At 38.1% G+C, this 72,089-nt stretch overlaps 1 pseudogene; it reads left to right on the top strand.

Moving 5' to 3' along the window:
* Nucleotides 1–49,255: 49,255 nt before the first annotated feature.
* On the top strand, nt 49,256–50,068 carry LOC111919780 (isocitrate dehydrogenase [NADP]-like; annotated as a pseudogene).
* The last annotated feature ends 22,021 nt before the right edge of the window (nt 50,069–72,089 follow it).

Consider the following 72,089-nt stretch of genomic DNA (forward strand, 5'->3'; position numbering starts at 1 on the left):
CAGACCACTCACGTCCATTCCTTCATCCTCTAAAGCAGACAAAAAGGGAATACTTGAACATTGTCAGCTCAACAAAATGATCAATAATCTAATGTTGTGCATCTGGGTACGAGTATAAGACACCCTTATCCTTCAATTCTTCAGGATATTTTTCCATCATGCTAACAAAAGCTTGATGAAGGCCAAGTTGGATGGCGGACGTCTACAGGGTAGCATTCACGGCACCGAAGTCGCTCGAATCTAATAAAGCACGCACAAAAAGAGGAATACCTTATTTCACGACCCACCGCAACTCCTTAGCTCCCTGGTCTACCTTGGCCTAGCAAGTGGCCACTTTCTCCTCCGTCGGGATAATTGCATCATTCAGTATAGCAATTTGAGCATCCCTCTCCAGAATCAGATGTTTTGATGCAACCAATTCCTCCTCCAACAACTTAATACTGACATCCTTATTCGAACAAATAATCTCCAAATGTGAAACCTTCTCTATGTATTGCGATTTCAGTGAGTGATACTGCTGAGAAACACCTTCGACCTCCTTAATAGCTAAGGTGCGATGACTCAGAGTGTCATCTATCCTCATTTGCAAATCCTTGTTCAACTTCTTTAGCTCTTCCTGCTGACCGATAGACTGACACAAGTCCACTATCAGACTCTGGTTCCTTTTTGACAAACCAACAACCTCTTCCTTTAACTCTTTTGCTTCCTATTCTGTTTGTTGGTGAAGGACCCGCAACTATTTCAGTCCTTCCAAAGCTTCATCAAGAACAACCTGGTGCTGGGAAAGCTCCTTCGAGCATGCTTACGTACGGAAAGACACTTCATTCAACAGACACATCCCCTCCATCAAGCAGGACCGAGCTTTGTCTAGTGCTTCCTCTTAAGAAGCAACCCATGTTTCAAAAGGGTTGGGAGGAACACAGGTCACAGGGAAAGGACGCTGAAATTGGGGAAGTGAAGCAGCAAGGGTAATCAGTGTTGGCATAGCGGCTTCTTTTCCTGTTATAACAATAGCTGCATAAAAGAATAAAATAACCAACTCACAACCAAATGTAAAACGAAGGAAGCAAACATCAATTAAGAAAGAAAAGGAACTTACGGCCTGATATAGAGGGAAGACTAGATATAACAGCTTCCGTATCCACAGTCTCGTTTCCTACAGGTTCCTCATTCTCAGTCATGGTATCAGAAAGGATGGGAATAACAGTAACTTCGGCTTCTTGTTTCACAACCAGAATGTTTTCGTTTGGGAGGAGACATTTGAATAATTTGGTCATCTTGAGCACCCTCGGAATGCCTCTTTAAGATGAATCATGTCGAGGAAGCTCTTGTAAATACTGGTGGGATCCAATTTCACACCTTTAGAGCGAAGGTTAGGAGGGGTAGATTTAGAGCTCTTTGATTTAGAAACATCCAGAGCAGAATACATGCTGGATTCTGAACAAGTTGGGGAGTCCGGGATCATAACCTCCTTTGTAACTAGGGCAAGGTTCACATTACGCTTCCGATGAAGACGATCGAGAAGGGTTATGGTTTTTCCATCAAAAATTCCCATAGGTTTTTTGCCCAAACGATCCCAATGGAGACTCATACCCCGCCATACCCAACAACACTTCATCATGATCCACCCAAAGAACAATGTTGCTCGCTAACATCTCCGTTATTAACATTTCGTCAAGCGAGAATTCAGGGTCAGGGTCGGCAACCCTGTCAGCAGTTGCACCGTACGCCATGGGGCTAGAAAAGGTCGAGGAGTGAACGTAGAAGAAATGCTCCTTCCAATATTTGATGGAAGTAGAAAGGCCTTCACATAGCTCAACCAAACCATGGCGAAGGGAGAAGGAAACCCATTCTCCATTGGACATATGAAGGTAGAAATAATGAAACAGGTTGATAGACGGCAGCACATCTAGGGCAACACACAACAGGGTAAAGCAAAGAACCTTGTGAAAGCCATTGGGGGTTATTTGGGTGATATGAAGACCGTAATAATCCAGAATGGTCTCAAGGAAATCAAAATCAGGGAGGTGTAACCCAGACTTGAATAATAACCGATAAACCCCCACGAAGCCTTTAGGAGCGTCGATAATGGCATTGTTGGCCTCCGACAAGCAAGGATGAAACTTGGAATCGATTTGGTACTTTCAAACGAGCATACCAATGGTTCGGACAGTTAGTTTGGATTTCACCATCCCTATGTGAGAAATTCCAGTGCTGGTCACATCTAGAAGAAAGGGAGAAATCAAAAGAAAAGGGTGACAAAAGAAGAGAACTGACTATAACTAAAAGAACGAATGGTGAAGCGAATGGTTTCAAACCTAATATTTATAAATAGTCTATAGCATATGAAGATTAATATGCAAACAAAGTGGTTGGTGGATATTGTACTCTTATTCAAGTAATGGAAGATGAAGAGACGGTTATAGGGATCATCATTAGGACTAACATAGCTGTCAACACGTCACGTCCGAGTTAATTCAAGAGTTTTGCTCCCCTATTCGACCGTAACGGCTATAATATCGCTCTTACCAAAGTTTCCATATCTACTCCATTGAATACGTAGAGATACAAACTGGGGGAACTTAATGAGGTATGATCCAGAAATACCTCTATCCTTTCCTAGATATCCCAAACTGGCATGTTCAAAGATGCTCGGGCCACTATAACAGCAAACTGGCATAATGACTTTTGAGGAAAAGAAGGAACTGAGGAAAGGTACCAACATCTGGGATGATCTTTTCAAGCATTTCATCGAGGACATATTGTTTGTCCTCGTAGCGTGTGATCATGCGAATATACCTCATCCGCTCATTGAAGTTTGACCCATCAAATGTCACTTTCTGACACAGGTTCATCAATGAGAATGACCCAGAAGCGTTGTTGTTGTTGTTGTTTGCAGACATCTGAAAAAGAAAGGAACAAAGTTTGATTAGAATTGAATCCCTAATTAAAACACCCAAATGAGAAATTAGGGATAGGATCCAACAACATTATTTACAACTTAGAAAGGGATTTCATACTCAAAAAGTAAATAATTTGAAGGTAAGTAAATGACGATTCACTAATTCTCACGATGAAAAATGAAAAAGACATTTAGGTTTTAAATGTATTGAAAACTCCAAGATCTTTGAGATTCATTGAACTTTTCAATGGCATGCTTAAATCTCGATATGCATTTCAAATTTGCGACTGGGATACTGAGGATCACAAACAAATTGTGAATAACCATGTGAATCAACATGGTGCACTCAATGTCTCTATCACCTAACCAATGTGTCAGTAAACCACACACGCTCCATTGATCTATGATAAACATCGAGTCACCCTTCGATACCAATGTCATCCCCAAATTGATGTGCCGGTTAACCACACGCGCTCCACCAACGTTTGACAAGGGTACGAAGTGTAATTCCATGGATTAGCATCATTTTCACATTTTTCCCTAAAGTAACTAAGATTGGGAATTTGTAAAACATGTAGTTACTTTGTATCTTACATTATACTTTTAATGAGGAGAGGGTTGCCCTATCCTACCCGTTCGGCTAACGACCCTCCACCAGTCAAGCAAGCGGTGGGTGTGAGTGTACACCCATTAAGTGCCATTTTATAGGCAACAACCTTATACCCACCTTATAGACCGTTTTAGTGAATGAGGCCTACTAACGGTAAGACTAGCAGTTTAAGTTATATATATATATATATATATATATATATATATATATATATATATATATATATATATATATAAAGCTTGTAATAATATATATAATAGTATAGGGTTTAATTTTAAACTTGTAAAATTCTAAGGGTTTGAAATTTAAATTATTCAAAATTAAACTTTTAATCACAAAATTCAAATTTCAAAACTTGAGGGCAAGTTTTGAACTTTTCAAAACATAAGGGATCAAATAAAAAATAATTCAAATTAAACAATTAATTTCATAATTATCTATATTTGACCTAATCTTATTTTAGTCATTAGATAATTACCAAATAGTTTTAAATAATCCATATTTATCATATAAACAACCAATATTCAAAAGATTTGAAATTATCTATTGTTTTGGCTAGGATAATCATTTAATTAAGATAAAATTTGGATTTTAACTTCAAAAAACGATTTAGGCATCAAATCCAAGTCAAAACAGCAGCTAAATCCCGAAATACCCTCTGTCTGACGCACAAACTCGCCGAGTCAGCTCTGAACTCGCCGAGTAGGGGCTAACTCGCCGAGTCCAGATACTGACTCGCCGAGTTGAGTCGGGCAGAGGCAAAAAACTCGATTTTTAGCAAGTAAAATAGTTAAGCATCACATATAATTGAAACCAATCAAGGCTCTGATACCACTGATGGGTTTTATGCATAAGAAACATTCCTATGTGCTCATACAAACCCTAATGCTTGGATCTAGTTTTCTCTATTTTACATGCTTTGATTCTAAGACTTACAAACCTAGATCTATCATATATAATTCGAAATTATCATAAAGATAACAGGTCTAAGTAGTTTACCTCTTCCAAGTAGCTTGAATCCTTTTAATCTTCTTGATCTTGAGCTTAGAGTCATAATTGTAACTCCTCTAATGGTTCACAAACCCACAAGCAAGAAGGCAGTATGAGAGAGGTGTTGAAATCGGCCTAGGGTTCTCTTAGAATCAAGTGGTAGCCGATTTCCATAGCCTAGGGGTCTTATTTATACTGCTGGCTGCTAGGGTTTCAGCCTAAACCCTAATGGACAGCTTAATCACCAAGCAGCCCATAGAACCTTCTAGCTTAGGGCCCTTAGACGAAAATATGATGGATCCCCATCATAATTTCGTTCCCCCTTAGTCCATTAGGTTCTCCAGCCCAAAACTCAACTATCATGCATTTGACAGTTTATACCCCTTATTTAATTAATCTCTTTTAGTCACCAAATTAATTCCTAATTAATTTATGACTAATACTAATTAAATAAATATGATTTCTCCTTTAATATATTGTTCTTATAATATATTAATAAACCATAATATTCTCTCTTTCTCCTTAAATTACCTTGCTTTGGAGAAGGCAACCCAAAAGGACCATGCACAACCGGGTCAAGTACATACCAAATATAGTTACGGGCTTAGACACTATTCCAACAGTTTCGGAGCAAAAAAATTTTGAAACTCTGAGATCAGTTTTGAAATGTTCCGGAATTAACTTTAAAAAAGTTCCAGAGTGAAATTTAAAAAACTTATGGAGTGAAATTTTAAGGAGCGTCCAGAGTGAATTTTGAAAAGAATTCAATACCGTTGCGGACTTGAATTTCGGGATGATCTTATGAAGTAAGTTTCGAGATGAGATTGATACGAATGTGACTATATTGGTTTTGGAGTTCCTGTGATGAGACGAGTTGTACAACTTAAAAGAAAAGATGATCAGACAAAAAGAAATGTAAAATGATCCTATTTATTCCAAGAGGTGACAGTTCCGAGATGAAATGAAATTTGACTTCGGAACCTTTTACTGTCTGATGTTTGCATCAGTGAGTGCATACCTCTTGAAAGAACTGAGGATCAGGCATCATCATACTCATTTTGTTCAGAAAACCATTAAATTTGGTCTCGTCTAATGCCTTAGTAAAGACATCAGCAATTTCATCGTTGGATGGAACAAAAATAAGTTCAATGTATTAAAACATGATCTTTAATAAAACGGTACCATATATCGATGTGCTTCGTAATTGATTGTTGAATTGGATTGTGTGAGATTGCAATGGCACTTTGAGAGTCACAATAGATAGGAATTCAATGAAAATAGTAACCATAATCAAAAAGATGAGATTTCATCCAAAGAACTTGAGACGTGCAGCTTGCAGCAGCAATGTATTCGGCTTTGGCTGTTGAAAGTGCAATGCAGTTCTGTTTCTTGGATGACCAACTGACCAATTTACCACCTAAAAATTAACAACCACCAGATGTGCTTTTTCTGTCCAATTGAAGACCGCCATAGTTCGAATCGGAGTATACCTGAAGGAGGAAAATCTCATTTGTTAGGTACTAGATTCTAAGATTCTTTGTACATGTGAGGTATCGGAATATTTGCTTGACAACCAATAGATGAGACGTCTTTGGAATTACTTGAAATCTAGCACACAAACATGTTGAAAACATGATTTCTGGGTGACTTGTTGTGAGATAGAGTAGGGATCCAATCATTACTTTGTACTTATTTTCATCAACTGCTACACCTGAAGGGTCAGAAAATATCTTGTGTCCGAAAGCCCTAAGTACCTTGGCTAAGGCACAAGTGTCCATTGAGTAATTTTTGAGAAGTTCTGAATCTCTTAGTGACTGAAAATTCCTCTGTTGGTATGTTTGACTTCGAGACCTAGGAAGAAGCTTAGTTCCCGATTCATACTCATTTGAAATACTGGCCATTAACTTAGCAAAGTTGACAACCATTGATGAATCGGTGGATCCAAAAATGATCTCGTCAACATAAATTTGGATAAGCATGAGATATTTTCCATTTGTCCTTCGGAACAGAGTAGGATCGAGAATACCTCTTTGAAAACCTGAATGCTTGAGAAAGTCAAAGAGAGTCTCGTACCATGCGTGAGGAGCTTGCTTGAGGCCATAAGCTGCTTTCCAGAGTTTATAGCAGTAGTTCGAATATGAAAGATTGACAAAACCGGGAGGTTGTTGAAGATACACTTAAGTATCAAGTTCACCATTTAGAATAGCATTTTTAACATCCATTTGGTAAACCTTAAAGCTTTTGTGAGCAGCATAAGCAAGAAAGATTTTGATGGCTTCATGACGTGTAACATGTGCAAAGGTTTCATCGTAGTCAAGTCCTTTGATCTGTGTGAACCCTTTAGCCCCCAATCTTGATTTATTTCTGAAAGAACATAATTTTGTGGTTTGAGCTAGGCATCATTTCGTATAGATGATAGTGTCATTTTGTAGTGATTGTGTGTTGTCGTGTAATGTGTGCTGCCACAAATGTGTGTGCGGCCGCACACATGTGTTTGGATGCACACTCTTGTGCTGGTAGGAGGAGTACTATTTATAGCAACTGAGTTGTGTCACTTTGTACCTTTTTTGGCTGGGTGTCAGAACTCTGCAGTAGTTGTACTTTATCAAGATGTACTTGACATTTAATGGCAATAGATGTCTGCATGCTTGATTCTACTTCTTCTTCATCTCAATCTCAATCTAATTGCAATTAACTTCATTGATTACTAAATTGGATCCTTAGTTTTGGGACTAACAATTGGCATCAGAGCCAATTTAGTGTCAATTTTGAAGGAACTTTGAAGGTGTGCGGTTGGAGTTTGAAGGTGTGCGGTTGGAAATTTGAAGGTGTGCGGTTGGAGTTTGAAGGTGTGCGGTTAGAGTGTGCGGTTGAAGATTGCTCAAATGGAATCTCAAAGCATGATTGCTCATCAAGATTTGGATGCAATTATGGCAACCACTACTCGTATTCCTAGATTGCTATCAGCTGAAGGATTTCCTGAATGGAAATACCGAATTGAAAAATACATCAAAATGAAGGATTTCAAAATTTGGAGAAGCATTTTAAGAGGACCAATTAGGATTACTTCTACTCTAGAAGATGGCACGATAATTGATAAACAAATTGAAAATTACACTGATGATGACTTTGAAAGAGTTGAAGAACAAGAAAAGGCACTTGCCACACTCACTATGGCGTTATCTCCTGAGATTGCACAAGGGTTTCGTGAATATACATCAGCAAAAGCATTGTGGGAAGCGCTCATAGAAGTCTATGAAGTAAATGAAGACATGAAGCAAAGTCGACAAGACATGCTCCGACAGAAATTCAACATGTTCAATTATGTATTGGGAGAAACATTGGAAAATCAATTGCAAAGATTTATCACACTAACGACTGAAATTAGCTCCGCAGGTGTGATGGTTACTAGGTCTGAAATCAACAAGAAATTACTAAATTCTCTTCCAAAATCATGGGACATGAATGTCTCGGTGATTAAATAGACAAAAGACCTGAACCGTTTAAGCTTGTCTGAAACAATGGCAATCATCAAAGCTTGCGATCTTGATGATAAACAAAGAGAAATCAACCATGCCAATTCGTACTCTTCAGCCAATCTTGGAATTCAAAACAACAACACTACTTTCTCAAGTTTCACCACCCATCAAAATACTCAAATCCAGGTTCCACAAGTTCAATCTTATGCAACCCATCAAAACATACCATACAACATACCTAAAATGCAACAAACTCAGATCCCTCAAAACATATCTCAAGTTGGTTCTTGTGTCAACTCTTCCACAAGTGTTTCAGTTCAATCTCATGAAATTGGTTCCCAAAGTTCGTTTACAAAAGAAAAGGAGGAAAATATGGCTCTAGCTACTGGCTTGGTGAACTGCTGTAATGCTTTTGTTGCTGGAGACCTCTCTCCACAACTCTCATTCACCGATCTTGATCAAATCCATCCTGAAGATGTGGAAGAGATGGATATTACTTGGCAAATGGCAATGGCAGTATTCAGGGCTAAACAATTCTCAAAAAAGACTGGAAAGAACAACTGGGGTGTAAATTCAGATAAAAAGATGGGTTTTAGCAAAGGAAAGTTACGTTGTTATAATTTTCACGAACCAGGACACTTTGCAAGGGAATGTCCAAAACCTGATCAGCGAGCAAACTCTGAAAGAACCATGGTGCCAGTAACTTATGTTCACAACAACAATAGAGGATCATATTCAAACAATCAATCTGCAAACATGGCAATTGTAGCTCAATCGTTTAACTGGGAAGATCAAGTTCAGGCCCTAAAAATTTCGGGACCTGAAAAGGCAAATCTTGCTCAAGTCAAGGTTGCAAGTGAAGAAATGGAAGCAGATCCAGAGGAGGAGATGATGAATTTGCAGTTTGCATTCATGGTACAGACCACTCCTGAACCAGTCAAATCTGAGGTTAGTGAATTTGGCTGTTCTCAATCTTGTATTAAAACTATTAAATTTTTGAGAGATCAAATTGAGTTAATCAAAAGAGAGAACGAGGACTTGAAATATGAGGGATATACTCTTAGGAAAAATCAAAAGCCCTTAAAAACTCAATTAGAAAATAAAACAAAAGACTTTAAAAAAATGCAAGAGGATTACAGCAACAAATGTGAGAACTATGATCATCTCAAAAGAAAACTTGCTGCTGTAACCATGGAACTTGACACATTGAAAAATTGTTTTGAAAAAGCTGAATTTAATTTCAAAAAATACGATGGGTCAATTGAAAAGGTTGCAAAATTAATCGAAGGTCAATCGCACAGGAGAGATATCACTCATGGTAATCAAATAAAAGTCGGATTAGGTTTTGAAAGAGTCCCTCCTCCTTTCAATCACAATTATACTGCTATTCCCCTGTCTCAAGAAGAAATTGACAGAGAACCTTGCATGGCGTATGGAAAGTCAGCTTCTGAATAGGAAATACAGTCTAATTGTGAGACTTTGCATACTAACGTTTTTACTTCAAGTGCAGATATATCAATAGTTCAGGGGGAGCATGCAGCTGAAACTTTTGAGTCAAATAATGTTGTGATTAAGTCTGGTGTTAATTACAATAATGAGTCTGTGTCAAAATCAAACACAAATGTTTTTGTGTCGGGTGGTATTTTATTTCAGTCTGACAATGTTGTTTCTAATAGTGTTGTTTCTGATCAAACTGCTAAACCTGATTTACATGTCTCTACATCTAACACATGTGTTACTAAATTCTATGATGGATCTTGCAAATGTAAATGTGTTAAAAATGGAAAAGCAAAGAATAACACTGTCGACAGCAGTGCCAAAGCTACTGATAACAAACAAATTTGTTTTAACTGTGGCACTGCTGGACACATTGCAAGAAATTGTATGAATCGGATGTTTGTATCTCATACAACAAAAAGAGGGGAGAAGGAATTTCGGGGACGATCTTTAACTAGAAAAATTCCCAAAACTCGTTCAAGAAATGGAGATTTGAATACAACATTAAACAAAAAATTTGAAAGATTTCAAAAGAATAAACAGGTTTTTCGTACAAACAACAAAAGTTTGCCAAAATCAACTCAGGCTAAGCCTAAGTTGAATTTGTCAAAGAGCAGGACAGGATCTTCTAACTCTTCAAGTAGAAAATCCACCAGTTCAAAGCAAAATTACAAATTTTTAAAACCTAACCTTCAGTGGATTCCAAAATCTTTTTCAGATCAATCTCCATTACTCTGAAATTCAAAAGCAAAGAAAGAATCAAATGAATTTTATTGTCTTCCATTCTTGCTTCAACGAGTTTTTCTCCCTGACCATTCTTCTTTATAACAGCATTCCTCCAAAATTCCTTAATCAAACTTTGGTAGATAGCAGGACTTGTAGTTAGAGCATGAACCAAACATGATTTCTTCAAGCCATCCACAATGAATTTCAAGTCATTGTGGACTGCAGGAGGGTCTTCGAGAAAAATTGCAGAATTATGAGCTTTAGCAAATTCCATGTCTCCCATGTTAATCTGAAAGTTAACACACAAAGTTATTAGGTCAAAACAATAAAAATGAAGCCGCACACGTGATTTCACACAGCCGCACACGTGAGTGTGCGGCAGACCGTGTGCGGATGCATGATTTTGTGGATGTGCGGGTTTGTTATGTTGCTTGTAGTATGTTAGCGAGTGTGTGCGGCCATACAAGTGTGTGCGGCTGCACACTCTTTGTGTGGCCATACACGCGTGTGCGGCTGTACACACGTGTGCGGTTGTACACACGTGTGCGGCTGGTGGTACTATAAATAGAGTGTGTCTGTGTCAGTTGTAAAGAGACGTCAGTGACGTATGTGTGTGTTTTCCTAAGGTGTACCTGACATTTATTTGATATAGATGTGTGCATGCTTGGATTAATTCTTCTTCTACTCCTTCTACACTCTATTTGATGTTTGCCTTAATTGATCACTGATTTGGATCCATTAGATTTGGGACTTACAATTGGTATCAGAGCCAATTCAGTGTCAATTTTGAAGGAACTTTGAAGGTGTGCGGTTGGAGTTTGAAGGTGTGCGGTTGGAAATTTGAAGGTGTGCGGTTGGAGTTTGAAGGTGTGCGGTTAGAGTGTGTGGTTGAGTGTGCAGCTGAGTGTGCGGTTGGAGTGTGTGGTTGAGTGTGCAATTGGATTGTGTGGTTGAGTGTGCGGTTGGTGTGTACGGTTGGGACCCAGGCTTGTAATGACCTGGGTCCTTAAATTTAAATAATCCCGCTCATTCTGCAGGAAGAGCTGTGGAGGAATGTCGTCAAACCTTGGTACATCGACAGCGGTTGTTCCTGGCACATTGACAGGAGACATCTCCCAACTGCACGTCATTCAGAATTTTAATGGGGGCTATGTTTCCTTCACAGTAGGAGATGGTGGGAAGATCACTCAAAAAAGGAATAGTTGTAAATGGAGTGATGAGTTTTGAGAACGTCATCTACGCTCCTAAGTTAAAGTATAGCTTGTTGAGTGTCTCATAGATCAGCTTATAGACTACGGATAATGATATACGATTAAGCAGTGAAGACCTCGATGCAATAGTGTTTACAGAGTGTTCCATCGAGTTGTACCTGACGTTTTTCTGATATAAACGTGTGCAAGCTCGATTTCTTTTCATCTTCTTATTCTATTGCTGCTTGATCATTGACAAAAGGAGTTAGTGGTGTTCTCAAAGTGACGTCTCCAACTTTTGATCAGATGGCCGACACCTTTAAACCGATATGGATACAACTTCAAGGATTCCTCCCCTTCCATTTGCTATTCCACCTTTATTGCCATTTGATGAGTGATTAGATACTAACACAAACCTACCAGCCTCTTATGAAAACAAGATGACTTGATCAGAGGCAGGGAGATCTTATCCAAGAACGAGTACCACCAATCCAACAACCCTCCAAAGCTGCTACACCAACTCAACCGACCCTAAAAGGACCAAGTAATGTTAGATCTTTGTTTGAAGTCGGGAGTTCTTCTACTCTTGGGGGTTTTTCTCCTCCACAACCTACGCATGATGTTGCCTCTTTGAGGCTTGCCAGGTTTCTTGCTCAACAAGATTCAGATCCTTTACCTCGTGGCAAATGAAGTTTAGGGGGAGCAGGCCCATCTATCTCAGAGCTCAAGGAGGAGATCACTATTGAAGAAGACCTGAGTCCATGCTAGCTCAAACCAAGGGGGAGATTGTTAGGTCATAATTTTGTGGTTTGAGCTAGGCATTCATCTTGTATAGGTCTTGGTAGGGTCTTGGGGTTTGTTATGTTGGTTGTAGTATGTTAGCGAGTGCGTGCGGCCATACAAGTGTGTGCGGCTGCACACTCTGTGTGCGACCATACACGCGTGTGCGGCTGTACACACGTGTGCGGTTATACACACGTGTGCGGCTAGTGGTCCTATAAATAGAGCGTGTCTGTGTCAGTTGTACAGAGACGTCAGTGATGTGTGTGTGTGTGTGTTTTCCTAAGGTGTACCTGACATTTATTTAATATAGATGTGTGCATGCTTGGATTAATTCTTCTTCTACTCCTTTTACACTCTATTTGATGTTTGCCTTAATTGATCACTGATTTGGATCCATTAGATTGTTAGTCCCAAAACTAAGGATCCAATTTAGTAATCAATGAAGTTAATTGCAATTAGATTGAGATTGAGATGAAGAAGAAGTATAATCAAGCATGCACACATCTATTGCCATTAAATGTCAAGTACATGTTGATAAAGTACAACTACTGTAGAGTTCTGACACCCAGCCAAAAAAGGTACAAACTGACACAACTCAGTTGCTATAAATAGTACTCCTCCTACCAGCACAAGAGTGTGCATCCAAACACATGTGTGCGGCCGCACACACATGTGTGGCAGCACACATTACACGACAACACACAATCACTGCAAAATGACACTATCATCTATACGAAATGATGCCTAGCTCAAACCACAAAATTATGTTCTTTCAGACTCCCCCTTGGTTTGAGACTAGCATAGTCTTGTCTTCACTCCTTTGGCTCCTCAGCATGCTTCTCAAACAACCTCAGATCTGATCTCCGCATTGATCCCATCCACAATCTTCCATTTATGATTGTAGCTACCATTGCAATGTATTCTTTAGCAGCAGCTTCCATTACGTCTTTTCTGTAGATTATCTGGTGACGAGCCAGAGTCCGGATATCCCTTTCTCGAAAACGAAGAAGATCTTTTGCATTAATCAGCCTCAAAACATGTTCTTGATCCTTGAATTTGATAGCAGCAGTTGCAGTTTCGTCATCGTATGCCCAAAATTCCATATTGTCAAGATATCCCTCCTGGAAGTGCTGAGGGATTGGAATTTCTTTTTGCTTTTTTGTAACAGGCCATAAAATAATCTTCATAGGTTTGCCTGTTTCTGGGTCGAGAACATCCTTATCCTTTCGATAAAGGGCTTTGGCAGTCTTCATACTGGGAAAATTTTCTTTGACCTTCCTATCAAGGAACCTCTTAAAGTTAGATGCACTTGGATCTTATGAGGGATTGTGAAAGGGCACCCTAGATAATTCTGCTAGATCAGTCTTAGTCCAAGAATTGAAATCATGGGTGCTTTTGTAACACTCAGATATTCCTGAGTTTCGCTTTACCACCCACAAATTCGTTTCTGGATCGAAAGCCCACATACGGATACCAGATCTGTCACCATACTCATCGCCAAACTTTCTCTTTCTCAAATCTATTACAGTCAGAGCAGGGTCTTTTGCTTTGCGATTCTCATTGGTATTTTTCATGAATAAAAGTTCTTCGCGTTGATTTGCAGTCACAATTCTTTTGCCCTGTTTGATTGTGATTCTGGCTCTGCTTCCTTCTGGTTCTTTTTCAAATTTGCCGACAATGGTAGTTGTTCTTGGAACAGGTGGGTCAACAGGTAGATCATCAGTTGCAAGAGGTGATTGAGCAGAAGGAGGATCAACGACTCCATGAGGCTGTTGAAAGAGGGCTTTGACCTTTTCACCAAAAGCATCATACAAAACGTTCTTGAGATTGAAATAATTAGTTAGAACCGATCCAAGACTCGTTTGTAGATCATTGATTTGTTTGGTCTTTTCTTCATCCTTTGCCCTGAGCTCAAAGATATGAGCAGAAAGCTGATCTATTTTAATAGACTTTTCAATGAGCTGTTGGCGGAGAACTCCAATTTCCTCTCGTAGATCAGAAGAAGATAATTTTTCATCATCTGTCTGACCCTCGTTAAATGATATTCCTTTCCCGCATGAAGAGGTTGGACTAGATTGATCCAGATGTCTTACTAATCTGATAGAAGCTTCATCTAGAGAAGGTCGAGTTGGAGAATATTCTGGAATAGAAGAGGATCCACCAGTCTCTAACATGGTACTTGGACCTTCATCAGTCTGCTTTGGAGGAGAGTGAGCAGAGGTTGCAGTGATTGTTGAAGTAACTTGAGGAGCACATTTTACAGAAGGTATCTCCATACTTTCAAGAGATTGGCTGGTTCTTATGGAAGTCTGAGAAGTCTGAGCTTCAGATAAGTCAGAAATGATTGGAGCTGATGTTGAGACAAGTGACACAGAGGGAGGAATCTCTGATGTCACATCTCCTTGGCTTGTTGTGACCTCCAAGGGCTTTGAGGTAGAGAGTAGAATTTTGAGAAAATTTCCTTCATCTCTAGTCTTGGTTGCTAGAGAAGCAACTTCTTTGACTTTATTTACATGGCTGCTGGGAATATCAAGAAAAGGATCAAAGTCTTCATTACGAAAATCAAACTCTATGTTTGTTGGAATGTCGTCATTGATTCTTGTAAATTTGATTTCTTTCAAAAACTCCACATCTTCATAAAGATCATCGTTATCATTCCCTCGTGAAGATTTTGAATCATTTGCTTTCTGATAATCATGCTCATCAGCTACATAAGCTGTGGGAGAGTGATGAATCTCCTCCACTTCAGGCTCGGAGGGAGAGTGATGAATATCTTCATTTTCCATTTGCGTAGATTGTTCTTCTGATTCTTCTCTATCATCTTCTTTGAAAATTCCAAATTTTATCAATGGAAATTTTCCTTCAAATACAAATTTCCCACCCCTCTTTTGTTTCATTATCCCAAAAGCACTTGGACCAATGGATTTGAAATCCAAGATATCATTTCCTCTCTGCAGCTCGGGGTGATTCAGATTAAGGATGATTTGCAAAAATCTTGGATACATCCAGAATTTGTCCCTTTTGCTCCCTTCAAGATTTAAGATCATTTCATTCATTATGAATTTTGAGAAGTTAAACTCAAAACCTGCCGCCAATGCTGCAATGGTACCAGTGTTGGCCAGAGAAATCTCGTTTGCTCCTGATCTTCGGCCGGAAATACAGCTCACGAACACATGAGCCAAGTACTTCCAGCAAGGAGGAAGCAGCTTCTTAATTGTAGGAGGAAAAGTTCCCTTATATCCCATATGCTCTAATACTTCCCGAGTTTGCTGAACATCAATCTCCATGGGGTACTCAGGTCTGTCCTCAATTTGGAAAGATTCTCTGATAATGCTTTCTATTACTTGAATTTTATTGTCTTCCATTGTTGCTTCAACGAATTTTTCTACCTGACCATTCTTCTTTACAACAACATTCCTCCAGAATTCCTTAATCAAACTTTGGTAGATAGCAGGACTTGTAGTTAGAGCATGAACCAAACATGATTTCTTTAAGCCATCCACAATGAATTTCAAGTCATTGTGGACTGCAGGAGGGTCTTCGAGAAAAATTGCAGAATTATGAGCTTTAGCAAATTCCATGTCTCCCATGTTAATATGAAAGTTAACACACAAAGTTATTAGGTCAAAACAATAAAAATGAAGCCGCACACGTGATTTCACACAGCCGCACACGTGCGTGTACGGCTGACCGTGTGCGGCTGCATGATTTTGTGGATGTGCGGGTTTGTTATGTTGCTTGTAGTATGTTAGCGAGTGTGTGCGGCCATACAAGTGTATGCGGCTGCACACTCTTTGTGCAGCCATACACGTGTGTGCGGCTGTACACACGTGTGCGGCTGGTGGTCCTATAAATAGAGTGTGTCTGTGTCAGTTGTAAAGAGACGTCAATGACGTATGTTTGTGTTTTCCTAAGGTGTACCTGACATTTATTTGATATAGATGTGTGCATGCTTGGATTAATTCTTCTTCTACTCCTTCTACACTCTATTTTATGTTTGCCTTAATTGATCACTGATTTGGATCCATTAGATTTGGGACTTACAATTGGTATCAGAGCCAATTCAGTGTCAATTTTGAAGGAACTTTGAAGGTGTGCAGTTGGAGTTTGAAGGTGTGCGGTTGGAAATTTGAAGGGGTGCGGTTGGAGTTTGAAGGTGTGCGGTTAGAGTGTGCGGTTAGAGTGTGCGGCTGAGTGTGCGGCTGAGTGTGCGGTTGGAGTGTGCGATTGGAGTGTGCGGTTGGTGTGTGCGGTTGGGACCCAGGCTTGTAATGACCTGAGTCCGCAAATCTAAATAATCCCGCTTATTGTGCAGGAACAGCTGTGGAGGAATGTCGTCAAACCTTGGTACGTCGATATCGGTTGTTCCAGGCACATTGACAGGAGACATCTCCCAACTGCACGTCATTCAGAATTTTAATGGGGGCTATGTTTCGTTCACGGGAGGAGATGGAGGGAAGATCACTCAAAAAAGGAATAGTTGTAAATGGAGTGCTGAGTTTCGAGAACGTCATCTACGCTCCTGAGTTAAAGTATAGCTTGTTGAGTGTCTCACAGATCAGCTTATTGACTACGGATAATGATATACGGTTAAGCAGTGAAGACCTCGATGCAATAGTGTTTACAGAGTGTTCCATCGAGTTGTACCTGACGTTTTTCTGATATAAACGTGTGCAAGCTCGATTTCTTTTCATCTTCTTATTCTATTGCTGCTTGATCATTGACAAAAGGAGTTAGTGGTTTTCTCAAAGTGACATCTCCAACTTTTGATCAGATGGCCGACACCTTTCAACCGATATGGATACAACTTCAAGGGTTCCTCCCCTTCCATTTGCTATTCCAACTTTATTGCCATTTGATGAGTGATCAAATACTGACACAAACCTCCCAGACTCTTGTGAAAACAAGATGACTTGATCAGAGGCAGGGAGATCTTATCCAAGAACGAGTACCACCAATCCAACAACCCTCCAAAGCTGCTACACCAACTCAACCGACCCTAAAAGGACCAAGTAATGTTAGATCTTCGTTTGAAGTCCGGAGTTCTTCTGCTCTTGGGGGTTCTTCTCCTCCACAACCTACGCATGATGTTGCCTCTTTGAGGCTTGCCTGGTTTCTTACTCAACAAGATTCAGATCCTTTACCTCGTGGCAAATGAAGTTTAGGGGGAGCAGGCCCATCTATCTTAGAGCTCAAGGAGGAGATCACTATTGAAGAAGACCTGAGTCCATGCTAGCTCAAACCAAGGGGGAGATTGTTAGGTCATAATTTTGTGGTTTGAGCTAGGCATTCATCTTGTATAGGTCTTGGTAGGGTCTTGGGGTTTGTTATGTTGGTTGTAGTATGTTAGCGAGTGTGCGCGGCCATAGAAGTGTGTGTGGCTGCACACTCTATGTGCGGCCATACATGCTTGTGCGGCTGTACACACGTGTGCGGTTGTATACACGTGTGCGGCTGGTGGTCCTATAAATAGAGTGTGTCTGTGTAAGTTGTAAAGAGACGTCAGTGACGTATGTGTGTGTTTTCCTAAGGTGTACCTGACATTTATTTGATATAGATGTGTGCTTGCTTGGATTAATTCTTCTTCTACTCCTTCTACACTCTATTTGATGTTTGCCTTAATTGATCACTGATTTGGATCCATTAGATTTGGGACGTACAATTTCGAATAATGATTCATTCATCATCTAGTTTGTTCTGAAACACCCATTTAGTACCAACAATAGGATGATTTTGAGGAGAAGGGACGAGAGTCCAAACTTCATTCTATCGAATTCTGTCAATTCTCCACTACTAGAAAAAAGGCCTTTTACGACGCTCATTGCGCGTCGTAAAAGGCTCAGACGACGCTCATCCTGTAAAATAAAATGGGACAAATGTTAGAAAAATAAAACGGGACAAATGTTATTTTTTTATATATTTGGGAATTAATGAAACTTACAATTTTATCAACAATCGTCTTCACATCTGCATCGTATCCTCCTATCTTCAACTCTCTTGCTTTTTTCCACAGCACTGTCCTATTAATCTCCTCTTCCGTCTTGCCGGTTTCTTGCATCTAAATTATCAAGAATAACAAAATCAATTAACATAAATATATACAAATAAAATAATCAATATTCAGTGGGAATCATACAATGTCATTAATGAGTCCATCATATCCTTTTTTGCTCAAACGATGATTGTATTTATGATGTGCACGAGTATTTTTAGCTTTCATACTTTTCTCCTGCATTAGAAACATTAAAATTATAAATACAAACATTAAAATTGTAACTACAAATGCATATAAGAAAAGTTTAACAAACCTCCCACTTCTTTGTAACTCTATGGGATACAAAAACTTTCCAATCTTCTTTCTTTATAAACGGATAATCTTTCGGAGGTTTGAACAGATTTGCCTTGGGATCTTTACTTCGGTTCTTAATGAACTTGGCATATAGATAATGCTTGAAGTTTCTCCACTTCTTCCCGATCGATTGGAGAATTTGCTTCCGGCTCTTTGGGTCAACTACAAACTTTTCCTGAAACATAAAAAAAGGTTGGTTCAAAAACAAATCTGAACAGGGAAAAAAACAGGGAAAAAAATAGATCTGAACAAAGGTAATAACAGGAAGAAAATAGAGACTTACCAAAACATATTGCCATAATCCTTCCCTTACTCCCTCACTAACTTTCAACCACGAGTCATAGGTTATGGGGACCATTGTTCTTGCAACCAAACCCTCAAAAGTAGACAGTTTTGTGGCTTCCTTTCCAACCGGGACACCTTTTTTATTGTAAGTTATTACAAGCTTCACTTTATTAGCTTTTGTCTTTGTTGTCAGACCTCTTTGTTTGGAGTCCTCATCGTGATCAGAAGCTGAATCTGATTCCATGTCACAAAAACACAACCTGTTTCAACAAGATTCAAATTAAATTAAGTACGTTGTTATTTGTTGCAGCTGGACATTGATTAATCACATTCAAAATCTGAAATAAAAACATACCAAAAACTTTATTATTCTGCAAAAAAAATATTTAAACTAATATGCCCTCGCCATCTGGACGCGTACACAAAAAATCATCATCAAGGTCTAATAAAGCGGAGTCTTGTGTTAAATCAAAAGTAACATCAAATTCCAACATATCATCAGTTTCACCATTTGATCCATACTTGTACATCCTATGAGGTGTGAATCTAACAACATGCAAATTCTCATCTTGTTGATCTTGAACATAAAAAACTTGTTTGACTTGACTAGCTAATACGAAGGGTTCAGACTTTTGACCAAGCCTATCAAAGTTAACTATCGTGAATCCTAAATCATCCTTTTTTACTCCACGACTATCAACCCAATCACACATGAATACAGGAATACTAAACATGTGATAATTAAGATCCCATATCTCCTTTATACGGCCGAAGTAAGTAACAGCACCATACACAGGATTGGAGTCTTTTGCACTAGCAATCTGCATAGTATGTGCAACTAAAGACACTCCACTGCATTGAGTTGTTCTAGACTCATCTCGAGATGTTGTATGAAAATGATATTCATTTATGGCAAAACCGCTATATTTAGTAACAGCAAAATTAGGCCCTTTGGCCAACCAACGAACATCATCACAAATATCTTCCCCGTTAGCCAAACGTTTTCCAACCTAATAGAAAAATATCTAATTAATGTAATTCAAAAAAATAATTAAAAATATTGTAATTCTAACAATCTTATTTTAAAAACAAACCTCTTTCTTAAACAAACTAATAAATGTCTGACTATGTTGGCTCTGCAACCATGTACTCTTGCGAGCATGACGGGGGTTCAGATCCTTCAATTCCAACATATGTTTCCTAAAGTGTATTACAAGTTAAAAGAATGTTTTATATGATAGATAATGGTATAAGAGTATACAGTTTCATGTAATTCTTACTCTATATACGGCTCCACAACAGCAGTGTTTCGTAATACATAAAGATGAGCTTGATCAAGTAACTGAGCATCTACCGCATCAATTGTAGCCTTTGATAAAGGCTTGCCACTGCGGATTCTTTCATCAACACGCTCATGAGGATTGCCAATTAATTTCTTGTTTTTTAAGTAGTATGAACAAAATTCTAAGGCCTCCTCTGCCACATAACACTCTGCAATGCAACCCTCGGGTCGATGATGATTTCTTACATACCCTTTAAGTGTTTTCATGTATCTCTGAAATGGATACATCCACCTAAAATGAACCGGGCCACACAACCTCACCTCTCTAACTAAATGCACCATCAAGTGAGTCATGACATCGAAAAATGAAGGAGGAAAGTACTTCTCTAACAAACATAATGTTAATACAATGTCATTTTGCAACTTGCCTAGCTTACTAACATCAACAACTTTACTACACAACTCATTGAAAAAATGACACAGGCTTAGGATTGTTCTCCGCACCTTCACATCTAACACCCCTTTGATTGCAAATGGAAGAAGTTGTTGCATTAGTACATCACAATCATTAGACTTCAAACCATTCATCTTTGAAACATCATCCGACACGAGATTCTTGAAATTAGAGCAATACCCATAAGGAACTTTTATGTTAGACAGGGTTTCATAAAATAGATGTTTCTCTGCGGAATTCAATGTGTACTTGGCAGGCGGAAGCCAATGTCGATCCCCTTTTGGTTTAGGTTGTAATTCAGTCTTGATGCCCAACGCTTCAAGATCTTGTCGTGCTTTTAATCCATCCTTCGTCTTGTGAGGCAAATTCAACGCTGTCCCATAAACACTCTCGGTCACATTTTTTTCTATGTGCATGAGATCTAACTGATGGCGAACAGGAAACGTCTTCCAATATTCAAGTTAAAAAAAATCGACTTTTTATGCCAAAATTTAGATCTCTCGTCGATACTTTCTTTTTTCTTCTTTGTCTTTTCCTTCTTTGGTGTTTCCTTCTTTGACGCTCCCTTCCTTGACTTTATCTTCTTTAACTTTATCTTGTTTGATCCTACCTTCTTTGATACTACCTTCTTTGGCTTTATCTTCTTACCCCATGTAGTCTCAAATCCCGCCAGATAGTCATAAATCTCTTCACCTGATGATGGTTGTGGCATAAAATCGTGCTCCTGTTGATTGTTGAAATGTTTTTTTTCTTTTGCGAAAAGGATGTTCAAGTGGTAGGAATCTTTTATGCCCAAGGAAGCATACTTTTTTGGACTTTGGCAACCATTGTGAACAAGTATTCTTTGAACATATTGGACAAGCATAATAACCTTTGGTAACACACCCCGAAAGATTACCATACGCGGGAAAATCACTTATAGTCCAAAGTAATATTGCTCTTAAATTGATGTATTCTTTCTTATGAGAATCAAAAGTCTCAACGCCAGTTTCCCACAAGAGCTTTAGATCTTCTATCAATGGTGCCAAGTAGACATCAATATTGTTACCAGGTTGGTTTGGCCCGGATATCAACAGAGTCAACATCATGAATTTTCTTGACATACACAAATAAGGGGGTAGATTATATGTTATTAGGATCACCGGCCAACAACTATGCTTGGAACTTAATGACTTGTGTGGATTGATACCATCATCAGACAAGGCTAATCTAAGATTTCGTTTTTCTTGTCCGAATTCTTTCCACGTGTTATCAACAAGCTTCCAAGAAGGGGTATCGCGAGGATGAGTAAGCTTCCCACTATTGACCCGACCTTGTGCATGCTATTCCAACTTTATTGCCATTTGATGAGTGATCAAATACTGACACAAACCTCCCAGACTCTTGTGAAAACAAGATGACTTGATCAGAGGCAGGGAGATCTTATCCAAGAACGAGTACAACCAATCCAACAACCCTCCAAAGCTGCTACACCAACTCAACCGACCCTAAAAGGACCAAGTAATGTTAGATCTTCGTTTGAAGTCGGGAGTTCTTCTGCTCTTGGGGGTTCTTCTCCTCCACAACCTACGCATGATGTTGCCTCTTTGAGGCTTGCCAGGTTTCTTGCTCAACAAGATTCAGATCCTTTACCTCGTGGCAAATGAAGTTTAGGGGGAGCAGGCGCATCTATCTCAGAGCTCAAGGAGGAGATCACTATTGAAGAAGACCTGAGTCCATGCTAGCTCAAACCAAGGGGGAGATTGTTAGGTCATAATTTTGTGGTTTGAGCTAGGCATTCATCTTGTATAGGTCTTGGTAGGGTCTTGGGGTTTGTTATGTTGGTTGTAGTATGTTAGCGAGTGTGCGCAGCCATAGAAGTGTGTGCGGCTGCACACTCTATGTGCGGCCATACATGCGTGTGCGGCTGTACACACGTGTGCGGTTGTATACACGTGTGCGGCTGGTGGTCCTATAAATAGAGTGTGTCTGTGTAAGTTGTAAAGAGACGTCAGTGACGTATGTGTGTGTTTTCCTAAGGTGTACCTGACATTTATTTGATATAGATGTGTGCTTGCTTGGATTAATTCTTCTTCTACTCCTTCTACACTCTATTTGATGTTTGCCTTAATTGATCACTGATTTGGATCCATTAGATTTGGGACGTACAATTTCGAATAATGATTCATTCATCATCTAGTTTGTTCTGAAACACCCATTTAGTACCAACAATAGGATGATTTTGAGGAGAAGGGACGAGAGTCCAAACTTCATTCTATCAAATTCTGTCAATTCTCCACTACTAGAAAAAAAGCATTTTACGACGCTCATTGCGCGTCGTAAAAGGCTCAGACGACGCTCATCCTGTAAAATAAAATGGGACAAATGTTAGAAAAATAAAACGGGACAAATGTTATTTTTTTTATATATTTGGGAATTAATGAAACTTACAATTTTATCAACAATCGTCTTCACATCTGCATCGTATCCTCCTATCTTCAACTCTCTTGCTTTTTTCCACAGCACTGTCCTATTAATCTCCTCTTCCGTCTTGCCGGTTTCTTGCATCTAAATTATCAAGAATAACAAAATCAATTAACATAAATATATACAAATAAAATAATCAATATTCAGTGGGAATCATACAATGTCATTAATGAGTCCATCATATCCTTTTTTTCTCAAACGATGATTGTATTTATAATGTGCACGAGTATTTTTAGCTTTCATACTTTTCTCCTGCATTAGAAACATTAAAATTATAAATACAAACATTAAAATTGTAACTACAAATGCATATAAGAAAAGTTTAACAAACCTCCCACTTCTTTGTAACTCTATGGGATACAAAAACTTTCCAATCTTCTTTCTTTATAAACGGATAATCTTTCGGAGGTTTGAACAGATTTGCCTTGGGATCTTTACTTCGGTTCTTAATGAACTTGACATATAGATAATGCTTGAAGTTTCTCCACTTCTTCCCGATCGATTGGAGAATTTGCTTCCGGCTCTTTGGGTCAACTACATACTTTTCCTGAAACATAAAAAAAGGTTGGTTCAAAAACAAATCTGAACAGGGAAAAAAACAGGGAAAAAAATAGATCTGAACAAAGGTAATAACAGGAAGAAAATAGAGACTTACCAAAACATATTGCCATAATCCTTCCCTTACTCCCTCACTAACTTTCAACCACGAGTCATAGGTTATGGGGACCATTGTTCTTGCAACCAAACCCTCAAAAGTAGACAGTTTTGTGGCTTCCTTTCCAACCGGGACACCTTTTTTTATTGTAAGTTATTACAAGCTTCACTTTATTAGCTTTTGTCTTTGTTGTCGGACCTCTTTGTTTGGAGTCCTCCTCGTGATCAGAAGCTGAATCTGATTCCATGTCACAAAAACACAACCTGTTTCAACAAGATTCAAATTAAATTAAGTACGTTGTTATTTGTTGCAGCTGGACATTGATTAATCACATTCAAAATCTGAAATAAAAACATACCAAAAACTTTATTATTCTGCAAAAAAAATATTTAAACTAATATGCCCTCGCCATCTGGACGCGTACACAAAAAATCATCATCAAGGTCTAATAAAGCGGAGTCTTGTGTTAAATCAAAAGTAACATCAAATTCCAACATATCATCAGTTTCACCATTTGATCCATACTTGTACATCCTATGAGGTGTGAATCTAACAACATGCAAATTCTCATCTTGTTGATCTTGAACATAAAAAACTTGTTTGACTTGACTAGCTAATACGAAGGGTTCAGACTTTTGACCAAGCCTATCAAAGTTAACTATCGTGAATCCAAAATCATCCTTTTTTACTCTACGACTATCAACCCAATCACACATGAATACAGGAATACTAAACATGTGATAATTAAGATCCCATATCTCCTTTATACGGCCGAAGTAAGTAACAGCACCATACACAGGATTGGAGTCTTTTGCACTAGCAATCTGCATAGTATGTGCAACTAAAGACACTCCACTGCATTGAGTTGTTCTAGACTCATCTCGAGATGTTGTATGAAAATGATATTCATTTATGGCAAAACCGCTATATTTAGTAACAGCAAAATTAGGCCCTTTGGCCAACCAACGAACATCATCACAAATATCTTCCCCGTTAGCCAAACGTTTTCCAACCTAATAGAAAAATATCTAATTAATGTAATTCAAAAAAATAATTAAAAATATTGTAATTCTAACAATCTTATTTTAAAAACAAACCTCTTTCTTAAACAAACTAATAAATGTCTGACTATGTTGGCTCTGCAACCATGTACTCTTGCGAGCATGACGGGGGTTCAGATCCTTCAATTCCAACATATGTTTCCTAAAGTGTATTACAAGTTAAAAGAATGTTTTATATGATAGATAATGGTATAAGAGTATACAGTTTCATGTAATTCTTACTCTATATACGGCTCCACAACAGCAGTGTTTCGTAATACATAAAGATGAGCTTGATCAAGTAACTGAGCATCTACAGCATCAATTGTAGCCTTTGATAAAGGCTTGCCACTGCGGATTCTTTCATCAACACGCTCATGAGGATTGCCAATTAATTTCTTGTTTTTTAAGTAGTATGAACAAAATTCTAAGGCCTCCTCTGCCACATAACACTCTGCAATGCAACCCTCGGGTCGATGATGATTTCTTACATACCCTTTAAGTGTTTTCATGTATCTCTGAAATGGATACATCCACCTAAAATGAACCGGGCCACACAACCTCACCTCTCTAACTAAATGCACCATCAAGTGAGTCATGACATCGAAAAATGAAGGAGGAAAGTACTTCTCTAACAAACATAATGTTAATACCATGTCATTTTGCAACTTGCCTAGCTTACTAACATCAACAACTTTACTACACAACTCATTGAAAAAATGACACAGGCTTAGGATTGTTCTCCGCACCTTCACATCTAACACCCCTTTGATTGCAAATGGAAGAAGTTGTTGCATTAGTACATCACAATCATTAGACTTCAAACCATTCATCTTTGAAACATCATCCGACACGAGATTCTTGAAATTAGAGCAATACCCATAAGGAACTTTTATGTTAGACAGGGTTTCATAAAATAGATGTTTCTCTGCGGAATTCAATGTGTACTTGGCAGGCGGAAGCCAATGTCGATCCCCTTTTGGTTCAGGTTGTAATTCAGTCTTGATGCCCAACGCTTCAAGATCTTGTCGTGCTTTTAATCCATCCTTCGTCTTGTGAGGCAAATTCAACGCTGTCCCATAAACACTCTCGGTCACATTTTTTTCTATGTGCATGAGATCTAACTGATGGCGAACAGGAAACTTCTTCCAATATTCAAGTTAAAAAAAATCGACTTTTTATGCCAAAATTTAGATCTCTCGTCGATACTTTCTTTTTTCTTCTTTGTCTTTTCCTTCTTTGGTGTTTCCTTCTTTGACGCTCCCTTCCTTGACTTTATCTTCTTTAACTTTATCTTGTTTGATCCTACCTTCTTTGATACTACCTTCTTTGGCTTTATCTTCTTACCCCATGTAGTCTCAAATCCCGCCAGATAGTCATAAATCTCTTCACCTGATGATGGTTGTGGCATAAAATCGTGCTCCTGTTGATTGTTGAAATGTTTTTTTTCTTTTGCGAAAAGGATGTTCAAGTGGTAGGAATCTTTTATGCCCAAGGAAGCATACTTTTTTGGACTTTGGCAACCATTGTGAACAAGTATTCTTTGAACATATTGGACAAGCATAATAACCTTTGGTAACACACCCCGAAAGATTACCATACGCGGGAAAATCACTTATAGTCCAAAGTAATATTGCTCTTAAATTGATGTAGTCTTTCTTATGAGAATCAAAAGTCTCAACGCCAGTTTCCCACAAGAGCTTTAGATCTTCTATCAATGGTGCCAAGTAGACATCAATATTGTTACCAGGTTGGTTTGGCCCGGATATCAACAGAGTCAACATCATGAATTTTCTTGACATACACAAATAAGGGGGTAGATTATATGTTATTAGGATCACCGGCCAACAACTATGCTTGGAACTTAATGACTTGTGTGGATTGATACCATCATCAGACAAGGCTAATCTAAGATTTCGTTTTTCTTGTCCGAATTCTTTCCACGTGTTATCAACAAGCTTCCAAGAAGGGGTATCGCGAGGATGAGTAAGCTTCCCACTATTGACCCGACCTTGTGCATGCTATTCCAACTTTATTGCCATTTGATGAGTGATCAAATACTGACACAAACCTCCCAGACTCTTGTGAAAACAAGATGACTTGATCAGAGGCAGGGAGATCTTATCCAAGAACGAGTACAACCAATCCAACAACCCTCCAAAGCTGCTACACCAACTCAACCGACCCTAAAAGGACCAAGTAATGTTAGATCTTCGTTTGAAGTCGGGAGTTCTTCTGCTCTTGGGGGTTCTTCTCCTCCACAACCTACGCATGATGTTGCCTCTTTGAGGCTTGCCAGGTTTCTTGCTCAACAAGATTCAGATCCTTTACCTCGTGGCAAATGAAGTTTAGGGGGAGCAGGCCCATCTATCTCAGAGCTCAAGGAGGAGATCACTATTGAAGAAGACCTGAGTCCATGCTAGCTCAAACCAAGGGGGAGATTGTTAGGTCATAATTTTGTGGTTTGAGCTAGGCATTCATCTTGTATAGGTCTTGGTAGGGTCTTGGGGTTTGTTATGTTGGTTGTAGTATGTTAGCGAGTGTGCGCAGCCATAGAAGTGTGTGCGGCTGCACACTCTATGTGCGGCCATACATGCGTGTGCGGCTGTACACACGTGTGCGGTTGTATACACGTGTGCGGCTGGTGGTCCTATAAATAGAGTGTGTCTGTGTAAGTTGTAAAGAGACGTCAGTGACGTATGTGTGTGTTTTCCTAAGGTGTACCTGACATTTATTTGATATAGATGTGTGCTTGCTTGGATTAATTCTTCTTCTACTCCTTCTACACTCTATTTGATGTTTGCCTTAATTGATCACTGATTTGGATCCATTAGATTTGGGACGTACAATTTCGAATAATGATTCATTCATCATCTAGTTTGTTCTGAAACACCCATTTAGTACCAACAATAGGATGATTTTGAGGAGAAGGGACGAGAGTCCAAACTTCATTCTATCAAATTCTGTCAATTCTCCACTACTAGAAAAAAGGCATTTTACGACGCTCATTGCGCGTCGTAAAAGGCTCAGACGACGCTCATCCTGTAAAATAAAATGGGACAAATGTTAGAAAAATAAAACGGGACAAATGTTATTTTATTTATATATTTGGGAATTAATGAAACTTACAATTTTATCAACAATCGTCTTCACATCTGCATCGTATCCTCCTATCTTCAACTCTCTTGCTTTTTTCCACAGCACTGTCCTATTAATCTCCTCTTCCGTCTTGCCGGTTTCTTGCATCTAAATTATCAAGAATAACAAAATCAATTAACATAAATATATACAAATAAAATAATCAATATTCAGTGGGAATCATACAATGTCATTAATGAGTCCATCATATCCTTTTTTGCTCAAACGATGACTGTATTTATGATGTGCACGAGTATTTTTAGCTTTCATACTTTTCTCCTGCATTAGAAACATTAAAATTATAAATACAAACATTAAAATTGTAACTACAAATGCATATAAGAAAAGTTTAACAAACCTCCCACTTCTTTGTAACTCTATGGGATACAAAAACTTTCCAATCTTCTTTCTTTATAAACGGATAATCTTTCGGAGGTTTGAACAGATTTGCCTTGGGATCTTTACTTCGGTTCTTAATGAACTTGGCATATAGATAATGCTTGAAGTTTCTCCACTTCTTCCCGATCGATTGGAGAATTTGCTTCCGGCTCTTTGGGTCAACTACAAACTTTTCCTGAAACATAAAAAAAGGTTGGTTCAAAAACAAATCTGAACAGGGAAAAAAACAGGGAAAAAAATAGATCTGAACAAAGGTAATAACAAGAAGAAAATAGAGACTTACCAAAACATATTGCCATAATCCTTCCCTTACTCCCTCACTAACTTTCAACCACGAGTCATAGGTTATGGGGACCATTGTTCTTGCAACCAAACCCTCAAAAGTAGACAGTTTTGTGGCTTCCTTTCCAACCGGGACACCTTTTTTATTGTAAGTTATTACAAGCTTCACTTTATTAGCTTTTGTCTTTGTTGTCGGACCTCTTTGTTTGGAGTCCTCATCGTGATCAGAAGCTGAATCTGATTCCATGTCACAAAAACACAACCTGTTTCAACAAGATTCAAATTAAATTAAGTACGTTGTTATTTGTTGCAGCTGGACATTGATTAATCACATTCAAAATCTGAAATAAAAACATACCAAAAACTTTATTATTCTGCAAAAAAAATATTTAAACTAATATGCCCTCGCCATCTGGATGCGTACACAAAAAATCATCATCAAGGTCTAATAAAGCGGAGTCTTGTGTTAAATCAAAAGTAACATCAAATTCCAACATATCATCAGTTTCACCATTTGATCCATACTTGTACATCCTATGAGGTGTGAATCTAACAACATGCAAATTCTCATCTTGTTGATCTTGAACATAAAAAACTTGTTTGACTTGACTAGCTAATACGAAGGGTTCAGACTTTTGACCAAGCCTATCAAAGTTAACTATCGTGAATCCAAAATCATCCTTTTTTACTCTACGACTATCAACCCAATCACACATGAATACAGGAATACTAAACATGTGATAATTAAGATCCCATATCTCCTTTATACGGCCGAAGTAAGTAACAACACCATACACAGGATTGGAGTCTTTTGCACTAGCAATCTGCATAGTATGTGCAACTAAAGACACTCCACTGCATTGAGTTGTTCTAGACTCATCTCGAGATGTTGTATGAAAATGATATTCATTTATGGCAAAACCGCTATATTTAGTAACAGCAAAATTAGGCCCTTTGGCCAACCAACGAACATCATCACAAATATCTTCCCCGTTAGCCAAACGTTTTCCAACCTAATAGAAAAATATCTAATTAATGTAATTCAAAAAAATAATTAAAAATATTGTAATTCTAACAATCTTATTTTAAAAACAAACCTCTTTCTTAAACAAACTAATAAATGTCTGACTATGTTGGCTCTGCAACCATGTACTCTTGCGAGCATGACGGGGGTTCAGATCCTTCAATTCCAACATATGTTTCCTAAAGTGTATTACAAGTTAAAAGAATGTTTTATATGATAGATAATGGTATAAGAGTATACAGTTTCATGTAATTCTTACTCTATATACGGCTCCACAACAGCAGTGTTTCGTAATACATAAAGATGAGCTTGATCAAGTAACTGAGCATCTACAGCATCAATTGTAGCCTTTGATAAAGGCTTGCCACTGCGGATTCTTTCATCAACACGCTCATGAGGATTGCCAATTAATTTCTTGTTTTTTAAGTAGTATGAACAAAATTCTAAGGCCTCCTCTGCCACATAACACTCTGCAATGCAACCCTCGGGTCGATGATGATTTCTTACATACCCTTTAAGTGTTTTCATGTATCTCTGAAATGGATACATCCACCTAAAATGAACCGGGCCACACAACCTCACCTCTCTAACTAAATGCACCATCAAGTGAGTCATGACATCGAAAAATGAAGGAGGAAAGTACTTCTCTAACAAACATAATGTTAATACAATGTCATTTTGCAACTTGCCTAGCTTACTAACATCAACAACTTTACTACACAACTCATTGAAAAAATGACACAGGCTTAGGATTGTTCTCCGCACCTTCACATCTAACACCCCTTTGATTGCAAATGGAAGAAGTTGTTGCATTAGTACATGACAATCATTAGACTTCAAACCATTCATCTTTGAAACATCATCCGACACGAGATTCTTGAAATTAGAGCAATACCCATAAGGAACTTTTATGTTAGACAGGGTTTCATAAAATAGATGTTTCTCTGCGGAATTCAATGTGTACTTGGCAGGCGGAAGCCAATGTCGATCCCCTTTTGGTTCAGGTTGTAATTCAGTCTTGATGCCCAACGCTTCAAGATCTTGTCGTGCTTTTAATCCATCCTTCGTCTTGTGAGGCAAATTCAACGCTGTCCCATAAACACTCTCGGTCACATTTTTTTCTATGTGCATGAGATCTAACTGATGGCGAACAGGAAACTTCTTCCAATATTCAAGTTAAAAAAAATCGACTTTTTATGCCAAAATTTAGATCTCTCGTCGATACTTTCTTTTTTCTTCTTTGTCTTTTCCTTCTTTGGTGTTTCCTTCTTTGACGCTCCCTTCCTTGACTTTATCTTCTTTAACTTTATCTTGTTTGATCCTACCTTCTTTGATACTACCTTCTTTGGCTTTATCTTCTTACCCCATGTAGTCTCAAATCCCGCCAGATAGTCATAAATCTCTTCACCTGATGATGGTTGTGGCATAAAATCGTGCTCCTGTTGATTGTTGAAATGTTTTTTTTCTTTTGCGAAAAGGATGTTCAAGTGGTAGGAATCTTTTATGCCCAAGGAAGTATACTTTTTTGGACTTTGGCAACCATTGTGAACAAGTATTCTTTGAACATATTGGACAAGCATAATAACCTTTGGTAACACACCCCGAAAGATTACCATACGCGGGAAAATCACTTATAGTCCAAAGTAATATTGCTCTTAAATTGATGTATTCTTTCTTATGAGAATGAAAAGTCTCAACGCCAGTTTCCCACAAGAGCTTTAGATCTTCTATCAATGGTGCCAAGTAGACATCAATATTGTTACCAGGTTGGTTTGGCCCGGATATCAACAGAGTCAACATCATGAATTTTCTTGACATACACAAATAAGGGGGTAGATTATATGTTATTAGGATCACCGGCCAACAACTATGCTTGGAACTTAATGACTTGTGTGGATTGATACCATCATCAGACAAGGCTAATCTAAGATTTCGTTTTTCTTGTCCGAATTCTTTCCACGTGTTATCAACAAGCTTCCAAGAAGGGGTATCGTGAGGATGAGTAAGCTTCCCACTATTGACCCGACCTTGTGCATGCTATTCCAACTTTATTGCCATTTGATGAGTGATCAAATACTGACACAAACCTCCCAGACTCTTGTGAAAACAAGATGACTTGATCAGAGGCAGGGAGATCTTATCCAAGAACGAGTACAACCAATCCAACAACCCTCCAAAGCTGCTACACCAACTCAACCGACCCTAAAAGGACCAAGTAATGTTAGATCTTCGTTTGAAGTCGGGAGTTCTTCTGCTCTTGGGGGTTCTTCTCCTCCACAACCTACGCATGATGTTGCCTCTTTGAGGCTTGCCAGGTTTCTTGCTCAACAAGATTCAGATCCTTTACCTCGTGGCAAATGAAGTTTAGGGGGAGCAGGCCCATCTATCTCAGAGCTCAAGGAGGAGATCACTATTGAAGAAGACCTGAGTCCATGCTAGCTCAAACCAAGGGGGAGATTGTTAGGTCATAATTTTGTGGTTTGAGCTAGGCATTCATCTTGTATAGGTCTTGGTAGGGTCTTGGGGTTTGTTATGTTGGTTGTAGTATGTTAGCGAGTGTGCGCAGCCATAGAAGTGTGTGCGGCTGCACACTCTATGTGCGGCCATACATGCGTGTGCGGCTGTACACACGTGTGCGGTTGTATACACGTGTGCGGCTGGTGGTCCTATAAATAGAGTGTGTCTGTGTAAGTTGTAAAGAGACGTCAGTGACGTATGTGTGTGTTTTCCTAAGGTGTACCTGACATTTATTTGATATAGATGTGTGCTTGCTTGGATTAATTCTTCTTCTACTCCTTCTACACTCTATTTGATGTTTTCCTTAATTGATCACTGATTTGGATCCATTAGATTTGGGACTTACAATTTCGAATAATGATTCATTCATCATCTAGTTTGTTCTGCAACACCCATTTAGTACCAACAATAGGATGATTTTGAGGAGAAGGGATGAGAGTCCAAACTTCATTCTATCGAATTCTGTCAATTCTTCACTACTAGAAAAAAGGCATTTTACGACGCTCATTGCGCGTCGTAAAAGGCTCAGACGACGCTCATCCTGTAAAATAAAATGGGACAAATGTTAGAAAAATAAAACGGGACGAATGTTATTTTTTTTTATATATTTGGGAATTAATGAAACTTACAATTTTATCAACAATCATCTTCACATCTGCATCGTATCCTCCTATCTTCAACTCTCTTGCTTTTTTCCACAGCACTGTCCTATTAATCTCCTCTTCCGTCTTGCCGGTTTCTTGCGTCTAAATTATCAAGAATAACAAAATCAATTAACATAAATATATACAAATAAAATAATCAATATTCAGTGGGAATCATACAATGTCATTAATGAGTCCATCATATCCTTTTTTGCTCAAACGATGATTGTATTTATGATGTGCACGAGTATTTTTAGCTTTCATACTTTTCTCCTGCATTAGAAACATTAAAATTATAAATACAAACATTAAAATTGTAACTACAAATGCATATAAGAAAAGTTTAACAAACCTCCCACTTCTTTGTAACTCTATGGGATACAAAAACTTTCCAATCTTCTTTCTTTATAAACGGATAATCTTTCGGAGGTTTGAATAGATTTGCCTTGGGATCTTTACTTCGGTTCTTAATGAACTTGGCATATAGATAATGCTTGAAGTTTCTCCACTTCTTCCCGATCGATTGGAGAATTTGCTTCCGGCTCTTTGGGTCAACTACAAACTTTTCCTGAAACATAAAAAAAGGTTGGTTCAAAAACAAATCTGAACAGGGAAAAAACAGGGACAAAAATAGATCTGAACAAAGGTAATAACAGGAAGAAAATAGAGACTTACCAAAACATATTGCCATAATCCTTCCCTTACTCCCTCACTAACTTTCAACCACGAGTCATAGGTTATGGGGACCATTGTTCTTGCAACCAAACCCTCAAAAGTAGACAGTTTTGTGGCTTCCTTTCCAACCGGGACACCTTTTGTTATTGTAAGTTATTACAAGCTTCACTTTATTAGCTTTTGTCTTTGTTGTCGGACCTCTTTGTTTGGAGTCCTCATCGTGATCAGAAGCTGAATCTGATTCCATGTCACAAAAACACAACCTGTTTCAACAAGATTCAAATTAAATTAAGTACGTTGTTATTTGTTGCAGCTGGACATTGATTAATCACATTCAAAATCTGAAATAAAAACATACCAAAAACTTTATTATTCTGCAAAAAAAATATTTAAACTAATATGCCCTCGCCATCCGGACGCGTACACAAAAAATCATCATCAAGGTCTAATAAAGCGGAGTCTTGTGTTAAATCAAAAGTAACATCAAATTCCAACATATCATCAGTTTCACCATTTGATCCATACTTGTACATCCTATGAGGTGTGAATCTAACAACATGCAAATTCTCATCTTGTTGATCTTGAACATAAAAAACTTGTTTGACTTGACTAGCTAATACGAAGGGTTCAGACTTTTGACCAAGCCTATCAAAGTTAACTACCGTGAATCCTAAATCATCCTTTTTTACTCCACGACTATCAACCCAATCACACATGAATACAGGAATACTAAACATGTGATAATTAAGATCCCATATCTCCTTTATACGGCCGAAGTAAGTAACAGCACCATACACATGATTGGAGTCTTTTGCACTAGCAATCTGCATAGTATGTGCAACTAAAGACACTCCACTGCATTGAGTTGTTCTAGACTCATCTCGAGATGTTGTATGAAAATGATATTCATTTATCGCAAAACCGCTATATTTAGTAACAGCAAAATTAGGCCCTTTGGCCAACCAACGAACATCATCACAAATATCTTCCCCGTTAGCCAAACGTTTTCCAACCTAATAGAAAAATATCTAATTAATGTAATTCAAAAAAATAATTAAAAATATTGTAATTCTAACAATCTTATTTTAAAAACAAACCTCTTTCTTAAACCAACTAATAAATGTCTGACTATGTTGGCTCTGCAACCATGTACTCTTGCGAGCATGACGGGGGTTCAGATCCTTCAATTCCAACATATGTTTCCTAAAGTGTATTACAAGTTAAAAGAATGTTTTATATGATAGATAATGGTATAAGAGTATACAGTTTCATGTAATTCTTACTCTATATACGGCTCCACAACAGCAGTGTTTCGTAATACATAAAGATGAGCTTGATCAAGTAACTGAGCATCTACAGCATCAATTGTAGCCTTTGATAAAGGCTTGCCACTGCGGATTCTTTCATCAACACGCTCATGAGGATTGCCAATTAATTTCTTGTTTTTTAAGTAGTCTGAACAAAATTCTAAGGCCTCCTCTGCCACATAACACTCTGCAATGCAACCCTCGGGTCGATGATGATTTCTTACATACCCTTTAAGTGTTTTCATGTATCTCTGAAATGGATACATCCACCTAAAATGAACCGGGCCACACAACCTCACCTCTCTAACTAAATGCACCATCAAGTGAGTCATGACATCGAAAAATGAAGGAGGAAAGTACTTCTCTAACAAACATAATGTTAATACAATGTCATTTTGCAACTTGCCTAGCTTACTAACATCAACAACTTTACTACACAACTCATTGAAAAAATGACACAGGCTTAGGATTGTTCTCCGCACCTTCACATCTAACACCCCTTTGATTGCAAATGGAAGAAGTTGTTGCATTAGTACATGACAATCATTAGACTTCAAACCATTCATCTTTGAAACATCATCCGACACGAGATTCTTGAAATTAGAGCAATACCCGTACGGAACTTTTATGTTAGACAGGGTTTCATAAAATAGATGTTTCTCTGCGGAATTCAATGTGTACTTGGCAGGCGGAAGCCAATGTCGATCCCCTTTTGGTTCAGGTTGTAATTCAGTCTTGATGCCCAACGCTTCAAGATCTTGTCGTGCTTTTAATCCATCCTTCGTCTTGTGAGGCAAATTCAATGCTGTCCCATAAACACTCTCGGTCACATTTTTTTCTATGTGCATGAGATCTAACTGATGGCGAACAGGAAACGTCTTCCAATATTCAAGTTAAAAAAAATCGACTTTTTATGCCAAAATTTAGATCTCTCGTCGATACTTTCTTTTTTCTTCTTTGTCTTTTCCTTCTTTGGTGTTTCCTTCTTTGACGCTCCCTTCCTTGACTTTATCTTCTTTAACTTTATCTTGTTTGATCCTACCTTCTTTGATACTACCTTCTTTGGCTTTATCTTCTTACCCCATGTAGTCTCAAATCCCGCCAGATAGTCATAAATCTCTTCACCTGATGATGGTTGTGGCATAAAATCGTGCTCCTATTGATTGTTGAAATGTTTTTTTTTCTTTTGCGAAAAGGATGTTCAAGTGGTAGGAATCTTTTATGCCCAAGGAAGCATACTTTTTTGGACTTTGGCAACCATTGTGAACAAGTATTCTTTGAACATATTGGACAAGCATAATAACCTTTGGTAACACACCCCGAAAGATTACCATACGCGGGAAAATCACTTATAGTCCAAAGTAATATTGCTCTTAAATTGATGTATTCTTTCTTATGAGAATCAAAAGTCTCAACGCCAGTTTCCCACAAGAGCTTTAGATCTTCTATCAATGGTGCCAAGTAGACATCAATATTGTTACCAGGTTGGTTTGGCCCGGATATCAACAGAGTCAAAATCATGAATTTTCTTGACATACACAAATAAGGGGGTAGATTATATGTTATTAGGATCATCGGCCAACAACTATGCTTGGAACTTAATGACTTGTGTGGATTGATACCATCATCAGACAAGGCTAATCTAAGATTTCGTTTTTCTTGTCCGAATTCTTTCCACGTGTTATCAACAAGCTTCCAAGAAGGGGTATCGCGAGGATGAGTAAGCTTCCCACTATTGACCCGACCTTGTGCATGCTATTCCAACTTTATTGCCATTTGATGAGTGATCAAATACTGACACAAACCTCCCAGACTCTTGTGAAAACAAGATGACTTGATCAGAGGCAGGGAGATCTTATCCAAGAACGAGTACCACCAATCCAACAACCCTCCAAAGCTGCTACACCAACTCAAACGACCCTAAAAGGACCAAGTAATGTTAGATCTTCGTTTGAAGTTGGGAGTTCTTCTGCTCTTGGGGGTTCTTCTCCTCCACAACCTACGCATGATGTTGCCTCTTTGAGGCTTGCCAGGTTTCTTGCTCAACAAGATTCAGATCCTTTACCTCATGGCAAATGAAGTTTAGGGGGAGCAGGCCCATCTATCTCAGAGCTCAAGGAGGAGATCACTATTGAAGAAGACCTGAGTCCATGCTAGCTCAAACCAAGGGGGAGATTGTTAGGTCATAATTTTGTGGTTTGAGCTAGGCATTCATCTTGTATAGGTCTTGGTAGGGTCTTGGGGTTTGTTATGTTGGTTGTAGTATGTTAGCGAGTGTGCACGGCCATAGAAGTGTGTGCGGCTGCACACTCTATGTGCGGCCATACATGCGTGTGCGGCTGTACACACGTGTGCGGTTGTATACACGTGTGCGACTGGTGGTCCTATAAATAGAGTGTGTCTGTGTAAGTTGTAAAGAGACGTCAGTGACGTATGTGTGTGTTTTCCTAAGGTGTACCTGACATTTATTTGATATAGATGTGTGCTTGCTTGGATTAATTCTTCTTCTACTCCTTCTACACTCTATTTGATGTTTTCCTTAATTGATCACTGATTTGGATCCATTAGATTTGGGACTTACAATTTCGAATACTGATTCATTCATCATCTAGTTTGTTCTGAAACACCCATTTAGTACCAACAATAGGATGATTTTGAGGAGAAGGGATGAGAGTCCAAACTTCATTCTATCGAATTCTGTCAATTCTTCACTACTAGAAAAAAGGCCTTTTACGACGCTCATTGCGCGTCGTAAAAGGCTCAGACGACGCTCATCCTGTAAAATAAAATGGGACAAATGTTAGAAAAATAAAACGGGACAAATGTTATTTTTTTTATATATTTGGGAATTAATGAAACTTACAATTTTATCAACAATCGTCTTCACATCTGCATCGTATCCTCCTATCTTCAACTCTCTTGCTTTTTTCCACAGCACTGTCCTATTAATCTCCTCTTCCGTCTTGCCGGTTTCTTGCATCTAAATTATCAAGAATAACAAAATCAATTAACATAAATATATACAAATAAAATAATCAATATTCAGTGGGAATCATACAATGTCATTAATGAGTCCATCATATCCTTTTTTGCTCAAACGATGATTGTATTTATGATGTGCACGAGTATTTTTAGCTTTCATACTTTTCTCCTGCATTAGAAACATTAAAATTATAAATACAAACATTAAAATTGTAACTACAAATGCATATAAGAAAAGTTTAACAAACCTCCCACTTCTTTGTAACTCTATGGGATACAAAAACTTTCCAATCTTCTTTCTTTATAAACGGATAATCTTTCGGAGGTTTGAATAGATTTGCCTTGGGATCTTTACTTCGGTTCTTAATGAACTTGGCATATAGATAATGCTTGAAGTTTCTCCACTTCTTCCCGATCGATTGGAGAATTTGCTTCCGGCTCTTTGGGTCAACTACAAACTTTTCCTGAAACATAAAAAAAGGTTGGTTCAAAAACAAATCTGAACAGGGAAAAAACAGGGACAAAAATAGATCTGAACAAAGGTAATAACAGGAAGAAAATAAAGACTTACCAAAACATATTGCCATAATCCTTCCCTTACTCCCTCACTAACTTTCAACCACGAGTCATAGGTTATGGGGACCATTGTTCTTGCAACCAAACCCTCAAAAGTAGACAGTTTTGTGGCTTCCTTTCCAACCGGGACACCTTTTTTTATTGTAAGTTATTACAAGCTTCACTTTATTAGCTTTTGTCTTTGTTGTCGGACCTCTTTGTTTGGAGTCCTCATCGTGATCAGAAGCTGAATCTGATTCCATGTCACAAAAACACAACCTGTTTCAACAAGATTCAAATTAAATTAAGTACGTTGTTATTTGTTGCAGCTGGACATTGATTAATCACATTCAAAATCTGAAATAAAAACATACCAAAAACTTTATTATTCTGCAAAAAAAATATTTAAACTAATATGCCCTCGCCATCCGGACGCGTACACAAAAAATCATCATCAAGGTCTAATAAAGCGGAGTCTTGTGTTAAATCAAAAGTAACATCAAATTCCAACATATCATCAGTTTCACCATTTGATCCATACTTGTACATCCTATGAGGTGTGAATCTAACAACATGCAAATTCTCATCTTGTTGATCTTGAACATAAAAAACTTGTTTGACTTGACTAGCTAATACGAAGGGTTCAGACTTTTGACCAAGCCTATCAAAGTTAACTACCGTGAATCCTAAATCATCCTTTTTTACTCCACGACTATCAACCCAATCACACATGAATACAGGAATACTAAACATGTGATAATTAAGATCCCATATCTCCTTTATACGGCCGAAGTAAGTAACAGCACCATACACATGATTGGAGTCTTTTGCACTAGCAATCTGCATAGTATGTGCAACTAAAGACACTCCACTGCATTGAGTTGTTCTAGACTCATCTCGAGATGTTGTATGAAAATGATATTCATTTATGGCAAAACCGCTATATTTAGTAACAAGAAAATTAGGCCCTTTGGCCAACCAACGAACATCATCACAAATATCTTCCCCGTTAGCCAAACGTTTTCCAACCTAATAGAAAAATATCTAATTAATGTAATTCAAAAAAATAATTAAAAATATTGTAATTCTAACAATCTTATTTTAAAAACAAACCTCTTTCTTAAACCAACTAATAAATGTCTGACTATGTTGGCTCTGCAACCATGTACTCTTGCGAGCATGACGGGGGTTCAGATCCTTCAATTCCAACATATGTTTCCTAAAGTGTATTACAAGTTAAAAGAATGTTTTATATGATAGATAATGGTATAAGAGTATACAGTTTCATGTAATTCTTACTCTATATACGGCTCCACAACAGCAGTGTTTCGTAATACATAAAGATGAGCTTGATCAAGTAACTGAGCATCTACAGCATCAATTGTAGCCTTTGATAAAGGCTTGCCACTGCGGATTCTTTCATCAACACGCTCATGAGGATTGCCAATTAATTTCTTGTTTTTTAAGTAGTCTGAACAAAATTCTAAGGCCTCCTCTGCCACATAACACTCTGCAATGCAACCCTCGGGTCGATGATGATTTCTTACATACCCTTTAAGTGTTTTCATGTATCTCTGAAATGGATACATCCACCTAAAATGAACCGGGCCACACAACCTCACCTCTCTAACTAAATGCACCATCAAGTGAGTCATGACATCGAAAAATGAAGGAGGAAAGTACTTCTCTAACAAACATAATGTTAATACAATGTCATTTTGCAACTTGCCTAGCTTACTAACATCAACAACTTTACTACACAACTCATTGAAAAAATGACACAGGCTTAGGATTGTTCTCCGCACCTTCACATCTAACACCCCTTTGATTGCAAATGGAAGAAGTTGTTGCATTAGTACATGACAATCATTAGACTTCAAACCATTCATCTTTGAAACATCATCCGACACGAGATTCTTGAAATTAGAGCAATACCCATAAGGAACTTTTATGTTAGACAGGGTTTCATAAAATAGATGTTTCTCTGCGGAATTCAATGTGTACTTGGCAGGCGGAAGCCAATGTCGATCCCCTTTTGGTTCAGGTTGTAATTCAGTCTTGATGCCCAACGCTTCAAGATCTTGTCGTGCTTTTAATCCATCCTTCGTCTTGTGAGGCAAATTCAACGCTGTCCCATAAACACTCTCGGTCACATTTTTTTCTATGTGCATGAGATCTAACTGATGGCGAACAGGAAACGTCTTCCAATATTCAAGTTAAAAAAAATCGACTTTTTATGCCAAAATTTAGATCTCTCGTCGATACTTTCTTTTTTCTTCTTTGTCTTTTCCTTCTTTGGTGTTTCCTTCTTTGACGCTCCCTTCCTTGACTTTATCTTCTTTAACTTTATCTTGTTTGATCCTACCTTCTTTGATACTACCTTCTTTGGCTTTATCTTCTTACCCCATGTAGTCTCAAATCCCGCCAGATAGTCATAAATCTCTTCACCTGATGATGGTTGTGGCATAAAATCGTGCTCCTGTTGATTGTTGAAATGTTTTTTTTCTTTTGCGAAAAGGATGTTCAAGTGGTAGGAATCTTTTATGCCCAAGGAAGCATACTTTTTTGGACTTTGGCAACCATTGTGAACAAGTATTCTTTGAACATATTGGACAAGCATAATAACCTTTGGTAACACACCCCGAAAGATTACCATACGCGGGAAAATCACTTATAGTCCAAAGTAATATTGCTCTTAAATTGATGTATTCTTTCTTATGAGAATCAAAAGTCTCAACGCCAGTTTCCTACAAGAGCTTTAGATCTTCTATCAATGGTGCCAAGTGGACATCAATATTGTTACCAGGTTGGTTTGGCCCGGATATCAACAGAGTCAACATCATGAATTTTCTTGACATACACAAATAAGGGGGTAGATTATATGTTATTAGGATCACCGGCCAACAACTATGCTTGGAACTTAATGACTTGTGTGGATTGATACCATCATCAGACAAGGCTAATCTAAGATTTCGTTTTTCTTGTCCGAATTCTTTCCACGTGTTATCAACAAGCTTCCAAGAAGGGGTATCGCGAGGATGAGTAAGCTTCCCACTATTGACCCGACCTTGTGCATGCTATTCCAACTTTATTGCCATTTGATGAGTGATCAAATACTGACACAAACCTCCCAGACTCTTGTGAAAACAAGATGACTTGATCAGAGGCAGGGAAATCTTATCCAAGAACGAGTACCACCAATCCAACAACCCTCCAAAGCTGCTACACCAACTCAACCGACCCTAAAAGGACCAAGTAATGTTAGATCTTCGTTTGAAGTCGGGAGTTCTTCTGCTCTTGGGGGTTCTTCTCCTCCACAACCTACGCATGATGTTGCCTCTTTGAGGCTTGCCAGGTTTCTTGCTCAACAAGATTCAGATCCTTTACCTCATGGCAAATGAAGTTTAGGGGGAGCAGGCCCATCTATCTCAGAGCTCAAGGAGGAGATCACTATTGAAGAAGACCTGAGTCCATGCTAGCTCAAACCAAGGGGGAGATTGTTAGGTCATAATTTTGTGGTTTGAGCTAGGCATTCATCTTGTATAGGTCTTGGTAGGGTCTTGGGGTTTGTTATGTTGGTTGTAGTATGTTAGCGAGTGTGCACGGCCATAGAAGTGTGTGCGGCTGCACACTCTATGTGCGGCCATACATGCGTGTGCGGCTGTACACACGTGTGCGGTTGTATACACGTGTGCGGCTGGTGGTCCTATAAATAGAGTGTGTCTGTGTAAGTTGTAAAGAGACGTCAGTGACGTATGTGTGTGTTTTCCTAAGGTGTACCTGACATTTATTTGATATAGATGTGTGCTTGCTTGGATTAATTCTTCTTCTACTCCTTCTACACTCTATTTGATGTTTTCCTTAATTGATCACTGATTTGGATCCATTAGATTTGGGACTTACAATTTCGAATAATGATTCATTCATCATCTAGTTTGTTCTGAAACACCCATTTAGTACCAACAATAGGATGATTTTGAGGAGAAGGGATGAGAGTCCAAACTTCATTCTATCGAATTCTGTCAATTCTTCACTACTAGAAAAAAGGCCTTTTACGACGCTCATTGCGCGTCGTAAAAGGCTCAGACGACGCTCATCCTGTAAAATAAAATGGGACAAATGTTAGAAAAATAAAACGGGACAAATGTTATTTTTTTTATATATTTGGGAATTAATGAAACTTACAATTTTATCAACAATCGTCTTCATATCTGCATCGTATCCTCCTATCTTCAACTCTCTTGCTTTTTTCCACAGCACTGTCCTATTAATCTCCTCTTCCGTCTTGCCGGTTTCTTGCATCTAAATTATCAAGAATAACAAAATCAATTAACATAAATATATACAAATAAAATAATCAATATTCAGTGGGAATCATACAATGTCATTAATGAGTCCATCATATCCTTTTTTGCTCAAACGATGATTGTATTTATGATGTGCACGAGTATTTTTAGCTTTCATACTTTTCTCCTGCATTAGAAACATTAAAATTATAAATACAAACATTAAAATTGTAACTACAAATGCATATAAGAAAAGTTTAACAAACCTCCCACTTCTTTGTAACTCTATGGGATACAAAAACTTTCCAATCTTCTTTCTTTATAAACGGATAATCTTTCGGAGGTTTGAATAGATTTGCCTTGGGATCTTTACTTCGGTTCTTAATGAACTTGGCATATAGATAATGCTTGAAGTTTCTCCACTTCTTCCCGATCGATTGGAGAATTTGCTTCCGGCTCTTTGGGTCAACTACAAACTTTTCCTGAAACATAAAAAAAGGTTGGTTCAAAAACAAATCTGAACAGGGAAAAAACAGGGACAAAAATAGATCTGAACAAAGGTAATAACAGGAAGAAAATAGAGACTTACCAAAACATATTGCCATAATCCTTCCCTTACTCCCTCACTAACTTTCAACCACGAGTCATAGGTTATGGGGACCATTGTTCTTGCAACCAAACCCTCAAAAGTAGACAGTTTTGTGGCTTCCTTTCCAACTGGGACACCTTTTTTTATTGTAAGTTATTACAAGCTTCACTTTATTAGCTTTTGTCTTTGTTGTCGGACCTCTTTGTTTGGAGTCCTCATCGTGATCAGAAGCTGAATCTGATTCCATGTCACAAAAACACAACCTGTTTCAACAAGATTCAAATTAAATTAAGTACGTTGTTATTTGTTGCAGCTGGACATTGATTAATCACATTCAAAATCTGAAATAAAAACATACCAAAAACTTTATTATTCTGCAAAAAAAATATTTAAACTAATATGCCCTCGCCATCCAGACGCGTACACAAAAAATCATCATCAAGGTCTAATAAAGCGGAGTCTTGTGTTAAATCAAAAGTAACATCAAATTCCAACATATCATCAGTTTCACCATTTGATCCATACTTGTACATCCTATGAGGTGTGAATCTAACAACATGCAAATTCTCATCTTGTTGATCTTGAACATAAAAAACTTGTTTGACTTGACTAGCTAATACGAAGGGTTCAGACTTTTGACCAAGCCTATCAAAGTTAACTACCGTGAATCCTAAATCATCCTTTTTTACTCCACGACTATCAACCCAATCACACATGAATACAGGAATACTAAACATGTGATAATTAAGATCCCATATCTCCTTTATACGGCCGAAGTAAGTAACAACACCATACACATGATTGGAGTGTTTTGCACTAGCAATCTGCATAGTATGTGCAACTAAAGACACTCCACTGCATTGAGTTGTTCTAGACTCATCTCGAGATGTTGTATGAAAAAGATATTCATTTATGGCAAAACCGCTATATTTAGTAACAACAAAATTAGGCCCTTTGGCCAACCAACGAACATCATCACAAATATCTTCCCCGTTAGCCAAACGTTTTCCAACCTAATAGAAAAATATCTAATTAATGTAATTCAAAAAAATAATTAAAAATATTGTAATTCTAACAATCTTATTTTAAAAACAAACCTCTTTCTTAAACCAACTAATAAATGTCTGACTATGTTGGCTCTGCAACCATGTACTCTTGCGAGCATGACGGGGGTTCAGATCCTTCAATTCCAACATATGTTTCCTAAAGTGTATTACAAGTTAAAAGAATGTTTTATATGATAGATAATGGTATAAGAGTATACAGTTTCATGTAATTCTTACTCTATATACGGCTCCACAACAGCAGTGTTTCGTAATACATAAAGATGAGCTTGATCAAGTAACTGAGCATCTACAGCATCAATTGTAGCCTTTGATAAAGGCTTGCCACTGCGGATTCTTTCATCAACACGCTCATGAGGATTGCCAATTAATTTCTTGTTTTTTAAGTAGTCTGAACAAAATTCTAAGGCCTCCTCTGCCACATAACACTCTGCAATGCAACCCTCGGGTCGATGATGATTTCTTACATACCCTTTAAGTGTTTTCATTTATCTCTGAAATGGATACATCCACCTAAAATGAACCGGGCCACACAACCTCACCTCTCTAACTAAATGCACCATCAAGTGAGTCATGACATCGAAAAATGAAGGAGGAAAGTACTTCTCTAACAAACATAATGTTAATACAATGTCATTTTGCAACTTGCCTAGCTTACTAACATCAACAACTTTACTACACAACTCATTGAAAAAATGACACAGGCTTAGGATTGTTCTCCGCACCTTCACATCTAACACCCCTTTGATTGCAAATGGAAGAAGTTGTTGCATTAGTACATGACAATCATTAGACTTCAAACCATTCATCTTTGAAACATCATCCGACACGAGATTCTTGAAATTAGAGCAATACCCATAAGGAACTTTTATGTTAGACAGGGTTTCATAAAATAGATGTTTCTCTGCGGAATTCAATGTGTACTTGGCAGGCGGAAGCCAATGTCGATCCCCTTTTGGTTCAGGTTGTAATTCAGTCTTGATGCCCAACGCTTCAAGATCTTGTCGTGCTTTTAATCCATCCTTCGTCTTGTGAGGCAAATTCAACGCTGTCCCATAAACACTCTCGGTCACATTTTTTTCTATGTGCATGAGATCTAACTGATGGCGAACAGGAAACGTCTTCCAATATTCAAGTTAAAAAAAATCGACTTTTTATGCCAAAATTTAGATCTCTCGTCGATACTTTCTTTTTTCTTCTTTGTCTTTTCCTTCTTTGGTGTTTCCTTCTTTGACGCTCCCTTCCTTGACTTTATCTTCTTTAACTTTATCTTGTTTGATCCTACCTTCTTTGATACTACCTTCTTTGGCTTTATCTTCTTACCCCATGTAGTCTCAAATCCCGCCAGATAGTCATAAATCTCTTCACCTGATGATGGTTGTGGCATAAAATCGTGCTCCTGTTGATTGTTGAAATGTTTTTTTTCTTTTGCGAAAAGGATGTTCAAGTGGTAGGAATCTTTTATGCCCAAGGAAGCATACTTTTTTGGACTTTGGCAACCATTGTGAACAAGTATTCTTTGAACATATTGGACAAGCATAATAACCTTTGGTAACACACCCCGAAAGATTACCATACGCGGGAAAATCACTTATAGTCCAAAGTAATATTGCTCTTAAATTGATGTATTCTTTCTTATGAGAATCAAAAGTCTCAACGCCAGTTTCCTACAAGAGCTTTAGATCTTCTATCAATGGTGCCAAGTGGACATCAATATTGTTACCAGGTTGGTTTGGCCCGGATATCAACAGAGTCAACATCATGAATTTTCTTGACATACACAAATAAGGGGGTAGATTATATGTTATTAGGATCACCGGCCAACAACTATGCTTGGAACTTAATGACTTGTGTGGATTGATACCATCATCAGACAAGGCTAATCTAAGATTTCGTTTTTCTTGTCCGAATTCTTTCCACGTGTTATCAACAAGCTTCCAAGAAGGGGTATCGCGAGGATGAGTAAGCTTCCCACTATTGACCCGACCTTGTGCATGCCAAGTTAAGTCATGTGCAATTTGTGGTATTGAAAACATTCTTCTAAATCTAGGGATGATAGTAAAATACCACAAAACTTTTGAAGGTACGTTTTTGGAATTCTTATTCCAACGAGAAGTGCCACAAGTTGGACATTGAGAAGCATCTTTATGTTCTTTCCAGAATAGAACACAATCATTTTCACATGCATGAATCTTCTCATATTGTAGACCTACTCTTTTAGCAACTTCTTGGACTCATATATTGAGCTAGGGATGGTATTGTTTGATGGTAAGATATCTTTTAGGACAGACAACAAAGCATCAAAGCTAGCATCAGACCATCCAAATTGACCCTTCAAATGTTGGAATTTCAATAATCCACTAAGTGCATTATACTTTGACCCTACATAAAGTGGCTTATCATACTCTTCAAGAAGTGATTTCAACAAATCAGGTTCATCGTCTACGTATTTGAAGGCATCATGAAGCATATCCTTTGTATAAATAGCATCAGGAGGAATGGAATTGTTAGGGCATCTAGAATCACTATTGGGTTGTTTTTCTCCATGGAAAGACCAAATCTTATAATTCTCATCGAAGCCGTGGGCAAACAAATGATAACGGACATTGTCAATTGAGTGGTGACACAAATTGATGCAATTTACAACAGGCCATGGAATAACATCTAACTTTGGATTATTAGTTTGTGCAAACTCTAGAAAAGCATTCACACCTTCATCATATGCATTTGATAATCTACTAGAGGAAATCCATGATTTATCCATTAAACATTTGTTGCCAACCTACATAATTATTTACCATTTAAAGCAATAATGATTACGCATGTTTAGGGACAAAAACTATGCAAAAAAAAAAAAACTGTACAGGGCCAAAACTATACAGGGACAAAAAAATTGTATAGGGGCCAAAACTGTACAGTGACAAAACTGAAGCAGGGACCAAAACTGTATGGGTTATCAATTACTTTTTCAGCATCCAGTTACTTTTTCAGCTTGTTTGAATATTTTTATGTGTTTGTTATAAAATTTTATGAACTTTTACAGAAATTTGAAAATTAGAAATACTTTTAAAATTTTGAATATGATCTTTTGCAGAAATTTGAAAGTTAGAATTGGGCTAAACAGGTGTCCAACACAAAACCACCTGCAAACCCGTTACTTCATAATTTATGTGTTTGACATTTTTACCCTTGGGTGGTCAATCTGTTTAAAATTAGCATTATTTTTCAATATGTAATTAGCTAACTGTAATATTTTCTTTAATAAATATAGATTGCTCCAAGCCCAATCTTACAAATATAAATACATGCATTTGATATTTGGTTTCACGTATTTTTAAGAATGGGAATTAGTGAAAGTTGTGTTAGTTAGATAGAAAGTAACTGCCATAATTAGGTATTAACTGTCAGTTGACAGTTACATTCTAAAAATGTATAAATATTTATGTTTGATGTTAATTGTGATTAATACTGCATAAGAACTTCCTATAGGTATGGCTGTTCTTTGTTGTTTTTTTCTTTCTTTCTTTCTCTTTTGTCTTTGTTGGTTAATGAGTTGATGTTTCTACTTGTTTCCATTCCTGATTTAATGTGGCAGATTGAGGTTAGTAAAATTTTCATCACACATCGATTAATTATCATTTTATTATTATTTAAAGATGACTGAATTGATTTGTATGAATCATGTGAAAGGGTGAGTACCTAAGATCTATAAAAGATCTGTTAGAAAAGAAGGAGCACAACTGCACCCTAATCAAGGTAACTCATAGTTACAGGTAAACTCTCTGTTTCTCAAGGTTGTTTTTATTATCTGTAATAGCTTTAGTTATAGATTAATTATTGTTTTTGTTATAATATGATTGAATTGATTTGTATGAATCCTGTTAAAGGGTGAACATGATGGATCTGTTAGAAAAGAAGAGGTGCAGGTGTTATATGTATTGCTTGTAGAGTAGCACAAAGCTTTTTGGATGACATTCTTTTTAATCTCATTCTATTGAGCTATATGTTATATGTATTGCTTGTAGAGTATGTACAATATATTTTAGGCTTTTGATTATTTTTAATGTTAAGTTAAAAAGGCTTGGATATTTTAAACGAATATTCACAAAAATGAAATTTTAATCAAAATAATATAACAGAAACTGTTGCTTTATCACCCTTTGAGCCTGCAGCAAGTAACAAAAAAAAATGTAACTCATTGTAACTATATGCATATTGTAATGCACAATTATGAAAAAAATTAACAAACATTAGAATTTAGCAAGTTATGTGTGAAGAAAGGTTCACATAATGCAAGCTTGGATATTATACTTTGAAGCATGCGTTTGTTGCTTCTGGCTCTAAGGATTTGAACATTGGTGGGACAGAGATGATGAATACAAGACAATGTTAAATGAAAAGCTTCAAGTTACAGATGGCAGTGGTTTGATACAGGTGTACAGAAAAGAATTTGAAGATAGGCTTGCCTTATTAGGCATGCTCATGTTTATACAAATTATAATTATTTAAGAACCCATGTTTTAATGTGGTTTTTGAATCCGACCCTTGGCTGTAAATAAACATTGTAAAGTCGTTTATATTCTAATATTCATAAAACAAGATAGTAAGATAAGTTGGTGTATATATTTTGGTTTTAGAAAGGTGTGAGAGACCAAAAGAATTGAACATGTGTGTGGTTATGTATTATGTATGTATGTATGTTTGGAAGTAACCATTAGCCAAAAGAATGGATCTTCTTTGAAAACAAGGGAAAAGTGGAGGGACCGAATTGTAATATTGTGTGCTTTCTGTTTTCATCGACCCACATGCAAGCAAAATACTCCAATTATGGAGACAGAGACTTCATTCTTCAGGGACTAGCCATTAGCAACGATTACACTCTGATCAATGACTTAGGATCGTTGAATCATGAGGGGGATGTCGAAGAATACATAGAGAATTTCCAAGCCTTATCAGTTTTTATTCCATACTAATCAGATGAGCAATGACTTGGAATATTTATTCGTGGTTTGCAAGCGGACATAAAGAAATGGCTTAGGTTACTCCGACCGACCACCTGTGAGAAAGCAATTGATCTCGCCCGACATGTTGCCACCGCTCCGGGAGGTTTACAGTTTCACGGGTGTTGGAGCTTTGTCAATGTAAAACACTGATAAGTCCATTGTTACTTTTGTTGAAGCCTCAATGAACATAACTTATCAGAAAAAATGGCCACTTTATCTTAGCACCAAGAATACCATCCTCAAGAAACATGATGAAAGATTTAAAGACATATTTCAAGAGGTTTATGAAAGAAACACGAAGTCAAAGTTTGAGGCTGCTCATGTATGGTATGAACATAATCTTATTGATGACGTGGTTGCCTATGCTCTCAAGAGTGATGAAAGGTATGTCTGGGAATGCAAAAATTGTGATGGTGATCTTCAAAGCGATTTCCTAGCTCAAGGATTCAGATCTCATGAATTGATAACATCAGTCTGGGTGTGTCTGAATGGAAAGACTATTGAAGTTGAAACAACCTATCCACCTGTGACACGGCATTACAGGGTGCACCAAAAGAGAGGCAAAACTAGCAAAATCAGCATAGCCTCAATTTATGTATGGACCTGTGTGCTGACCCACATGACAACATTGGATAACAATTCTAAGCTTCTTGATTTTAATGAGAAATTTGAGGCAGCATGTATAGACACTTTTGAATTTGGAAAGATGATAAAGGATCTTGCAATTCTCACGATTTGGACTGTTTTACAAACTCTAGGCTTGAGGACAAGCCTCTACTTCAAGATGGTGGTATTGATAGAGAATGTGATAAAGAATGGATCTTCTTTGAAAACAAGGGAAAAGTGGAGGGATCGAATTGTAATATTGTGTGCTTTCCGTTTTGCTCTTATGTAGAAACATCCCTACGTAGCACTGCTATTGAAACAAAACAAAATGCTGAAGGTAGTCATAAGAAAAGGTAGGCATTAGGCAAAGGGTAATCTGGTCTTTGTTGCGTTGGGTGTTACATTTTCACTCCTGAAATTTTTTGTATGTGATGAAAATTGACAGGGATTTTTTTTTTTCATAAAATACTTGAGGCCTGAAGTATTTTAACTAAAAAATATATGTAAGAAAGTACAAATACGTGAGTTATTATATGACCTTAACCTTTTAATAATTTGCCAAGTACATGCCACGTAGGTTGCATGTCAGCAAACACTTATCAGATATTTTTTTTCCTAAGTGATGAAGAGTGGTGTTCCTAACTTCTGTGTTGTTCTTCTAGCACTAAATGGTCTAGGGTATTATTGTCTTTTTCTATTTTATGATACAAAAGGTTTAAACTTTAATGATAATAATTAATATGTTAATTGATGTATTTATTTGTATAGGTATAAAGCAAGGGGAATTCGGTTGGATTCTGGTGATCTTGCTTATCTTTCATGTGAGAAAAGAAAGTTCTTTGAAACAATTGGAATGGAATTTGGAGTTCCGAGGTTTGGAAAGACTGGAATCACTGCTGGTAATGACCTCAATGAAGAAACTTTGGATGCTTTAAACAAACAGGCAAGCTTTTTATAGATTTTTAATTCTTTAGAGTATTGAATCATTCAGTATTTTGTAACTTTGAGTATCGGCTTTAGCTTGGGCAGGAAGTTTCTCTTGAGAGAACTTTTCTAATTAGGGCAGGAGGATAATCATTTGGATTTCCTTTCTGATTTGTTCTTATTTCCATTTAGTAATCAAATAGCTTCCTAGATCTATATATCTCATATTTGAGTTCCATTTATCTGTTATTGGATTTTGGTTTCTATCAAAGAGGTTGTGTGATGATCAAAATGCAAAATGAATCAGTGGCTGATTTCATAAATACATACACTTTCAATGTTTAATATGCTCTAACAAGTCTTTTGGTTCCAGAATAAGATGCTTTTTGACTAATTAAGTGAAACAACTTAGAACTTTTTTCTATGTTCTTGAGAAGATCAAGTGTCCTAGCAGAATTTCTCAACAGTTCAAAAATAAATCTCGACTCAGACATCTACATTTAGGGTTTAATGAATGCTTCAACCATGATTTCATAATCTCAATCCCTATTACAAATCGTCCATACATACCCCCAATCGAAATGAAAGATACCACACGATTTCATAATTTCATAAGTACAATAAGAAAACATAAAAAATTACGTTCTACCAGACCAGGGTTCGAAGAACCTGAAGAGAAACATCTCACAGGGGAGTTTGATTAAGAGTATTTTGAGGGAGTTTTCGTCTCTTTTCTTAGGCAACTGACATTATATATACACGGTTAGCCAATCCTTTCTTCACCTTGAGGACAAGGTGAATGTTTGGGATAAAAAGCAGAGAAAATGTTCGCAAGATGAAAGAAGGGGATAAAAACATTACATATAACTTGAGAAGCTTGAGATTTTACCTTGTGTTCGACTTGAGAAGCTTCAGTAGGTGAGAAACCCTTGAATGTGTTCAACTTAGCATCAGATTCATGGCTACCAGGCGCTTCTTCCCCTTGTGTTGACTTTCTTTTGCTCTTTCTCTTCTGTTACATCGTTCTCTGGCCAACCGGGAAGTTCACTTGGCCTAAATCGGTTCAACAGGAACACCTTAATCGGACCTAGGGCACGTAAATTTGAGCAGTCTCCAATGATGTCAGTTGAGCCCACGGTCGTCAGCGAGGCAAAATCAGCCAGAGAAGTAACCTAACGATCGGAGGAGGAGACGTTGTCTGCAAGGGGAGGCGAGTCGAGGTCCCAGAGTCGATAGAATCGTAGAGAGTGAAGTGACTGATGAATAGTGAGTGTTAGATATTTTATTAGTAACCTCGATTTTTGTGAAGAGATGCGCGCCTTTCACTAAAATTATAATGCGACATTTTGAGACGGCGCACATTTTACATTAAGTGCCCTCCGTGTTTTTAAGTTTTTTACATTAGACACTAACTCTAAGGGCACTCAATAAAACGCGACATATACTTAAATTTTTTGAAGAGATGACATTTTTCTAATGTCACTCTCTCTTGCGTAACATAGATCAATGAGCGTCGTATTTTGCGCGTCGTAAAAGGCCTTTTTTCTAGTAGTGCTTCTTACATGGTTGTAATCCAATCAGCATGTTCTCGTGCTTCTTTTATAGATTTGGGTTCAACCAATGAGATAAATGCTGAAAAATGACATTCATTTTGAACACTTGTGGCAGAACGAGTTTGTACACCAGCATTTAGGTTTCCAATAACTTGGTTCGGAGGATGATCCTTAGTCCAATCATGTAGTCTTGGAAGATCTTGTGCAGAAAATGATCTAATATCAACAATGGGGTTGTGTTTCTCCCCCTGAATAGTTTGAACTTGTGGATGATGCTCCCCCTGAACTTCTGAACCAGATAGGTTAATGTCATCATCAGGTGGGAAATCAAAGAAACTTACATCTTCATCGTTGTTGATACGATTAGAGTCAAATTCAATAGTTGAATCTTGGAATCCATCGACATTTGATTCAAGGGAAGGTTGACCATTCTCCCCCTCAACCTAAGAAGGTTGAAATGGTTCAGAGTCAAATGGAGGAAGACTAGGTGTCGACTGGAAACAATTTAGTAGACCGGAGATTCGGTTGAGTAGGTGTGTCTTGTTCGAGATTCCGAATCAAGAGTTGTTTCTAAGGGTCTGAATAGGGTTTCAAATTCAACTTCATAGATTGTTTTCTGGTTCGGACATCCTGGCGCTGGAGCATCGGACTCTATGATGTGAGTTGTAACATGGGTTGGGCCAGAATTCTGAACGAAATTATCATCAAAGGTAACATCAAAAATTTATTCCAGAACACAAGTTCGTCGATTAAGAACTCGATAAGCCTTTGATTTAGCAGAGTATCCAAGAAAGATGGCTTCATCAGCTTTGGGTTGGAACTTGGTAAGCTGATCACAATTGTTCTTGATGAAGCATATACATCCAAAGACGTGAAGAAAATAGATGCTTGGCTTCCGACCGTTCATGGCTTCATATGGTGTTTTGTTGAGGTGTCGATTGATGATACTTATATTTTGAGTAAAGCATGCAATAGAAATAGCTTCATCCCAAAGATAGGGTGGAAGATTTGCACAGTTAAGCATGGATCGAGCAGCTTCAACAAGTGTTTTGTTGTGACGTTCGACTACATCAATATTTTGTGGAGTGTATGGAGCAGAAAAGTTTTGGTCAATACCTTTCTCTGTAAGGAAGTTCTCAACGGTGGAATTAGTGAATTCCGAACCATTGTCACTTCGGATCCGCCTTACTGGGAGCTTGATGAGAATTTCTATTCCTTTGATAAAGTTTATGAGTTTGGAGGCTGTTTCTGATTTGAGCCTTAGGAAGAAGACCCAGGTGAACCTAGTAAAGTCATCCACAATCACAAGAACGTATTTTTGGTGATGCAAACTCTCTAGTTGATGGGTCAAAATTATGGTTTATACTTTGCTTTTCTAGGAAACTATATTTTTCTATGCTGTTTTATGAGTTTAAGGTCAAGTTTACGGCCAAGTGGGGTGTTTACGGCCGTAAACCCATTTATAGCCCATATTCCCCAAGTATATATATTGGGTGAGGAGTGAATAGCAGAAAAAAGAGATGAGCTTAAGTGTGTGAAACTTAAGGTGTGTTCTAGAGACAGAAAGTGAATCTTGTGTAAGGAACTTCAATCATACCATCAATACATTCAAGATTCATCATCATCTTCTTCTTCTTCTCTTCTATTTTGATTTGACATCATCCGTTTGATCGGGATTTCGCACCATCAAACGGATCTGATTGATACACAAGCAGATTGGGGACTTTCAATTGGTATCTGAGGTTGGATTGTATCAGTCATTTTTCTCAGATCTGGAGCTTATTTGATCTTATTTTGGAAAGATTCTCTGGTTTTTGGATATATCTATGAAAATTAGGGGGGGGGGGGGGGGGGGGGGGGTTGTTCTTCGCGTTTTTTATAAAAACGAATTTTTGATTGAGTATTGGAGCAAAAGGGGTGAAAAACGTTGTTTTTCATGTAATATGCGAGGAGTTTACAGCCGGAGAGTTTACGCCCGATGTTTGCGTCCCGGCGGTTTACAGCCGGAGTTTGCAGCTAGCACCTCGCACCTCGCACGCCTTCTCGTTCAGCAGCGTCGGTCTCGCGCCTCGCACCTCTCCCTCGCACGTTCAGCAAGCTTCACAGCAGGCATCCTTGCGTCGCACATCAAAAATAAGAAACGAATTGGGAGTGCCGAAGATCGAACCTGGGTCTCCTCCCAAACCAACCAACGCACCTTACCAACTCAACTATGCTGCTTCTAGTTTCAAGCATTTCGATTTCAATTCAAAAGCTCTCATTGTCGCACCTTAGTTCACATTTTTTACACTTTTAACCCCAAAATTCAATTTCTTTCATTTTTAAATTACATTTTCAACCAAAAATTTTGGTTTTTAATTTTTGACTTTTAATTTTGACTTTTGACCTTAAATTTTGTCTTTGACTTCCAAGTTTGACCTTTAACTTTAAACTTTGACTTTTTCGTTTTCAAATTTAGCTTTTCGGTTAGACTTTTAAGTTTGACTCTTCAAATTTGACTTTTAATGGCTTTTGAGGTCTACGAGTGTAAGTCCCCAAAATGTTTGAGTATCAATCAGATCCGTTTGATGGTGCAGAATACCAATCAAACGGATGATGCCAGATCAAAATAGAAGAGAAGGAGAAGAAGAAGAAGAAGAAGAAGAAGATGATGAATCATGAATGTATTGATGATATGATTGAAGTTCCTTAGACAAGATTCACTTTCTCTTTCTAGAACACACCTTAAGTTTCACATACTTAAGCGCCTCTCTTCTTTCTAACTTTCTCTCTCTACTGTTCCCTCCTCACACCCCTCACCCTATATATATACATGAGAAACATGGGCCGTAAATGGGTTTACGGTCGTAAACCTTTTTACAGCCGTAAACACCTCCCTAGCCGTAAACCTGACCGTAAACTCATACAACATTACAGACAAATACAATTGCCTAGAAAATCAAAGTATAAACCATAATTTTGACCCAACAATCTCCCCCTTCGTTTATAGCTTTCTTTTCTTAATTGACCCAACAAGCTCACCCTAAAAAGTAGCTGGTTTTTCTTGTCAATCTTCATCGAGAGCTTGGCTTCAGCATTAATCTTCAAATTCTTCAGGACTTCAAGATAAAGTTGATGAATCTTCAATGAATGACTTCATCTTGAGTAGTTGGGATTTTCTGCAGAATTTGGCATTGAACGCACATTAGGTGAGGAGGCATCTTGAAAAGATTCTTGAAAGATAGCGTTTTCAGCTTGAGAATCTTCAGAGAGAACATCAGAGAGAACAAATCTTCTAGATCATTTCAGCAGGTTCAAGATAGTAGCAGACTGATTGAGGAGGCTTTAATGCAACCCGTCATATTATCTTCAATTTTAGCTTCACCTTGTTTTTGGGGTTGAAATATTGAATGTCGAAAGAATAATCTTCATTTCTTGCTCCTTCGAATGAGAATTCTTCGATGATCACGGATGAAGCCTTGGCTCAGAAATCTTCGACACAAACTCCATGAGTTTCATCTTCACCTGATTGCACTATTCAAGACAAACCAAAACTAAAAGAAAATTTAGCACACAAGCTTTTTGGGTTTTTCATATTTTCTGAAAAAAATAAAACAGAAACAAAAATATTTTTGGATTTTTGATATTCTTGAACAAGAAATAAAACAGAATATAACACTTTTTTTATTTTGAATTTTCTGATTTTTGTTTGTTTTTTTTAATTCTCCCCCTAAATTTGTGCATAGAGAAAAACTATGAACAAATTTAACAAAAACAAAAATATTTGGGATCAAAGTTGTGAGACAGCCTGAACTTGTTTCTCAGTACCTTCACATTCATGAATACATCTGGTCAATTGCTGGTATTGTGATCCACTTAAACATGAAGAATATCTATAAACTTTTCTAAGTAAACTATTTTGCTGACGACGACCACGGGTATTGTTGTCCACTTAAATTAAGCAACGAGATCTACATGCAACTTCTTAAATGGTTCAATTGTAGTTGCACTAGAACGTATTCCCCACTTCTCGATATACAATGGTTATCAAGAACTTCCTACGGATTCCTTACTTTAGGTGAGTAAACAATTATTAAGGAGGAACTCATAATTTGAGATAGGTGCATATGTTGTGTCCCAGGTCGGATCTATTTCAATCATGCAGAGGGGACAACACATAACTAATAGAGATAGATGGATTAAGAGGTAGAATATTGCATATGCTATGTCCCAGTTCGGATCTTTCAATCACGTAGAGGGGACAACATATGGCTAACGGATAGAAAGAATTTCATAGATAAGGAGGTGCGTAGAAATAGAGTTGCATATGTTGCAATCTAGGTCGGATCTTCCGATCACGCAGAGGAGGCAACATATGACTGACATATAGAAAGCAAGGAAATAATTTCTACAGACCTACTTTATCAGAACCCCCCGGTCTCCCTATCAGAACCAGAATTAAGGACATAAGTCCGTACATCAAGGAAAAATTGAACCACTCTTCTAGATACGTATTAATTTAGTGTATCCTATAGGTTCTCATGTTTATCTCATTGCTCAATCTACTCGAGCCTCATATGGTCAGTCCAAACAATCCTATCAAAATCCACACTGTCAAATCCTTCATGCCTACCAGCACATTGATCACAGAGTCTAGACAATTCAGATTTAGTCCTTTACACATGTTTTAGACTGCCCGTTATCACATTCTTGATATCACTTCCCCAAACAATACTTACTAACAAAAAACTATAAAAGATTGTCTTTAAAATGAATCAATGTAAGATAAACTCAGAAGTATAGAGAAGAAAACGCAAACTGTAATTCACCGATTGAATTTGCATCCAGAAGGTCTGAGAACAACACACATAATCTCACAACAGATCCGAAAATTCTTCATGTCATTATGCACTAACTCCATTTGTGATAAGGGAAAGGATGTTAGCTGCTCAACATCGACAAGGTTTGGTAAGAGAGGGAAGTTGAGTCCAAGGTTTATTGGACCATTTAAAGTTCTTCAGAGAATCGGGAATCAAGCTTACAAGCTAGAGTTACCGGAAGAACTAAAGGGTATTCATAACACCTTTCATGTGTGTTATTTGAGAAAGTTCACAGGAGATGTGCCCGACATAATTCTGATTTCTGAGTTAAGGTTAGATGAAAACAAGAGGTTGATCGAAGAACCTGAGGCAATCGTTGACCGTAAGACTATGAAGTTACGACGCAAGATGGTCGATTTAGTGCTTGTTCGCTGGAAACATACGAATGGACCAAATCTCACTTGGGAAACGAAGAGTGACATGATGAGTCGCTACCCGCATTTGTTTGGTGATATATGATTTCGGGGACGGAATCATCCTAAGGGGGAGAGAATTGTAACACTCGTGTTTCTAGCCTAGGCATTTATATTGAGTTGATAGTCTGGGTTAAACTTTGTAACTCATTTTGAAGAAATGAAAAGGAGTTATGTGAATTATGTGTTTTATGCTTAATTATTAGGGCTTAATTAATTAAGAATACAAATAAGCATCAAAATTAAAGTGTGAGATAAGCCCGAAATCTTTACATAAAGTTGTAGTGGTCGAAACAAGGATTTCGGGGATATAAAGAATAACAAAATCCGAGTTATAACGAAGAAGTTATGACCTGTCGAAGTTTCGCGACAAAACCGGCACGGTGCTGAATGTCGTAAAAAGTGAGTTTTTGATAAACTACTTTTTAGCCTTAGTAATCTAAACAAAAGTTGTAGTATTCGTTAAACCGAGAAGTTCGATAAAAAAGAACGCCCAAATCTGACTTCGTATGAGGAAGTTATGATTTTTCTAAGTTTCAGCGTAGCAGTAGACAGCTAAAAACTCGAATTTTAGATCGAGCGATTTTTAGCCGACACAACCTAAACGAGAATTTAAGGTCTCGTCATTAGGAGCACAACGGTAAAAAGTCTGACGAAAACCGACGTCGGATGAAGAAGTTATGAATTTTTAATAGATTTCCTGTCCCGGTCTGTTAAAAATAATAATATAAAATTTAAAGTCAAAATTAGCCGATGAAGTCTAAACGGAAGTTGTAGATCGTAATTTTAGCTACGCGTGCATATAAAGAACGTCAAAAACGGAGCTCGTATGCGAAAGTTAAGGATTTTAGAAGTTTTGGCACCAAAACCGAGAAATTTCGCATAGTCACACATTGCCACGTCACCCTCGACTCGCATGTGAAACGTGTCCTGCTGAATCATCGGGCTGCTGAGTCACCGAAGCTGCTGAGTCACCGAAGCTGCTGAGTCACCAAAGCTGCTGAGTCACCAGGCTGCTGAGTCACGAAGCCACCTGGCGAGGCGTGTCATGTCCTTCCGAGTCCGAGCTGCGGTCCAACCCGCTGACTACACGTAGAAGCCTCGGTGGCAAGCCTCGCATCCGACGTGTGTGTAGTGACTCCTGAGTCCGAACCCTCGCAGGCGCCACGAACCCCCCTACTTCGGACCCTAGACCTCGGTCCAATCACAAGCCGCCAGAGAGCCCTTCGCACGCTCAGCCCTCATGCGAGCCTCCCCCTCTGCGAGCCTTCTCAGCCGTCGGATCAAAAGACTCCTGACCGTCCGATCAGAAGCTTCCCCCTATAAATAGGAGGGTGCGAGACCTCCCGGGTATTTTTGGAATTTTGCCATATTGAGCCCCTAAACCCATATTTTCTTCATATTAACATCCCGCAAAGCCTCGGTATCGATTGTAAAGCCCGGAATACCCCACGAAGTGCCCGAGAAGTCCGTAAAATTTATCTTTTCGGTTTCGAAGCCCGACTTTTACAAAGCCCAATTTCTCAATAAAACTCCCGGTTTTATTAGAAACGATCGTTTTAGGAAACGAATTGCTGCCCGATTATCATCAAATCATGTGAGTGTATAGTCACTTTCATTTTACACATAGATATGAAGTATTTACCTTATAATATGTGCTATGTGTAAATATATTAATTATTTATTTGAGGTGATTGTTGTGTTGATATTTTATACAAGTTTTAAACCGTATAAGTATTTTTATCTTCAAATGTGTTGGGTAGAACATGGGTAGATTGTGATGTGTGATAAAATAAAATTGATGAGAGGCCTCGATGTGTTTTAAGATCCAGTCATCTAGCGGAGTTTGGATGACGACCACAGACTTTCTAGACAGTCCAGTGGGAAACATTAGCAGGTCCGCAACCTGTAGGTGTTAATGAACTAAGAGTGTTCTTTCGCTGTACTCCATCCCCCTCATGGTTGCCTTTAGGACATGTATGGCTGAGGAAACCCCTTAGCAGTAGTGTCCATCACGATGATATTCTTTAGGCTAGGTCCCTTGTGACAAGTATTTAGGGACATAAAGTGAGGATAACGGGAACGGGTAATCAGGGTTATTGTTGATTGATGAACTTAGTAAGTTTATTATTATTGTGGGTTGAAAACCCTATATGCTCACCAGGCTACCAAGCCTGACCCACTCAGCTTTTTATGTTACAGGTAGTGGACCCCGAGCATAGTCGGAGGACAACGAGAGATTTTTGGATTATAGGCCAGTAGTTGTAAATAACTGTTGAAAGGCTTATAATGTCTTGTTTATGCTTTTGATCTGTATCGGAACATGACATCCCGAGGTTTTGATATATATATGGAAAACATATACCTTCTTAATGAAGGGTTTTGATAAACTTTTATCATATTTTGTTTGGAGACCAATTCCGCAACATCTTTTAAAAATATTTCTCTGATTTTATTTTAAAAAGCATAAATTAAATCGGTCTTTTCTGGCCGAGAAATTAGGGGATGTCACAGTTGGTATCAGAGCATTAGTTTAAGCGAACTAAGAAATTGTAGAATTTCTAGACTTGAACTTAGAATGCTAAGTGATGATTGTGAGATGAGTCTCTACCATATTTTAGACACGAGCACTAGTTTATTTTAGGGAAGATGCCTAAAATTCCCTTATGTGCTAAATGCTATGTGTTTGCCATGTGTGCCATTATTTGTTCGGATCTATGGTCTGTTGCCGACCGGATCTGGAAACCTTATGTGTGTAGGATTCTAAGCGTATGATTACGAGATTAGAACTAACATGTAAACGTTTCGGAGTGATAAGGGAATTGACATGTCTAACAAGGATAAAGACCGAAATTCGCCTTATTCGTTATATAGATTATAATGGCCATAACTCGTAGTGGAGCTACAAATGCAAATGGAAACAGGGATCAACAGCCTCAACCTCAAGTAGTTGAGCAAGTACCTATTGTAGGAGCTGCACCTGAGCCAATGACGATGGCTGGGGTACAAGCAATGATACAAATGATGTTAGATCGCCAAATGGAGGAGACAAGGCGATTACTACAACAACATAAGGAAGAGACTACGATGCCTGTTGAACAGCCCGTATTGAATGAAGGGCAATCAGTAGGAGGGAACTACAGTGGGACTCTTGGTCAAGCCAACCCACCGATAGTTAGACAAAACAACCAGGATGGAGGAGTTGATGGACGCGGATGCAAATACAAAGATTTCATGGCATCCAAACCGTCGTGTCTATCTGGGAGTCCGACACCGGTGGAAGTCATGAATTGGATCTCCGAAATGGAGACGATGTTTGAAAGTTGCGAGTGTAGCAACAAACAAAAGATTGCACTTGCAATTCCTCTGTTAAAGTCTGGTGTGTTGAGCTGGTGGAAGTTACTAGTTGATTCGATGCCCAAGGGTGAAGCTAGTAAGATGTCTTGGGAAGAATTTGTGGTACAACTGAAATTGCAGTACTGCTCTGAGCAGGATCTTCTGGAAATCAACAATGAGTTTCAGAATTTAAAGAAAGGAAAGATGAGCGTTACTGAATACGCTGCTAGTTTTATGGAAAAGATGAAGCTAGTTCCTCATCTAGTTCCAACTGAACTCTCTAAGGTCAACAAATTTTCCCTCGGATTACCAGCGGACTTTGGTCCGATGGTTAAGCAGGCAACCACTTTGAAAGCCGCCATCTGGGCTGCTAAGAATGTCGAGGTTCAAATCAAGGAGAAGGGTATGGAGAGGGCAGAAGTTGGTGAAAAGAGAAAATTTGAAGGAACTTCGGGTTCCTACAAGAAAAGCAAATTTTCTAAGTCCAAGAAGTTTGGAGGAGGAGGAGGAGATGAAGTGAAATGGTGTGAGAAGTGCAAGAGAAAGCACCCTAGGAGATGTAGTGAGGAGGTGACTTGCTTCAAATGTGGAAAGACTGGGCATTATGCCAACATGTGTCTGTCCGACAAGAGGATATGTTTTGAGTGCCATGAAGTAGGGCATGTTCTTAAAGACTGTCCAAAGAGGAAGGATGCCGCAAAGCCCAATCTACCACCAAAGCCGAAGGCGAGAGCCTTTCAGATGACCCTCGAAGCTGCGAAAGAAGAAGCCGATGTCGCTTCAGGTACCTTTCTCGTAAACGAATTGCCTACCCAAATTTTGTTTGATTCTGGAGCCAATTATTCCTTTATATCGCATGAATTTGGTAGAAAGCTAGCTTTTCCTGTAGATATGCTAGTTAATGCTATAATAGTCGAGATTGCTAGTGGCAAGTTTGTACCTGTTAGCCATCGTATGAAAAACATCCTCATTGACTTGGATAGGAATAAGTTCCAAGAGGAATTATTGCCTATCAAGTTAAATGGATTCGACATAGTTTTAGGAATGGATTGGCTTAGCGCCAACGACGCATAAATACTATGTAGAAAGAAGATAGTAAAAGTAAACCCACCAAGGAGAGAGTCGTTTATGGTGTACGGAGACAAACGTAGAGTAAACTCTGGAATCATTTCCCTAATGAAAGCCAGAAAGTGTTTGGCCAAAGGATGTACATCATATCTAGCGTTCGTGATCGATGCCAAGATGGAAAAGAAGGAGGTACAGAATATTCCGGTGGTGTGTGATTATCCGGAAGTCTTTCCCGAAGATCTTCCCGGATTGCCCCCTGATCGACAAGTAGAATTTCGTATCGACTTATTACCAGGAACGACACCGATAGCGAAAGCACCTTATCGACTAGCGCCAACCGAAATGAAAGAACTTATGACACAACTTCAGGAGTTATTGGACAAAGGTTTCATTCGACCTAGTTCATCACGCTGGGGAGCCCCTGTGTTATTTGTAAAGAAGAAAGACGGAAGCATGAGAATGTGCATCGATTACAGAGAGCTGAACAAAGTGACGATAAAGAATAAGTACCCGTTGCCAAGGATCGATGACTTGTTCGACCAGTTGCAGGGTTCGAGCTATTTCTCAAAGATCGATCTTAGGTCGGGATACCATCAACTAAAGGTTAGAGAGCAGGTTATCGAAAAGACTGCTTTTAGAACGAGATATGGACACTATGAATTTTTGGTTATGTCGTTCGAACTAACCAATGCCCCAGCAGCTTTCATGGATTTGATGAATAGGGTTTGTAAACCATTCTTAGATAAATCGGTGATAGTATTCATAGATGATATCCTGATTTATTCGAAAAGCAAGCAGGAGCATGAAAAGCATCTGCGTGTAGTGCTAGAAGTCCTGAAAAAGGAGAAGCTGTATGCAAAGTTCTCCAAGTGTGAATTTTGGATTCAAGAAGTCCAATTTTTAGGTCATGTGGTTAACCAAGAAGGGATAATGGTCGACCCAGCAAAGATTGAAGCTGTAATGAAGTGGGAACAACCAAAAAGTCCTACGGAGATTCGAAGCTTTTTAGGATTAGCTGGATATTACCGAAGGTTTATCCAAGGCTTTTCTTCGATTGCTACTCCATTAACAGCTTTGACCCACAAAGGAGCCACTTATGCTTGGAATGAGAAGCATAAGGAAGCCTTTGAGAAGTTGAAGAAGAGATTGTGTGAAGCACCAATTCTTTCATTGCCTGAAGGAGTTGATGACTTTGCAATTTATAGTGATGCATCCGGAGTTGGGTTAGGTTGTGTTCTGACCCAAAGGGATAAAGTGATCGCGTATGCATCGAGGCAATTGAAGGAACATGAAAAGAACTACCCCACTCATGATTTGGAGTTAGCAGCGGTAGTATTTGCCTTGAAGATATGGAGGCATTATCTTTATAGCACCAAGTGTAAACTTTTCACTAATCATAAGAGTCTCCAATATCTCTTTAATCAGAAGGAATTGAACATGAGGCAACGACGCTAGCTAGAGTTACTCAAGGACTATGACTGTGAGATACTTTACCACCCTGGTAAAGCAAATGTGGTTGCTGATGCTCTCAGTCGGAAGGTAAACCTTGAAAAGAAAAGGCCAAGAGTGTTGAGAATTGAAGTTGTCTCGACAATTATGGAAAGTATAAAGAAAGCTCAAGAGGAAGCTTTAGAGAAAAATGACCGAAAGGAAGAACGTTTGGGCAAAACGTTAGTGTTCGGTACAAACAACCAAGGGTTGAAGGTATTTCAAGATAGAATTTGGGTACCTAAGACAGGCGGAATAAGGGATCTTCTGATGGAAGAAGCTCACAAGACCATGTACTCGATTCATCCCGGCAGTACAAAAATGTATAGGGATCTAAAACCCTATTATTGGTGGCCGACGATGAAGCTTGATGTTGCTAAGTATGTGGCCGAGTGTGTAACTTGTGCTAGGGTTAAGGCACAACATCAAAAACCGTATGGGAGTTTAGAACCTTTACCCGTACCCATGGGTAAATGGGAAGACATCACCATGTATTTTGTGACTAAACTGCCCAGAACAAGGAACGGTCACGACATGATTTGGGTGGTCGTTGATCGCTTCACTAAGAGTGCGCATTTCATAGCAGCCAAAGAGAAGTGGTCTATGGATAAACTTGCGAATTCTTATGTGAAGGAAATTGTGAGGCTTCACGGTGTTCCGTTAACGATTGTGTCCGATCGTGATAGCCGTTTTACCTCGAGATTTTGGAGGAGTCTACAAGAGGAATTGGGTACCAAGTTATGTTTGAGTACAGCTTACCATCCACAAACCGATGGTCAGAGCGAGTGAACGATTCAAACATTGGAGGATATGCTGAGAGCATGTACCCTCGAATTCCAAGGTAACTGGGATGAACACTTACCTTTAGTAGAATTCTCCTATAATAATAGTTTCCACTCAAGCATTAAGATGGCACTTTATCACGCTTTGTATGGGGAGAAGTGTCGAACGCGATCATGTTGGCTGGAAGCTGGGGAAAAGCAGTTTATGGGACCTGAAATAGTCCATGAGACTGCTGAAAAGTTGAAAGTGATAAGGGAAAGGATGTTAGCTGCTCAAGATCGACAAAAGAGTTATGCTGACAAGAAAAGACAACCGATATCCTTCGATGTTGGAGATTCGGTTTTACTTAAAGTCTCGCTATGGAAGGGACTTATAAGATTTGGTAAGAGAGGGAAGTTGAGTCCAAGGTTTATCAGACCATTTAAAGTTCTTCAGAGAATCGGGAATCAAGCTTACAAGCTAGAGTTACCGGAAGAACTAGAGGGTATTCATAACACCTTTCATGTGTGTTATTTGAGAAAGTTCACAGGAGATGTGCCCGACATAATTCCGATTTCTGAGTTAAGGTTGGATGAAAACAAGAGGTTGATCGAAGAACCTGAGGCAATCGTTGAACGTAAGACTATGAAGTTACGATGCAAGATGGTCGATTTAGTGCTTGTGCGCTGGAAACATACGAATGGACAAAATCTCACTTGGGAAACAAAGAGTGACATCATGAGTCGCTACCCGCATTTGTTTGGTGATATATGATTTTGGGGACGGAATCATCCTAAGGGGGAGAGAATTGTAACACTCGTGTTTCTAGCCTAGGCATTTATATTGAGTTGATAGTCTAGGTTAAACTTTGTAACTCATTTTGAAGAAATGAAAAAGAGTTATGTGAATTATGTGTTTTATGCTTAATTATTAGGGCTTAATTAATTAAGTATAAAAATAAGCGTCAAAATTAAAGTGTGAGATAAGCCCGATATCTTTACATAAAGTTGTAGTGGTCGAAACAAGGATTTCAGGGATATAAAGAATACCAAAATCCGAGTTATAACGAAGAAGTTATGACCTGTCGAAGTTTCGCGACAAAACCGGCACGCTGCTGAATGTCGTAAAAAGTGAGTTTTTGATAAACTACTTTTTAGCCTTAGTAATCTAAACGAAAGTTGTAGTATTCGTTAAACCGAGAAGTTCGATAAAAAGAACGCGCAAATCTGACTTCGTATGAGGAAGTTATGATTTTTCGAAGTTTCAGCGTAGCAGTAGACAGCTAAAAACTCGAATTTTAGATCGAGCGATTTTTAGCCGACACAACCTAAACGAGAATTTAAGGTCTCGTCATTAGGAGCACAATGGTAAAAAGTCTGACGAAAACCGACGTCGGATGAAGAAGTTATGAATTTTTAACGGATTTCCTGTCCCGGTCTGTTAAAAATAATAATATAAAATTTAAAGTCAAAATTAGCCGACAAAGTCTAAACGGAAGTTGTAGATCGTAATTTTAGCTACGCGTGCATATTAAGAACGTCAAAAACGGAGCTCGTATGCGAAAGTTATGGATTTTAGAAGTTTTGGCACCAAAACCGAGAAATTTTGCATAGTCACACATTGCCACGTCACCCTCGCCTCGCATGTGACACGTGTCCTGCTGAGTCATCGGGCTGCTGAGTCACCGAAGCTGCTGAGTCACCGAAGCTGTTGAGTCACGAAGCCACCTGGCGAGGCGTGTCATGTCCTTCCGAGTCCGAGCTGCGGTCCAACCCGCTGACTACACGTAGAAGCCTCGGTGGCAAGCCTCGCATCCGACGTGTGTGTAGTGACTCCTGAGTCCGAACCCTCGCAGGCGCCACGAACCCCCCTACTTCGGACCCTAGACCTCGGTCCAATCACAAGCCGCCAGAGAGCCCTTCGCACGCTCAGCCCTCATGCGAGCCTCCCCCTCTGCGAGCCTTCTCAGCCGTCGGATTAGAAGACTCCTGACCGTCCGATCAGAAGCTTCCCCCTATAAATAGGAGGGTGCGATACCTCCCGGGTATTTTTGGAATTTTTCCATATTTAGCCCCTAAACCCATATTTTCTTCATATTAACATCCCGCAAAGCCTCGGTATCGATTGTAAAGCCCGGAATACCCCACGAAGTGCCCGAGAAGCCCGTAAAATTTATCTTTTCGGTTTCGAAGCCCGACTTTTACAAAGCCCGGTTTCTCAATAAAACTCCCGGTTTTATTAGAAACGATCGTTTTAGGAAACGAATTGCTGCCCGATTATCATCAAATCATGTGAGTGTATAGTCACTTTCATTTTACACATAGATATGAAGTATTTACCTTATAATACGTGCTATGTGTAAATATATTAATTATTTATTTGAGGTGATTGTTGTGTTGATATTTTATACAAGTTTTAAACCGTATAAGTATTTTTATCTACAAATGTTTTAGAATGTTTGTTTCGAGATTCCTTATGAAAGAAACAGAAAGCCATGGTTCTTTCATCTATCTAATAATCATACTCAATAACATGAGGGTTCAAAACAACTTTTCTCGGACAAGGAACTTCCAGAGCAGTAGTGCCTTTCGGTGTCACAGTTTCATCAATGCGGTTTTTTATTTTCCAAACAAGTTTTTGTTTTGAAGATTCTTGTGAAATTGTTTTCTTGGAAATTCTTTCTTTATTCGATAGTACACTTGATTTTGAAAGCGATTCAGGTTTAAAAATTGTACCATCTGCTTTTGCTATAAAAACGGATGAAACAGTCCGATGAGAGTTGGTTCGAGTGGATTGAGTATTTCCAATGAAATTTTTCGAGGCATGACTATCCACATTCTTTTGTTCTACTAGATTAAGAGTGTTGGATGGTCTTTTGAAAATCTTAGTGGGTGCGAAGTTGTTCTGACTCTTAGTTGGCAAGTTAGTAGTCTGAGATACACTCTTTCTGGAGTTCTCAAGGATTCTAGAGTTTTGTCTTGACTTGTCTTCCTTTTTGTGAGGAATTCGGGCTTCTACCTTAGGATCAACAACATCTTTCCTATTCAACATGGGTTTCTTTTTGAAATGAAGTGAAGATTTAGAATTTTAACCAATAGTGAGATTGTCAAAGACAGGTTTGATTGGCACAAGTTTGATGTTGGAGAACACTTATGAGTTAGATTCACATGAATCAGAAGAATTATCAACATCAATTTCTAAAGATGCCCAAACAAACTCAGAAAATCCAGACCCAGTTGACTCCAGAATAATTTCCTCAACAACATAGTTATTAGGAGCAAAGTGGTTCGAAAATTGAACAACTACAAATGAGTTACTAAAGTGAGGTTCTGAAGTTTGATTCAGGTCTAGGTTTGTCAGAGGCGGAAGAGGTGTGGAATCGGGACATTTGACAACTATTGGCTTAAACTCAGGAGTTAGAGAAGCAAATTGGTCAGAAGTCTCAGGAAGGAGTGACAATGGCGAGACAGGGGTATCCGAATGTTTAATGTTTGAAACGTCTCCCAAAAAACTTAATCAAGGGACTGAAAATTGGTTTTGGAAACTCGCTTCCGATACTAGGAGCTTTTGACCATAGATAACGAAAATTGAGAGTCATCTGTTCATTGGCCTCAAGAATGTCAATGGAATTATGCAAAGTATCTATTTTAGCATTAAGACGTTTGTTGTCAGAAATCAAAACATTTCTTTTAGAATAAGTGATTTCACATTTGTCTTTAAGAATGATACATTTATCTTTTGAAATTACAAGCTCTCATTCTAAAGACTCCATTTTTAACTTCTTATCCTCAAAACGTAATCTAAGACGACTCAGTTCACAATCCTTCTTCTCACTAGCTTTTATGGCTGACTCATAGGCTTTGTAAATGATGTTCATGTCTAATTGGATCTGGGTTAGATGTGGTTCACAAAGAGATAAATCAAAATTATTATCAGTAATCATAGATTTTACCTATTGAACGATGCTTCCACCACGTGGATAATTGGTACCCATGTAGCAGTAGTTTGGTTCTACATCTTCATCATCTCTCTCTAACCCAAATGACCAGTAGCCTTCATCACATTGAATTTCTTGTCCATCTATAAGACATATGTTTCTGCCAGTGATTACGTCACCATCATCTCCAAACGACCAATAACCTTCAACATCCCTTGATATGGTGGAAACAAAAGCCTTTTCACTTTCTACCAATTCTTGAGCTTTACGTGCATAGTAAGTTGAATTCTTGATCTTAGGTTTCTGTGGAACTTCAGCTAAACAATCGTTGGCAAAATGGTTTGCATGTCCGCATTTATGACATATAATCTTGGGATTTTTGGACTTGGGAGTCTTTGAAGATTCCGAAGTGAGAGTTGGTGAGGGAAGGTTGGGTTTGTAGGAAGCAGGATTTTCTGAAGGTTTGTTGAACGGTTGAGGATTATTTTGGGTAGGTGCCTAAAAACGACTGTTTTGGTAAGAAGCTTGGAAATGATTTTTGTATGGCTTGTTGAAAGGAGGGTTGTATTTCATGGAAACTAAGGCAAGTATGGTCGGAAGTGAGGGTTGAACAGGAGGTTTATATGGAACAATAGCTAAGAAAGGGTCCGGAACAGTAGGGTTCGGAGTTTGTGGATTGTAGGAACTGACTAGAGCTAGAGGACCTCCAGTGAGTTCACATAGGGTTTGTGCAACATTTAATTCATGACCTTGAAGTTCATCCAAAAGTTGGTAGAGCTTCAGCTTTTTCAAAGATCCATTACTCTAAAGAGATGATTTCATATTTCCCCACCTCTTTCCGAGGCTATTTATGAACTTAAGGTTGTACTCAAGTGGGGTTCGAACAAACCCACGAGCTGTCATGTTGTTGATGATGATTTGGTATATGTTTGAGGTTGAGGCAATAGATTCACCAGGTGTTGTAATGAAAGTGTCGAACTCATTAAAGACCGAGCTTGGACGCTTATCCTTCATGTTCTTTGATCCTTCGAACAAATCTTGAAGTGTGTCCCAAATATCTTTTGTTGATTTTACACAGTTTAATGTGCTCACAGAGAGATAAGGTGGAACACCAAACACCATTTAAGAAAAAGCAACTTGACCTGCATGCAGCTTTTCAAGATCATCAGATGTGAGAGGTGCTTGACAGTGTTCATCTTGACCCATGAGTTGAGCAGCAACATCTCCAATTGTCGTTCTAACTGGAACATGACGACCTTCTTTGACGGATCTCCAGATACCTTCACATATCTCTTTTCCCAGTAAAAACCTTTCCATTCTGACTTTCCAATGATCATATTCTTCAACAACAAGTAGTGGGGCACGAGTAGGGCAACCCACGGTATTTGCTATTTGCATTGAATACATTTGTTGAGTATTAGCAGTAGCCATTAAAGTTAAGATATCTCAAGCTAAAGTGGTATATAGAAGAACTTTTATCCTGAACAGAAAAATGATTGAAATACCAGGGTAATTTCAAATCAACTATAATCTGATCTTTTGGATTCAAAGGACAACCACCCAAGCTCTGATACCAGTTGTGATAGCAAAGATCTGATTGCGCAGGGACAAGGTTCAAAAACTCAAACCTTAAATTAATGCTTAAGTTTAATGCCTGCTACTAAATGAAGGTTCCAGTCAATTCTGGTAAACCAGTCAAGTCCGAAGTAAGGGATTCAACAAAGTGTTCAAGACATAAATGAAGAATGAAGATAATGATCAAAGTAAGGATAAGAAGAATGTTTGAAATATTGATTTGAGAGTGAAGAGGTAGTGAATTAAATGTAAAAGTATCTATCTTTGGAACAATCAATCTGTCTGATATTCTTGTCATTAAACACACCTTGAATAGGTGAAAATGTTACATCATACAAACTTCTGAACATACATAGGACCAAATAAAAGAGTTATTTCTAACACTCTAATTATCCAAGTTGACAAAAGAGTCTAAGTCCTATGACTAGTTACATTAAACAAAATGACAAGATAAATTACTTCGGACAGATACACCAATTCTAAACAACTTCTTCATTTCGGACTTTCTTCGCTTTGTATCCAAACTTTTACTCCTGACGCCAACTCCACTTCTAATCACAAGCTAACTCTGGAACATTTTCTCCATGAGGATTACTTCATACTGCAGTCAGACATCATATTTTTTCTTCGTAAGGATTATACCGCAGTTGCATCTGATCATCAAAGTTGTTTCACAACCTTCATTTTACGGGGGTTTTTTTTGACTTGTCGCTCTTGATCTTCGGTTGGCGATCCATGTATCTTGAGCATGTCGACTTTATATTTTGAAGATCACTTTAGGAGTTCCAACATTGCAGTTTTTGTAATATCGGTATTATTCAGCACAACAAAGATTCTTTAATGTAGAGTTATCATTGTCAATTTGGTATTTGATCGAGCAGTTTTCAGCGAAAGAATCAACCAGCTACATATGACTGGAGAGTATGTATTTTACTCTCATTCTTGTGTGTTATCTAGACCCTTCATACATCTAGGGAGAGCTTGCATAGCTCTTGGTATCCGACACTCTACATCCTGATGATTTGTTGATTTTTGATATCGGGTTATTGATTATCAAAAATAGGGAGAAAATATTATGTTATCATCCGGATATGTGTTTTTATGATTCTTAGAGCTTTGATTTTCAAGACTTCTGAAGAGGATGATTTATTTAGTGATGCGATGTGGCACTGATTTTTGGTCATCTTGATCAAATTTTTGGCTTCACTAGATGTTTCCCAGTTCCAGATTATTTCTTATTCAGACTTTACCACATGATGATTCATTTGTTTTTTTCATCTGGTTCAGATCTATGATTTTTCAAGTTTGGATTTGTGATATTTTGAAGACGAAGACTATTTTGGCGATGTGACGTGGCACTTATTTTTAATCGTCCGATCAAATTTTTTGCATTGCTAGACCATGTCTTTGGATTCACATTATTTATTATTCGGACGTCACTTTTGGATGCTTCACATTATTAGCAGGTTATTCTTTTGATGAATTTTGGGTGTATTATGATTCAAGAACTAGAGATGTTTTTCTGACTTTTTGAAGCCAAAGTGTGACTTGATTACGGGACATACAATTCAAAAGTTATTGGTACACTTTTTGAAGTTGATCAGCTTGGATCACTAATTGCATGTGTGGATCGGAATCTCACTCTTCAATACTGGAGAAGCTTATGCCTCAGTACTTAGAAGACTTTGACAACAGAGACTTCATCGCCCAGTTTCAGAAATTATAGACACTTCAGAGTTTTAGAGACATTTTAGCATTTGGTTCTCATGTTTCATTTTATTACCACACTTGCTAGTCGGTTACCGTATTTTAGCCTTTTATCACATATTTGTATCCATCATCATTTGCGAGCATTTAGGGAATGAATCTTAGAGCATGTAAATGCTCTACAAATTATGAGTGATAAGTTAGGTTATTTATTATCTTTATTGTATTGTTTGGCTTCTCTCTCCTTATATATAGAGAGAGTTGATCAAGTAAAAAAGTAACAGTGCACAAATGTAGTTTCTAGAGAGAGAAAGTGTGGTAGGATCTCTTCCACCAAGTAAGAGTTATCTCTCCCAATCCATGTTCTTCATGTATTATTTTTATCTCTCTTTTCTAATAAAATCATGGAATTACTCATCTCTTTTATGTTCTTCATATTTATGATCGTTAAATCTCAAGATGTTATTATTATGCGTCAAACCGATCATCAAAATGGGTTACAACAAGCTTTTCTGTTTCGTTGTCTTGAGAAAATAGAAAAGACTATGATTTTTGACAATGAGGTGAATCTCAAACTCTTCAATTTCTACTTGAAGTATGCCAAGCCTTAGTATAAGTCTTGGAGCTTGAAAAGGATTATAGGTTTGATGGTTTGCTCGGCTATACCTACTGAAGATTTTACGAACAT

Source organism: Lactuca sativa, chromosome 4, assembly GCF_002870075.4.
Source record: "Lactuca sativa cultivar Salinas chromosome 4, Lsat_Salinas_v11, whole genome shotgun sequence".
Lineage (NCBI taxonomy): Eukaryota > Viridiplantae > Streptophyta > Magnoliopsida > Asterales > Asteraceae > Lactuca > Lactuca sativa.